Raw genomic sequence first — 72,089 nt, forward strand, 5'->3', positions numbered from 1 at the left:
CTGAAATACAAAATTAATCACAACTACAAGTCGGGTTAGCGTTAGAAATATAATCGAGTCCGCGAGAGAGGGTGCAAAACAAATCGCAAGCGAATAAAGAGTGTGACACGCGGATTTGTTTTACCGAGGTTCGGTTCTCGCAAACCTACTCCCCGTTGAGGTGGTCACAAAGACCGGGTCTCTTTCAACCCTTTCCCTCTCTCAAACGGTCCCTCGGACCGAGTGAGCTTCTTCTTCTCAATCAAACGGGAACAAACTTCCCCGCAAGGACCACCACACAATTGGTGTCTCTTGCCTTGGTTACAATTGAGTTGATCGCAACAAAGATCGAAAGAAAGCACGATTGCAAAAGCCAAGCGATAAGAGCGGCAAATAACACACGGATCTTTCTCTCTCTCTAGTCACTAATCACTAATGATCACTTGTCTCAACTTTGGAACTTGGAGAGATTGGAGGCTTTGAATGTGTCTTGGAATGGATTGCTAGCTCTTGTATTGAATGTTGAAGGTTGGAATGCTTGGGTGTTGTGAATGGAGGTGGTTGGGGTTGTATTTATAGCCACCAACCACTTTCTAGCCGTTGCTCCATTCTGCCGACCGCGGACGGTCCGCCCGCCTGGTCCGGACGGTCCGCCCCTGTAGATCAACGGCTGAAAACGCAACGGTCAGCAGTAACGGCTATATCAACGGCTATATGGCATTTAATGCGTCGTCAGATGTCAGATAAAGCCAGTCGCGGACGGTCCGGTCGTGCACCCCGGACGGTCCGCTAGGACGCTATAATTCATTTTTCCGAACCCGTTACCTTCGGGTTTTTCGGTTCCTCACCTACCGAACGGTCCGCGCCTGAGGCCAGACGGTCCGCGCGAGGTCTCGGACGGTCCTTGCTTTTCCTCTGGACGGTCCGTAGTGTAGACTTGGATTTTTGCATTGGTTCTGTCCGAGGATCATCCTGGTGTTGCGGACGGTCCGCCGCAAGGGCCCGGACGGTCCGCGCTTGGCCTGTTTTTCCAAAAAGCTTCTCATGTCCGGAATAATCTACGGTATTCTGGACAGTCGATTTAGTATAGTTGTAGATGAACCTTTGGCACCTGTAGAACATATAATCTAGAGCAAACTAGTTAGTCCAATTATTTGTGTTGGGCAATTCAACCACCAAAATCAATTAGGAAATAGGTGTAAGCCTAATTCCCTTTCAATCTCCCCCTTTTTGGTGATTGATGCCAACACAAACTAAAGCAAATATAAAGTGCATAATTGAACTAGTTTGCATAATTGTGAGTGCAAAGGTTACTTTGAATTGCGTCAATATAAGTTCTTGCATGGATTGTTTCTTTATTTTTAACATTTTGGACCACGCTTGCACCACTTGTTTTGTTTTTGCAAATTCTTTTGTAAATCCTTTTCAAAGTTCTTTTGCAATAGTCAAAGGTAAATGAATAAGATTTTGCGAAGCATTTTCAAGATTTGAAATTAACTCCCCCTTTTTCAAATGCTTTTCCTTTGACTAAACAAAACTCCCCCTCAATAAATTCTCCTCTTAGTGTTCAAGAGGGTTTTAAGATATCACTTTTGAAAATACTAACTTCTTCCCCTTTTGAACACAATAAGATACCAATTTGAAATTGCCAATTGAAAATCCTTAGTTTTAAAATTAGGTGGTGGTGCGGTCCTTTTGCTTTGGGCTAATACTCTCTCCCCCTTTGGCATGAATCGCCAAAAACGGAGTCGTTAGAGCCCTTGCTAACTACTTACTCCCCTTTGGCAAATAAAATATGAGTGAAGATTATACCAAAGCCGGAGAGTTGCTCGACGGCGAAGGATGAGTTACGGAGTGGAAGCTTTGTCTTCACCGAAGACTCTAATTCCCTTTCAATACACCTATGACTTGGTTTGAAATAGACTTGAAAACACATTAGTCATAGCAGATGAGAGAGACATGATCAAAGGTATATGAATGAGCTATGTGTGCAAATCAACAAAAGAAGTTCCTAGAATCAAGAATATTTAGCTCATGCCTAAGTTTGTTAAAGGTTTGTTCATCCAATGGCTTGGTAAAGATATCGGCTAATTGATCTTTAGTGTTAATATATGAAATCTCGATATCTCCCTTTTGTTGGTGGTCCCTTAAAAAGTGATACCGAATGGCTATGTGTTTAGTGCGGCTATGCTCAACGGGATTATCCGCCATGCGGATTGCACTCTCATTATCACATAGAAGAGGAACTTTGGTTAATTTGTAACCGTAGTCCCTAAGGGTTTGCCTCATCCAAAGTAGTTGCCCGCAACAATGTCCTGCGGCAATGTACTCGGCTTCGGCGGTAGAAAGAGCTACGGAATTTTGCTTCTTTGAAGCCCAAGACACCAAGGATCTTCCCAAGAACTGGCAAGTCCCCGATGTGCTCTTTCTATTAATCTTACACCCCGCCCAATCGGCATCCGAATAACCAATCAAATCGAATGTGGATCCCCTAGGATACCAAAGCCCAAACTTAGGAGTATAAACTAAATATCTCAAGATTCGTTTTACGGCCGTAAGGTGAGCTTCCTTAGGGTCGGCTTGGAATCTTGCACACATGCATACGGAAAGCATAATATCCGGTCGAGATGCACATAAATAGAGTAAAGAACCTATCATCGACCGGTATACCTTTTGATCGATGGATTTACCTCCTTCGTCGAGGTCGAGATGCCCATTGGTTCCCATGGGTGTCTTGATGGGTTTGGCATCCTTCATCCCAAACTTGCTTAGAATATCTTGAGTATACTTCGTTTGGCTTAGGAAGGTGCCTTCTTGGAGTTGCTTTACTTGGAATCCTAAGAAGTACTTCAACTCCCCCATCATAGACATCTCGAATTTTTATGTCCTGATCCTACTAAATTCTTCACATGTAGACTCGTTAGTAGACCCAAATATAATATCATCAACATAAATTTGGCATAAAAACAAGTCATTTTCAAGAGTTTTAGTGAAGAGTGTAGGATCGGCTTTTCCGACTTTGAATCCATTAGTGATAAGGAAATCTCTAAGGCATTCATACCATGCTCTTGGGGCTTGCTTTAGCCCATAAAGCGCCTTAGATAGTTTATAAACATGGTTAGGGTACTCACTATCTTCAAAGCCGGGAGGTTGCTCAACATAGACCTCTTCCTTGATTGGTCCATTGAGGAAGGCACTTTTCACGTCCATTTGATAAAGCTTAAAGCCATGGTAAGTAGCATAGGCTAATAATATGCGAATTGACTCAAGCCTAGCTACGCGTGCATAAGTTTCACCAAAATCCAAACCTTCGACTTGGGAGTATCCCTTGGCCACAAGTCGGGCTTTGTTCCTTGTCACCACACCATGCTCGTCTTGCTTGTTGCGGAAGACCCATTTGGTTCCTACAACATTTTGATTAGGACGTAGAACTAGATGCCATACCTCATTCCTAGTGAAGTTGTTGAGCTCCTCTTGCATCGCCACCACCCAATCTGAATCTTGGAGTGCTTCCTCTACCATGTGTGGCTCAATAGAGGAAACAAAAGAGTAATGCTCACAAAAATGTGCAACACGAGATCTAGTGGTTACCCCCTTATGAATGTCGCCGAGGATGGTGTCGACGGGGTGATCTCGTTGGATTGCTTGATGGACTCTTGGATGTGGCAGTCTTGGTTCTTCATCCTCCTTGTCTTGATCATTTGCATCTCCCCCTTGATCATTGCCATCATTTTGAGGTGGCTCATTTGCTTGATCTTCTATTTCATCAACTTGAGCTTCATCCTCATTTTGAGTCGGTGGAGATGCTTGCGTGGAGGAGGATGGTTGATCTTGTGCATTTGGAGGCTCTTCGGATTCCTTAGGACACACATCCCCAATGGACATGTTCCTTAGCGCGATGCACGGAGCCTCTTCAACACCTATCTCATCAAGATCAACTTGCTCTACTTGAGAACCATTAGTCTCATCAAACACAACGTCACAAGAAACTTCAACTTGTCCAGAGGACTTGTTAAAGACTCTATATGCCCTTGTGTTTGAATCATATCCTAGTAAAAAGCCTTCTACAGTCTTAGGAGCAAATTTAGATTTTCTACCTCTTTTAACAAGAATAAAGCATTTGCTACCAAAGACTCTAAAATATGAAATATTGGGCTTTTTACCGGTTAGGAGTTCGTATGATGTCTTCTTGAGGATTCGGTGTAGATATAACCGGTTGATGGCGTAGCAGGCGGTGTTGACCGCCTCGGCCCAAAACCGATCTGATGTCTTGTACTCATCAAGCATGGTTCTAGCCATGTCCAAAAGAGTTCGGTTCTTCCTCTCCACTACACCATTTTGTTGTGGCGTGTAGGGAGAGGAGAACTCATGCTTGATGCCCTCTTCCTCAAGGAAGCCTTCAATTTGAGAGTTCTTGAACTCCGTCCCGTTGTCGCTTCTAATTTTCTTGATCCTTAAGCCGAACTCGTTTTGAGCCCGTCTCAAGAATCCCTTTAAGGTCTCTTGGTTGTGAGATTTTTCCTGCAAAAAGAACACCCAAGTGAAGCGAGAATAATCATCCACAATAACTAGACAGTACTTACTCCCGCCGATGCTTATGTAAGCGATCGGGCCGAATAGATCCATGTGTAGGAGCTCCAGTGGCCTATCGGTCGTCATGATGTTCTTGTGTGGATGGTGAGCACTAACTTGCTTCCCTGCTTGGCATGCGCTACAAATCTTGTCTTTCTAAAAATGAACATTTGTTAATCCTAAAATGTGCTCTCCCTTTAGAAGCTTATGAAGATTCTTCATCCCAACATGTGCTAGTCGGCGATGCCAGAGCCAGCCCATGTTAGTCTTAGCAATTAAGCAAGTGTCGAGTTCAGCTCTATCAAAATTTACTTAGTATAGCTGACCCTCTAACACTCCCTTAAATGCTATTGAATCATCACTTCTTCTAAAGACAGTGACACCTACATCAGTAAATAGACAGTTGTAGCCCATTTTGCATAATTGAGAAACGGAAAGCAAATTGTAGTCTAATGAATCTACAAGAAAAACATTGGAAATAGAATGGTCAGGTGATATAGCAATTTTACCCAATCCTTTGACCAAACCTTGATTTCCATCCCCGAATGTGATAGCTCGTTGGGGATCTTGGTTTTTCTCATAGGAGGAGAACATCTTCTTCTCCCTGTCATGTGGTTTGTGCATCCACTGTCGATTACCCAACTTGAGCCCCCGGATGCATAAACCTACAAAACAAGTTTAGTTCTTCACTTTAGGTACCCAAATGGTTTTGGGTCCTTTGGCATTAGATACAAGAACTTTGGGCACCCAAACACAAGTTTTTGATCCCTTGTGTTTGCCCCCAACATACTTGGCAACTACCTTGCCGGATTTGTTAGTTAACACATAAGATGCATCAAAAGTCTTAAATGAAATGCTATGTTCATTTGATGCACTAGGAGTTTTCTTCTTAGTCAACTTAGCACGGGTTGGTTGCCTAGAGCTAGATGTCTCACCCTTATACATAAAAGCATGGTTAGGGCCAGAGTGAGACTTCCTAGAATGAATTCTCCTAATTTTGCTCTCAGGATAACCGGCAGGGTACAAAATGTAACCCTCGTTATCTTGAGGTATGGGAGCCTTGCCCTTAACAAAGTTGGACAATTTCTTAGGAGAGGCATTGAGTTTAACATTGTCCCCCTTTTGGAAGCCAATGTCATCCTTGATGCCAGGGCGTCTCCCACTATAAAGCATACTACGAGCAAATTTAAATTTTTCATTTTCAAGTTCATGCTCGGAAATTTTAGCATCTAATTTTGCTATATGATCATTTTGTTGCTTAATTAATACCATATGATCATGAATAGCATCAATATCAACATTTCTACATCTAGTGCAAATAGAAGTGTGTTCAACCGTAGATGTGGAGGGTTTGCAAGATTTTAATTCTACAACCTTAGCATGCAATATATCATTTTTACTTCTAAGGTCGGAAATGGAAGCATTGCAAACATCTAATTCTTTAGCCTTAGCAAGCAATTTTTCATTTTCATTCCTAAGGCTAGCAAGAGATTTGTTCAATTCTTCAATCTTAGTAAGCAAATCAACATTATCATCTCTAAGATTGGAAATTGAAACATTACAAATGTTTGAATCAACCTTAGCTAACAAATTAGCATTCTCATTTCTAAGGTTGTCTATAGTCTCATGGCAAGTGCTTAGCTCACTAGATAATTTTTCGCACTTTTCAACTTCTAGAGCATAAGCATTTTTAACCTTAACATGCTTCTTGTTTTCTTTAATAAGGAAGTCCTCTTGGGAATCCAAGAGATCATCCTTTTCATGGATAGCACTAATCAATTCATTTAATTTTTCTTTTTGTTGCATGTTTAGGTTGGCAAAAAGAGTACGTAAATTATCTTCCTCATCACTAGCATTATCATCGCTAGAAGACTCATATCTAGTGGAGGATTTGGATTTAACCTTCTTCTTTTTGCCGTCCTTTGCCATGAGGCACTTGTGGCCGACGTTGGGGAAGAGAAGTCCCTTGGTGACGGCGATGTTGGCGGCGTCCTCGTCGTCGGAGGAGTCGCTAGAGCTTTCGTCGGAGTCCCACTCACGACAAACATGGGCATCGCCGCCCTTCTTCTTGTAGTACTTCTTCTTCTCCTTTCTTCTCCCCTTCTTGTCGTCGCCCCTGTCACTGTCACTAGAAATAGGACATTTTGCTATAAAGTGACCAGGCTTACCACACTTGTAGCAAACCTTCTTGGAGCAGGGCTTGTAATCTTCCCCCCTCCTTTGCTTGAGGATTTGGCGGAAGCTCTTGATGACGAGCGCCATTTCCTCATTGTCGAGCTTTGAGGCGTCGATTGGTTGTCTACATGATGTAGACTCCTTCTTCTCCTCCGTCGCCTTAAATGCGACCGGTTGTGCTTCGGACGTGGAGGGACCGTCAAGCTCGTTGATCTTCCGTGAGCCCTTGATCATAAACTCAAAGCTCACAAAATTCCTGATTACTTCCTCTGGAGTCATTAGTGTATATCTAGGATTACCACGAATTAATTGTACTTGAGTAGGGTTAAGGAAAATAAGTGATCTTAGAATAACCTTAACCACCTCGTGGTCATCCCATTTCTTGCTCCCGAGGTTGCGCACTTGATTCACCAAGGTTTTGAGCCGGTTGTACATGTCTTGTGGCTCCTCCCCTTAGCGAAGACGGAAGCGACCGAGCTCCCCCTCGATCGTTTCCCGCTTGGTGATCTTGGTTAGTTCATCACCCTCGTGCACGGTCTTGAGCACGTCCCAAACTTCCTTGGCGCTCTTTAATCCTTGCACCTTGTTGTACTCCTCCCTACTTAGAGAGGCGAGGAGTATGGTTGTGGCTTGGGAGTTGAAGTGCTCGATTTGGGCCACCTCGTCCTCATCATAATTCTCATCCCCTACGGATGGTACCTGTGCTCCAAACTCAACAACATTCCATATACTTTTGTGGAGTGAGGTTAGATGAAATTTCATTAAATCACTCCACCTAGCATAATCTTCACCGTCAAAGGTTGGCGGTTTGCCTAATGGAACAGAAAGTAATGGAGTATGTCTAGAAGTGCGAGGATAGTGTAAGGGGATCTTACTAAACTTCTTGCGCTCATGGCACTTAGAAGTGACAGATGGCGCGTCGGAGCTGGAGGTAGATGACGATGAGGTGTCGGTCTCGTAGTAGACCACCTTCCTCATCTTCTTTTTCTTGTCCCCACTCTGATGCGACTTGTGGGAACAGGGTTTCTTTTCCTTCCCCTTCCCTTTGTTGTGGGACTCTCCCGATGAAGCTTTCCCGTGGCTTGTAGCGGGCTTGTCGCCGGTCTCCATCTCCTTCTTGGCGTGATCTCCCGACATCACTTCGAGCGGTTAGGCTCTAATGAAGCACCGGGCTCTGATACCAATTGAAAGTCGCCTAGAGGGGGTGAATAGGGCGAAACTGAAATTTACAAAATTAATCACAACTACAAGCCGGGTTAGCGTTAGAAATATAATCGAGTCCGCGAGAGAGGGTGCAAAACAAATCGCAAGCGAATAAAGAGTGTGACACGCAGATTTCTTTTACCGAGGCTCAGTTCTCGCAAACCTACTCCCCGTTGAGGTGGTCACAAAGACCGGGTCTCTTTCAACCCTTTCCCTCTCTCAAACGGTCCCTCGGACCGAGTGAGCTTCTTCTTCTCAATCAAACGGGAACAAACTTCCCCGCAAGGACCACCACATAATTGGTGTCTCTTGCCTTGGTTACAATTGAGTTGATCGCAAGAAAGATCAAAAGAAAGCACGATTGCAAAAGCCAAGCGACAAGAGCGACAAATAACACACGGATCTTTCTCTCTCTCAAGTCACTAATCACTAATGATCACTTGTCTCAACTTTGGAACTTGGAGAGACTGGAGGCTTTGAATGTGTCTTGGAATGGATTGCTAGCTCTTGTATTAAATGTTGAAGGTTGGAATGCTTGGGTGTTGTGAATGGAGGTGGTTGGGGTTGTACTTATAGCCACCAACCACTTCTTAGCCGTTGCTCCATTCTGCCGACCGCGGACGGTCCGCCCGCCTGGTCCGGACGGTCCGCCCCTGTAGATCAACGGCTGAAAACGCAACGGCCAGCAGTAATGGCTATATCAACGGCTATATTGCATTTAATGCGTCGTCAGATGTCAGATAAAGCCAGTCGCGGACGGTCCGGTCGTGCACCCCGGACGGTCCGCGAGGACGCTATAATTCATTTTTCCGAACCCGTTACCTTCGGGTTTTTCGGTTCCTCACCTACCGAACGGTCCGCGCCTGAGGCCGGACGGTCCGCGCGAGGTCTCGGACGGTCCTTGCTTTTCCTCCGGACGGTCCGTAGTGTAGACTTGGATTTTTGCATTGGTTCTGTCCGAGGATCATCCTGGTGTTGCGGACGGTCTGCCGCAAGGGCCCGGACGGTCCGCGCTTGGCCTGTTTTTCCAAAAAGCTTCTCCTATCCGAAATAATCTATGGTATTCCGGACAGTCGATTTAGTATAGTTGTAGATGAACCTTTGGCACCTGTAGAACATATAATCTAGAGCAAACTAGTTAGTCCAATTATTTGTGTTAGGCAATTCAACCACCAAAATCAATTAGGAAATAGGTGTAAGCCTAATTCCCTTTCAGTTTGTATGTTTGCTTGTTCATGTCGCCTAGTTATCGGAGCGTTTGTGCCGTCTCGTGGAGTCCAGATCTGCAAGTCTACGCCAGGCGGTGGAGCTAGAAGCCAGTTCCGCGAGCTCCCCTTCCCCCTTCGCCGGATAAGCATGACAAGCTCACTGGATCCCTTTGATGCATAAATTACCTATGATTTTTCAACCACAACCCTCAGCCTGTTATTTTATGCATGATATGATTTTGAGACAAGTTATTATGGCCACCCAGCCGCTTGCCTCAATCAATCCTTGATATATTTGTTACAAATGATTTGAGAAAAGGTGTGGGTTTTCAAAAGAAAATGCTTTTCAAAATGTGTATGATGAAGGGTTTTCACCCTTATCACCTTGTGAGTGGGATGATCAGGGACTCCCTGGTTTAGGGGAGGGCCTAAGGTGATGGCTCAACTGGTTTAGGTGTGAGCATAAGGATTGTCCCCTCACATAAGGACCGGTTTGTCATCCTTCACTACCTGTACTCATGATAAGTACAACCACTCGAGACTGTATGGGCAGTCACTCAATCTGAACTCGTACGGTCCAAACCTCAGGGTTATGAAGGCTGGGGAGCACCAGGAGGATAAGGAGGGGGAATGTTTTGTCCGGTTTGGACATGGTAGTGGCCTGACTCCTTCCGGTATAACCGCTAAGGTAAGGACATGCGAGGAAAGAAAGAGATTCGGTTTCGGGTCTCACTAGCTATGAGATCGCAGAGCCGGACTAGTGGGTAAAGTGTACACCTCTGCGCAGAGTTTGAAAACCTATTCGAATAGTCTGTGTCCACAGGAATGGACGAGTCTAGTGTGGTATGGATTAGTGTTTCATTTTAAAAAAAGGGTGTGTTTGAGAAAAGTGGTTTTTAAAAGGTCCAGCGGTTGAGCCGTGAGCTATGGTGGACGGGAAGTCCAGTAGCTGTTTTTGAAAATGAAAACCAGTGGGAAACTGCTGAGATACCTGGATGGTTTAGTCCAGGGGATTTTGTTCTAATATTGAAAAATTTCCTGCTCCTTTTGGAGAGGATGCGCTTTGCAAAATACAAAATGTTTTACAAAACAACCCTGCATAAAATATTGTTGTTTCTGCAAAATATCCTGAGCTCCACATATTTCATGCATTATATCTGATTTCCCCATTCTGCGGGTGAAGGTGGGCTGCTGAGTACGTTTGTACTCACCCTTGCTTATTTGTTGTTTTTCAGAAAAAGGAGATCAGGTAAGAGTTACGACTGTTCCCAACCTTGCTTGTGGCTGTTGGACCGCTGATTTGCTTCGCTGCGTATATCAGGCTGCTTCAGCCCCACTCTATGATATGTCCCAAGTTGTGGACCAACTCTTAAAGTTGATCGCCACCTTTATAGGTTTGTCTCATTTTAGCAGATCTGGAATCATCTATTGTATAAATGTGTTTACTAGCCTCCTGAGACTAGTAATTGTATCACATTTGAGTCCCAAAGGATCGGGATGCTTTAGGAATGAAGGCGACGGCGGTGGAGGACTGACCGGTGTATGGAGGGGAATGAGGACTGGCCGATTTTAGAATCTCTACGGTGGAGTAGATGAAGGCGATGGCGGCGGATATGTCTAGGGTTCCGCCGCCGCGTGCGTGCGGGTGAGGTAAACTAGGAAGCCTGCGAGCGAGTGGGTGGGATCGTGGGCCTGATGCACGTATTATGCGGAACCATATCTTCTCGATGGCCCATAGACCGACACGTGCATTACTGTTGAGTAAACTGAAACATAAAACATCGTAATTCCAATATTTGTGTGGGGACTAGTACAGATGCCCAGATTGTGGGAGCACAATCTTCTTGTCGGACTGGATACTCGAATCGTGCACAAACTATATTTGCATAAACTGATACACACATCATCATAATTCATATGATAATTTGGCGTAAGCAGTTGGGTACAATAAGCCAAAAAGGGGCCTGGTGCGGTCTGCACACCTGGTCGGCAGGCCCGGTCGGTAGGTGGTCGGGGCTTCATGTAGTTAAACAGAGCCAGGGCTCTAAATACATATACTATATATATATTGTGATATCCTGGCCCCTGAGATTGTGACATCCTGGCTCAAGGCTTAATAGAATTAATAGAGTATTCATACCAACAAGGTGCATCTTCTTTTTCGAAAGTCTATCTCGAAAAAACCTCCAAGTTAAGCGTGCTTGGATTGGAGCAATTTGGGATAGGTGACCGTCCGGGAAGTTTTCTCAGGTGCACATGAGTAGGGTTGGATATCGAGCCAGCTTGGCTCGATCGGCTCGCTAAGATAGCGAGCCACATAGTCAGCTTGGCTTGGCTTGTTTACAAGCTCGAGCTGGCTCGTTTAGCTCGCGAGCTAGAGCAGAAAAAAATAATATGTGTATAATAATCAATTCCTAGTTAATTTCAAACTAATTTAACAACAGAAAATAGTAATTATACCCATAGTTTCACAGACCACATCAATATAACACCAAATTAACACAACTCATTACTCATCAATTCACTATTCACACACATGTTCAACAGTTTAAACCACACTTATATTCACATAGACCAATTTAACACAATGACATAATTCATCAATCATTAGTTTAACTCATAGGTCATATACACCACACATATATATAACACATTCATTAATTTTTACGTAAATGATATGCATATAGTTTTGTTTTGTTGAAATGAGATAGCTCGTTTAGCTCGTGAGCTGGCTCGTTAACAAACCGAGCTAGGATGCCAGCTCAGCTCATGAAAAAAATTCAAACGAGCTAATCCGAGCCAAGATGAGCTGACCACGAACCGAGCGAGCCGACGATCATTTCGTCCAGCCCTACGCATGAGTCAGGACAAAGTGCGCACAAAAGGCCCGTGTTGGTCTATGGGGACAGTATATCCTCCTAGAAAGCTGCCAGAAGTAAGTATCGTCGATCCGACAGTGGACAGGGTGTTACAAGTGGTATCGGAGCCGACCCTCGCGGTTCCATGGGCGTGTGTGGGTTAGGGGTTCGGGTATATGGCGTATGGCACATGTGGGCCCGGAGTGGTCACATGGCATGGCATATGACGACACTAGACACGTAGACGTGGCTAAGAGGGGGGGTTCCTGGATTGGGGTTGACCGACGTGGACGTCGGTCTTCTAAGGGGGTGGATTGTTATATCCTTGCCCCTGGGATGGTGATATCCTGGCCCAAGGCTTAATAGAATTAATAGAGTATCCATACCAACAAGGTACATCTTCTTTTTCGGAAGCCTATCTCGAAAGAACCTCCAAGTTAAGTGTGTTTGGCTTGGAGCAATTTGGGATGGGTGACCGAGCGGGAAGTTTTCTCAGATGCGCATGAGTGAGGACAAAGTGCGCACAAAAGACCCGTGTTGGTTTGTGGGGACAATATATGATCCTATAAAGCTGCCAGGAGTAAGTATCGTCGGTCCGAGAGTGGATGGGGTGTTACAAGTGGTATCAGAGCCGACCCTCGCGGTTTCATGGGCGTGTGTGGGTTAGGGGTTCGGGTATATGGCGCATGGCCTATGTGGGCCCGGAGTGGTCACATGGCATGACATATGACAACACTAGACACACAGACGTGGCTAAGAGAAGAGGTTCCTAGATTGGGGTTGACCGATGAGGACGTCGGTCTTCTAAGGGGGGTGGATTGTCATATATTGGCCCTGGGATGGTGATATCCTGACCCAAGGCTTAATAGAATTAATAGAGTATCCATACCAAAAAGGTGCATCTTCTTTTTCGGAAGCCTATCTCGAAAGAACCTCCAAGTTAAGCGTGTTTGGCTTGGATCAATTTGGGATGGATGACCGACCGAGAAGTTTTCTCAAGTGTGCATGAGTGAGGACAAAGCGCGTACAAAAGACCCGTGTTGGTCTATGGGGACAATATATGATCCTAGAAAGCTGCCAGAAGTAAGTACTGTCCGTCCGGGAGTGGATGAGGTGTTATAAGTGGTATCAAAGTCGACCCTCGCGGTTTCACGGGTGTGTGTGGGTTAGGGGTTCGAGTATATGGAGCATGTGGGCCCGGAGTGGTCACATGACATGGCATATAATGACACTAGACACATACGTGGCTAAGAGAGGAGGTTCCTGGATTGGGGTTGACCGACGAGGATGTCGGTCTTCTAAGGGGGGTGCATTGTGATATCCTAGCCCCTAGGATGGTGATATTCTGACCCAAGGCTTAATAGAATTAATAGAGTATCCATACCAACATGGTGCATCTTCTTTTTTGGAAGCCTATCTCAAAAGAACCTCCAAGTTGAGTGTGCTTGGATTGGAGCAATTTGGGATGGGTGACCGACCAGGAAGTTTTCTCGGGTGCGCATGAGTGAGGACAAAATGTGCACAAAAGACCCATGTTGGTCTGTGGGGACAATATATGATTCTAGAAAGTTGTCAGGAGTAAGTATTGTCTGTCCGGGAGTCGACGAGGTGTTACATATCTATACTATACTTAAAGCACCAGTTTCAACGGTCGTCATGCGTCATTTTTTTACAAATAACCCCTCACAGCTATTTCAAATTAATCTGTTGCACGTCTATAGATGTCAAACGACGCCTGACACGGGCTAGATGCACGCGGGCCACAACTATAGCACAGGCACGTTATGTCGGCCTGTTAACTGTGTCGGGCTAGCCCGTTAGGCCGTCGATCCATTTAATTAAATCAGCGTAACGACGCCCAGCACAGGCTAGATGCACGCGAGCCACAACTATGGCACATGCACGTCATGCCGGCCTATTAACTATGTCGGGCCAGCCCGTTAGCCCGCAAGAGGTGGGGTTCGAACCCATGCCCTGATGGAAGAAGGGCGGGAGACACTGGGTAAAACTGTCTAACCAGTAGAACATCACGCTAAAATGTTTTAAATATTGAATATAAATTGTATATAGGTATATACGTTTTTTTGTAAAATAAAAAAATAATCGTGTCGGGCCGGGCCAGCACTACAGGCCGAGGCTACAGCCCAAGCACGGCACGACGTTCTTGGCTCTTGCAAGCATTAGGTCGTTTCTGAGACCACATTGGCGCAATGGACTACATGGTGTTTGAGGTTGCTGAATTGGATGGAGCAGCAATGATTTGTCACATTAACAGCAAAATGAAATGTTATTTGTTGGTTTTAAACGTTAGTAATTACTACGAAGTGGCATAATTTATATGGAGCGCATCCAGTTTTTATTGATGTCTGTCTTTAGCAATCACTCCATATTTTGATCTATCTTTTTTATAAGTTTGACTTTATGTGACTTATTTTAGAAACTTGATCTCACAAACTTTCTCTTATTTGGTTTCTGTATGATGGAATTATGTCATTTTATAATCTCTGTTCATTCAGTCAATCGTTGTGAACTCTCTTCTAATCGCTCACTTCATTGGCCGTGTTGTATCAAGACATATTTGCATGAAGTAAACAATAACATCAGTTAGCCAAATCAAAAAAATATTATATATAGAGCGGAGACAATCAATAAAAAATCTTAAAATTTTTTTATGGATAGTTTACGTGAATATTGTTGTAAACCGTCGCAACTCCTTGATTATATAAGTATTAAGTTTAATTAATATTACTTTGATTTAGTTTGAATTGTATATAATTTTTGTTACAAATTCTATTTAAATACATTATTTTTTGTTGTCAAATATTATTTTTTTCTTATAAATGTTTTTAATTATTGAAATATATGCATATTTATATTTTTTTAATTTATATACGTTTGATGATTAAACAATTTTGACAATTTCAATGTGCTACATATGTTACATACTCTTACTTTAGTATCTACTCGTAGAATGATATTGTTCTTCCAAAATTATCTATAAAATAATATTCATTTAGTTATTATTTTGGAAAATTCTAACTTATATTCATATCCACCAAAATATTCGATATCCAACTAACAAATATCCTAGTTACATCTTTATCCATTCCATTTTCACTCATAATGGTGTATGAAAGTCGCCTAAAGGGGGTGAATAGGCGAAACCTGAAAATTATAATTCTAAATTCAAACTAGATCCCTTGATTAGTGGTTAGAACAAGATGCACAATTATCGGAGTGTAAAACTAAGTCCTTTGCTTGTAAAGAGTATAGTTTTCAAAGAATGCGGAATTAGCAAATCAATACAGCTAATCTTTACTACTATTAAGGCTGTAAGGGGTAGGCTGCCTCCTTGCGTTCTGCCTTTTTTTCATTTCCTATTTCGCCCTCCTGCCCGCACACCTCACCTGCCCGCGTCGCCTCCTTTCCTGTCCTCCGCGCGCGTTGGGCGGGCAGCCAACTCCCCCCACCAAACCCTAATCACTCCGGCGCCGCGCTGCGCCGCGCAGACCTGCCTCGATCTGCTCCGGCGGCCGCCCGCCTCCGCCCGCCCGCCCGCCCACAAACCCCACCGCGCTTCACGCCGCCAACAATTATGGGAGTTACAGGATGCCCCTCCGCATCACTAACCCCGCACCCCAACTCCAAATCCTAAAAACCTAGCCGCCTCTCTACCCATCCTCACCCTCTGCGGCGATGCCTCTGGCGGTGGCCGACCGCCATCCAAGTTTGAGTCCGCGTCCATCGATCTCCCGACTTCAGTGATTCTTGTCGCGGCAGCAGATCGAGGCTCCGACGAGATGGCTCCACCAGATCCAGAAGACAGAAGTAGAGAAGAGAAGTGAACCAAAGCAAGCAAGCTTCAAGAACAAGGTACTGGATCAACAACTCCTAGCTTATTCGATTCTTGAGTTTGTTCTGATCCGATCTTCCCTTCCTACTCAGCGCTGCCCTATTCGATTCCATTTCGTGTTCCTCTGTGCTGCTGTAGGGGAGGGGGAGGAGGAGGAGGAGGCCATGCGGCTGCCGTCCGACGTGCCGCGCGGCCACTTCGCGGTGTACGTGGGCGAGTGGCGGCGCCGGTTCGTGGTGCACATCGCGCTGCTGGACCGCCTTGAGTTCCGTCCCTGCTGCGGCGCGCCGAGGAGGAGTTCGGGTTCGCGGGCGCCGGCGGTGCCCTCGTCCTCCCCTGCGAGGAGGTCGCCTTCCGCTCCCTCACCTCCGCGCTCGCCTGCGCCCGGTGAACGCGCGCCCGTGTCCTGCCGCCACATGCTTGGGATTTGCATGCCCGGCCCCCGGCCGCTGCAGCGCCGCCTATTCATTCGGTTCATTGGTTCAGCGAGAGCACCGTATCTATCGATTATTAGAGAAGAGGAACAGGTCCGCAGCTTCGATGGAGAAGTTTCTTCTTCTGGTTAGTTCGCTAACGCCGGTTGTTCTTGCCACGGGGCTTCCTTCTGCAGGAGAGGAGACGTTCTCCACCGGGTCATAGGAATCCTGACGAGATGGACGACAATACGAGGTTCGCAGCAGAGAGTCAGAAGAAGCCCATCGTGTAAGGATTCTGTTTCGCCATTCACCCCCACCCACAAAAGAAGTCTCCTTTCATGTCCATTGGTTGATTGCGCGTGCTCCCTCCAATGGCGCCCGCACCGCAGCCCAGACGATGACCTCGTGGAGCTATTGTGGCACAATGGGAGCGTCATAGCGCAGCCCCAGGCGCACCACAGGCCAGCGCCGCCCTCTGACCGCGACCGCCCGGGCACCAGCGGCCTCACTACCGAGGAGACCGCCGCGTGGTTCCTGAACACCCTCGACGACCCGCTAGAGAAGGACCTGTACACGCAGCTCTGGTACAGCACGATCGCCGATGCCGCCCCACAACACGAGGGCACGTTCCCGGGCCCTACCTCGCATCCTTCGTCGCCGCCGCCACCCGTTGGGAGCAGCGGCGTCGAGTCTAGCTGGGCCGGCGACATCTGCTCGACCTTCTACGGCAGCAACCAGGTGCCCAGGACGCCGACGGGGATCAGGGGGAAGGACACAGCATTGCAGTCGGAGGTGCCGAGCGATGCCGGCGCGCACGACGGCACATCGTCATCCGGTGGGTCCGAAAGCAACTATGGGGGATCCGGGCTGCCCAGTGACAGCGTCCATGGCCACAAGAGGAAGGGAATGTGTAGAGACGAGTCAGATAGTCGAAGTGAGGTGTTTACTTTTGTTTTTGTATAACATGTATCCTGAACGAACTGCTAGAAAATAGAGTCGAAATAGAGATGTTTGAGTGGAATAAAATTGATGAGGAAATTGCGAGATGCCGAGTGTGAGGAGGCAACTGAGGAGACCAAACCCTGGCAGCGGCATGGGCCGAAACGTCGGACTCGTGCAGCTGAAGTCCATAATCTCTCAGAGAGGGTGAGATCAGAATCAAATTGTGCTAGCAACGCAAAGCCTATTTTCAGAAAGGCAGACAACTACTTGATAAATTGTTCTTACAGCGTTATTAGCTGCTGCTGATGTAGAGAAGAAGGGACCGGATCAAAGAAAAGATGCGTGCGTTGCAAGAGTTGATCCCACACTGCAACAAGGTATACTAATACATGTTATGCATATTTTCTTGTCAGGTACAAGTCCCTTGATCCTTGAATACTGAAATTCAGGTGCCATTGATCATTGTCAGTATGTTTATTTTGTTTTCTGCCGCTCTTTTGTCTTACTTTATTAGCTCCAATTGTTTTCAGACTGACAAAGCATCTATACTAGACGAGACAATTGAGTATCTGAAGTCCCTCCAAATGCAAGTTCAGGTCAGCAGCTACTACTTAAACTTACATGATCCCATATGAGATCATTTTCTTGTACCAAAACTAAGACATAAATAAGTTTCAAATCATGTGGATGACTTCAATAAATATGAGATCATTTTCTTATAACAATATAAAGCACATTTTGTATATAAGTTATCATGGTATTATATATTCCCGTTGCAACGCATGGGCACTCACCTATAAAGGAAGAAGGGAGTATTTACCTGCAATAAATTATACAAATAAATCTAGCAAAGCTATTCGTCATATCTTCTTGTAATAATGCAAGTGAACAAGTTGTATCTAGGTCAGACAGTCGCTGCATGATCACTGCTATTTTCAGTTCATCTTTTAAACCATCAATGAACCGAGTTGTTACCATGGTAGATGTCAATTGATGCTCATGAGCCATTAGTTGGTGTAATAGCACGTCGAACTGTTTAATGTACTCAGACACAACCCCAGTCTGATATATATAGTAAAATTGTCGAATCAGTAAGTTGTGTTGATCTCGACCAAAACGGGTTCGAAACTGTTAGTATGTTGTTGTGGCTAGCATGAGTATAATCCCATTTCTAGGAGATTTTTTTAGCAGCATGTTTGGGATGTGCCGCTGAAAGTTATCTGGTCAGGTCAGTGAGAGAGAGGCTCGCAAGTTGGCAACCCAATCTTTACTCTTATCTGCCCAACCCCGTCACTACACCATCAGCAGAACAATTGCTGCTCCGACTCCTATTTAACAAGGCAGCAAGCCTATGCATTGCACACTTCTCTGAGGACCTTGATAACGATTAAGTTTTGGTTTACAGGAATGCACATGCACTTAAGTACTGTACACATCTATATCTAATTGGTCAGGATGCAAGTGGGTACCCATTTTGTAGCTCTCGGTCACTGTCAAGAGCTTGTTTGGTTAATGCCTATGCGACAGCTAACCTTATGCAAAACATGTTAGCTGGTAGCTGCAAGAAGTGGAGAACAATTAGGACCTGTTTGGATCACAGCTAAAAATTGAACCATTTTGCAAAAATAGATTAAACATGGGCTAATTATGGGCTAATAAAGACTAATGTACTATAACCACCGATTAACAATCATTAGCTCTAATAGCTTAGAATTAGCCCATGTTTAGTCTTTCAAATTGGTATTTAAAAAACATGGGCTAATTGTTAGCCCCATGTATCCAAACATGACTTTAGTTCATTTACATTCTATTTAAAAAGCAGCATGACTGCATCATATTGATTTGAGCGCTATGTATGTCAATGATTATAAGGGGGGGGGGAAAGAAGTTGATATGCTTTAAAGAAAACAGCGTAATTAAGTTTTTCATTCTCTGATTTTATTGGCGTTTATTTCTGGTTCTGTCCATCCTCTGACTCTGGTTTTTGTGGTGCTAGCCATCCTCCTGTCTCTCGGGAATAAAAAGCATCTGCTTCTTCATATATAGCAGAGGTTGGTTCCACAGGCGCAGCCACCACTGGGAGGAATCGTTGGTCGTCTGGTGGATACAAGGTGAGACAACTGGGTTACCAATTTTTGTGTGTTGCGACATCTCCCACATTCCAGATACATGTGACATGCCTAGCTGAACTGTGAATTTGTTTCTATCGGTATTTTGTCTGTGAACTCGGCCAACACTGTATGTAAACACTATATGTGTATATTTCAGATTGTAGACAATTTGAGTTCGAATGCAGTTTCAGATTTTGTTGAGGTTAATAACTGCAGTGCATTGTGTTAGTTTTTGGATGTGTTTTAGTGAGCTCTGTATTTTTTGTCATGTGTTTCCGGAGAATAAGTTTGGGGCGGATCCGAATTCCGACAGAGCTTGCACTCTGTGCTTGTGGAAATGTGTAAGCAGATGGAGATCGATTGCCACTCTGGAGGTAGGGTTCATTAGCATCTATTTATTTTTCTAATAATATGAAGTAGAACCGCTTAGCATGATCCTGGTGCTTTCTATAGAAACCACTGATCTGCCTCCTCACCAACCTGTTTACTGCCCCAAGGTCGACCTTCTTTATCAATTTTACCGTAAATTGTCAATGATTCAGATGTTGGGAGATCTACTGAAATTCATTTTAGTATGGGAAATTTTCTATTTTGTCTTATGGGCGACATGAGCTACACGCCGCACCACCATGACGGTTGTTGGAAAGCACCTCTCCATTGTTCAGGTGAACAAAAAGACCACCATCGCAAGGTCTTCGCTAGCTAGGTTGTATATCCTCTGAGCTGGTTGTCCATTAGAGAGCTTGTGCTATCGCCCCGCAAGGAGAGCTTGAAGTATGTTTCTTGACCTTGATTCTTCTTCTCCCTTATGAGGATCTATCTTGCCAATGCGCTTCATATGATAACAGAGCTGACTGATGAGCAAATGATAGCATTTATTGTACACCGTGTCAGAGCATCAGTTGTTTTTCTGGCAGCTTTCCCATCGCTCCTGAGGAAGTATGTTAAGGTGTGTAGGTTACAATTTCTACTTTACCTTGGCTTTGCGTTATTTTCGCTATTGCTCTACTATCTATCTACCAAGTTTGTTATTTACTTCTGTTTGCATGCTTCAATTGTAGGCTCTGCTCCATACATGGGCTAGAGGACGAGGTGCAATGCCTCTTGTTTCTTTTATGTTCCTTCGAGACTTGTGCATTCAAGTAGGTTCAAATTGCCTTGATACTTGCCTCAAGGGTATCTATAAGGCTTATTTGGTGAACTGCAAATTGTCCAAATCTATATGCGGATCAAAACAACAACACATTCAAATCCTTGGAAATTGTGCCAGAGAATTGTATAGTCTGGATCCACAGTGCGTATCAGCATGCTTTTGTTTTCATCCATCAACCGGGGGTTATCCTAAGAGGAGCTCTTATTGAAAGGGGGCCAAAGGTATCCATTGAACTCATTGCCATGTACTGGAACTTTGTTGTCTAGCTATGACCTGACAGAGATATATGCCTCTCATTTTATTTTGAAAGTTAGTGAAGGACAAAAGGCAGAAAGAAAGTAGCAAATCATCGAAAAAACAAGTGAGGTATTATTCATACTGCCACTCAATTACTGATACTCTATAACCTTTAAAAATACATTCGGAGACCTTAAATAACTCCCTTATTCTTCTTCAATAAGTAAATCCCCGTATTCTTCCACCTGTTTTATTGAGAAAATCTCACATTTACAAAAATGTGGTGGTACACTGTTGAGACCTGGCATTCTGAAGGATAGGTCTTATTGATTGCTCTTAACATTCAAGACCTTTTTTTGTTTTTTCGCTATAAAAATTTCTTGTGTTTTTTTTGGGAGGGAGGGGGGATCTTGTAGTTTAAACAAGTTTTTTGGTGCTTATTTTGGCAATATTTTCTTGCGGTGCTTAAAATGTGGTGGTACAAGGTTTGCTCATGTAGTATACCTTGAAGATGACTCAAGCCCGAAAAGAGTATCTCATTTAAACTACTTATATGGATACTTATATTATGATTATACATACATTAGTGCTTAAGCATCTTTTAGAAATATTTGTGGAATAATCAAGAATAAGTTATCCACTATAAGCGCGTCCCAATCTTATTGCAGGCTGGGGATTCCAAGCATGACCCCAAGTTTCATCAGAGATGAACTAGCTGCTGATGGAAAGGTAAAGTGTGGTTGGTGCAATTTGCAGCATCTTTGCATGTCCTGACACCTGCCATGCCTAACTATCAGGTGAGAACTTCCCCCATATTTTCCTCCAAAATTCGTTTTAGGTATACTCCCACAGCCTCTGACGTGCTTCGTGTCCCAAGAGCTGAAGTTGAATATTGCCTCTGGTGATTCAAACTTTTTGGATCTTGAATGGCTTTCCACCTCAGGCAACTCAAGTGATGAAAGGTTAAAATTTCAGCTTTTACTTTGTCTTATAAAACTCTCTTTTCATGCATTTTTGCCGTCGGTAGCCTTCACCAGAAATATCTCATTATTATGTTATATATACACACCACTTTTGGGACTTGGGCTAGGAAAATTGACAGAGGAAATTATTTCTGTTGTACTTAGCTTTATGTTATATATACAACTTTCTTTCTTCTGGGACTTGTGTTAGCCAAATTGACAGGGTAAAAGGAGAGAAAGATTAAGGATAATTATAACCTGCTCTGTTATTATTGATAGGGTGGAGAGGAGAGGTCAGAGGAAGGATGGCGATGACTCGACGTTTCGTTTGACTGACTCAGTCTTTCTCCCTTAATGTCTCCAAGAAGGAAGAGGATAGCGATGGAGTAGAAGGATTTGCAGATATGGTGAATCTAAGATAGTCCTTCATGAGTAGTGCTACTGTCGTGTTATTCTGTATAAATTACACAACATGTTTAAACGATTTTTCCTTTTAGTTTATATACAACTGACCTGAGTAGCAAAAATACCTTTTAAAAAAACAGCGCAGTTTTAGGCGTACTGTTGTATTGTTTTGAACGAGATAGGAAGGAATTCGTTCTGCACTAGCCATTGTTGCATGCTTCGGTGTTATTCATTGAACACACACTTTCTATTGCAACGTGTTTGGTTTAAGGAATCTTCTCACTCCTCACTTTCTTGTTTGATTTATGGAATAGAATGAATTGATTCATCAGCATTTCATTCCTCACTAGGTAGGTGCCCGTGCGATGCCACGGAACATAAATTGCGAACCTCCAATGGACTTCATTTGAGACAAGTGATGCCCAAGAAAATGGGGGTAAACTGACACAGCTATCACTTGCATTACTTGCCCTATGCGCGGAAGAATCTGACACAGCTATTACCCATGAAGATTTCCGATTAACTTGTGGAAGCGGACTTCATTTGAGACAAGACAACAATACCAGTGTTGAGCTTGCCACTCGGCCATGGCACACACGAGAACACGGGATGATCAAGTAAGAACTGAACATAATGCACTAATACAAAAGGCTGGCTTGCGTTCGCTTCCTTGCTTCACAGGAAGCATAGCTGATATACAAATCGAGATTTAATGTTCCGTGGCATCGCACGGGCACCTACCTAGTACATATATATAACACGCATACATCAAATAATGTATGAATCTAATTAAATTCTAAAACTAAAATGAATTTTTATTTAGGATAGAGGGAGTAATACTCAGTATAGATCAAAATTTTAAAATTCATCTAAATTTATAAAAGGTCGTTAATAATATTTGTATTTCAAAAATGACATAATTATTAGAATATGTTTTATTAATCAATCTAATAGTATATATTATATGTAATAAATATTAATAAAATTATATATGTTATATATTATGTATTAATTTTTGGAAATGATTAAGGAAGTGAAAGCATTTTTATCTACTAACTTTAAAACCAATGAATTGAGAGAGGTATATTTTATTCTTAACATAAAGTTGTTGAGAGAAGGATGAAATGGTGAAGTTACTCTTGTGCAATCATATTACATGGAAAAGGTGTTGAGTCGATTGGATATAGTGATTGCATATGTGCTCTAAGTCCTTATGGCCCAAGTGTGTTGTTAAGGAAAAAATCACATAATATCATAGGATCAATTGAGATACTCTCAAGTTATTGGCTCTCTTATATATTTGGCTAGTGTGACAAGGCCTAATATCTCATGTGCTATGAGCAAGCTCAGCCGATTTGCCTCTAATTCAGAGGATGATCATCATTAGCAAGCCTTAAGGGGGTATTACACTATCTAAAATGGACTATGAGTTATAACATTCACTATATCGGGTACCTAAGGGTAATGTAAGGTTATTGTGATACAAACTAGATATTCGAAGTTGATGAGATTTATGCCACAAGTGGATATGTGTTCTCACATGGAGGTGGCACTATTTTATGTAAGTCTTGCAAGTAGACCATATTAATGAGTCCATCAATGGAAGAAGAACTCGCAACATTAGTGAAAGGGAAATGTGCTTAACCGTTTCCTATAATCGATTTTGGTGTTTGACGTCCATCACAAACAACGTGGACTAACTAGTTTGCCTAGTTGTCATTTATCTCAGGTGCATAAAGTTCGACATATATCAACAAAGAAAATGAGTTGGGGGACTCTACAAAGTTTGGAGCATAGAAGAATGGGCACGACCAATTGCGCACCAAACACTGTCCGGTGCCCAGGCCGTAGCCCTCACGAACTGTTCGCTCTCGGGTTTTCTTAGCGCGCGTCCGCTATAATTCACGGACTGTTCAGTGTCACTACTGGAATCCGGGCCTTTGCCGAGTGCCGGCCGGTTTGCCGAGTGCTTTTTATCGGGCACTCGGCAAAGCCGACTTTGCCGAGCGCCGCACTCGGCAAAGTCCTACGCTCGGTAAAGATCTTATTTACCGAGTGCAGGACACTCGGCAAAGACTGCTTTGCCGAGAGTCAAACACTCGGCAAAGATGGCTCTCGGCAAAGGGCCGTTAGCGGACGTCTACAGCTAACAGCCGTCAGTCTTTGCCGAGTGCCAAATATTGGGCACTCGGCAAAGGACACTTTGCCGAGTGTCTTATCTAGACACTCGGCAAAGTATATTTTTATTTTTTTTATTTTGTCTCCCAAACTTTTTGTGGTATGTTCCTACACTATGTAGACCTATATTTATCATTTGTGGACAATTATAACAGAGTTTTCAATAGCTAGTAGATTTAGTTCGTTTATTTGAATTTTTTCGGAAAATTTAGATTTGAACTGCAGGTCACTCAAAACTTAGAAAACTGTGCATGCAAAAATGATATTCATGTTACTTAGCATAAGTTACGACTGATTTCAGGAGCGGACCGGAAACTTCGAGCAACATGCTCACTAAACATGGTCATGAACTTGCCATCCACATGTTTAAAAATTGTATAAAACACAAACAAAGTCAGAAAATCATGAAACTTGTCCACGTGTCATGATATCATATGTACAGGCTGTGATAAAAAATTGAAAAAAATTTGAGAAAACTATGACGCGCTATGTGTACAAACCTAAGAGATCCACATTGAAACTCTATGATTTCATGTGTAGTTCTCTTAGGTTTCTACACATAGTGTCTCACAACTTTGTCCAAACATTCTCAATTTTTTATCACAGCCTGTACATATGATATCATGACACGTGGACAAGTTTCATGATTTTCTGACTTTGTTTGTGTTTTATACAATTTTTAAACATGTGGATGGCAAGTTCACAGTCAGGTTTAGTGAGCATGTTGCTCGAAGTTTCCGATCCGCTCCTGAAATCGGTCATAACTTGTGCTAAGTAGCATGGATACCATTTTTGCATGCACGGTTTTCCAAGTTTCAAGTGACGTGCAGTTCAAATGTGTTTTTTCGAAGAAATTCAAATAAACGAACTAAATCTACTAGCTATAGAAAACAATTTTCTAATTGTCTCAAAATGGTACATGTAGGTCTATATAGTGTAGGAACACACCACAAAAAATTTGGTAGGGAAAATAAAAAAATTAAAAATGTACTTTGCCGAGTGTCCAGAGATGACACTCGGTAAAGAAGCCTTTGTCGAGGGTCAAATGGTTGACACTCGGCAAAGTGTAGTGAAATAGTCTTTGCCGAGTGTCGCCCGGGGAACACTCGGCAAAGAAGACTTTTCCGAGTGCCGGATCGAGGACACTCGGCAAAGTATATTTTAAAATTAAAAAAAATCTTTGCCGAGTGCCAGATCATGGGCACTCGGCAAAGAGGGTTTACTTACCGACAGTTAGCCCTTTCTTCCTCACTCTCTCACTCACGCACTCTCACCGCGTCGTCGCCCCATCGCCGTCCGCGCCCCTCGCCGTCCGGCCGCGCCCCTCGCCGTCCGGTCGCGCCGCTGCCGTGCGCCGCCCTCGACGCGCCCCGCCGCCGCCCGCGCCCCCCGCCCGACCGCGCTCGACGCGCCCCGCCCGACCGCCCCTCGCCGCGCCGCCACCCCTCGCCGCGCTGCCGCCCCCCGCCGCGCCCGCGCCCCTCGCCCCTCGACATGCCCCTCGCCGCACCCGTGCCCCCCGCCACACCTGCCCGCCCGCCGTCTGCCGCACTCGCGCCCCCCGCCGCGCCCTCGCCTGCTCGCCGTTGCACCCTCCACGCCCACCGTGCACCGTGTCGCGCCGTCGTGCCACTCGTCGTGCCCCTCGCCCGCCACCGCCTTGCCCGCGCCGCCGTGCCCCTCGCCCGCCCCCGCCGTGCCCCTCGCCCTCGCCCGCGCCCCTCGCCGTGCCCCCGCCACCAACGCTGCGCGCCACCGCCGCCGCCGGAGGCTGCCTCCTCGCGCACCGCCACCGCCACCCGGCCACGCCACGCGTACCATCGTCACCCCCACGCGAGGTATAAACTTTTTATGCGTCAATTTTTATTTATTATTGATTAGATGATAGAATGTATAAATCATGTAAGCCGAGGTCACCCAACCATTTATATAGCCGCGCCCGAGGTCACCATGTAGTTGTGGATCTACCAAGTTATTCGCATCTCCATCATGAAGCATTGTGATGGCTTGTAATGGGAAATAAGAAATGTGACAACTGCTGAGTTCACTACAGCTGACCCTTGGCGCCGTGAGGAGCTGGAGAAGAGGATGGCGGAGATGTTCGCGTACATGCAGAGCCTTGGCGCCGCACAGGGTCATGCTCCACCACCTCCGTTGTTCCCTATAGCTGACCCTGCTGAGTTCACTACTCCTGTGAGTATCAAAATTTTAGTACTGCATGATATATATTCATATGTTCTCACACATGCAATCTCTTCTCTGTGCAGGGTCAATCGGCGGCGTCGAACAACCCTCACGCTTCGTCCAGCCCTTCGCCGAACCAGTCCAGATGCCCACCTCGTTGATGATCTATTTTGTGATGATCTAGACTTATATTTGTGAGTGTTGGTGATGTTAGTTATACTTGGTCTTGTGAGATACTTAGTGAGACTTATGTGCTGTGAAACCTGATTTATGTGGTGATATTTGTGATATATATGGTGTTGATGATAAATGTGTTGATTCTGTGATGCGATTGATATATAATGTGATGTGAATGATATATATCTTTTGTTTGTTTGGATGGAACAGCAAAAACAAATAAAAAAGGGACTTCCTGGTCACTTTGCCGAGTGTAACACTCGGCAAAGGGTAGCTTTGCCGAGTGCTATGACCATGGCACTCGGCAAATAAGGAAACTGGGAACCGGTAAAGCCCTCTTTGCCGAGTGCTGACCATGGCACTCGGCAAAGAAGGAAACCTGGGAACCGGTAAAGCCATCTTTGTCGAGTGCTGTGGTCAAGGCACTCGGCAAAGGGACTGGCAAAGGGGCCCACTGGAGGACTCTTTGCCGAGTGCCAGTCCACTAGACACTCGGCAAAAAAGCCTCCTTTGTCGAGTGCCTACGAGAGCTCTCGGTACAGGGATTGGCGGTGGGGCCCACTGGAGCCGTCTTTGCCGAGGGCCGTGATAGCAGACACTCGGCAAAATTGGCCTCTTTGCCAAGTGCCAAAGAAGACACTCGGCAAAGGATCCGTCACCGTCACTTGGCGCCGTGACAGTGACTTTTCTTTGCCGAGTGCCCGACAAAAAGTACTCGGCAAAGAGGCCGTTGCCGATGTACAGTTCGCCGAGCGTTCTTTGCCGAGTGTTACACTCGGCAAAGCCTTTGTCGAGTGTAAAATAGCCTTTGCCGAGTGTCTGCGACACTCGGCAAAGGAACTGTGTCCGGTAGTGTGTGCCACCGGACTGTCCGGTGAGCCAACGGAGCAACGATCAACTTCTCCAATAGTCGATTGCGCTGACGAGTGAACAGTGCATAGAGCAGAAGTCAGAAGTCAGAACTACAAAGTCAGAATGCACCGGACTGTCCGGTGCCGCAAGAGGACAAAGGACTTCAACGGTCAAACGCTCTAAACCCCAATGGTTGGCTCACGTGGCACGCACCAGACAGTGAATAGTGCAGTGTCCGGTGCAACATCGGACTGTCCGGTGTGCCCATCGACAACAAACTCAGCCAACGGCTAGGAAGTGGTTGGAGGCTATAAATACCCCCAACCACCTCCATTCAAGCCATCCAAGCCTCCTACACTTCTCATTCAATACAAGAGCAAAAGCATACACTGCAAGACACAATCAAAATATCAAATCCTCTCCAAGCTTCAAAATCAACTCAAGTGCTTAGTGAGTTGTGAGAGGGTGTTTTGTGTTTTCTTTGTTGCTCTTGTTGCTTGGATTGGTTTCTTCTTCTCACTCTATTTCTTCTAAGTTCTTTGTAAAGCTAGCAAGAGACACCTAATTGTGTGGTGATCCTTGCGGAGTCTTAGTGACCCGTGAGATTAAGAAGAAGCACGAACGTGTTAATTTTCAAATTGATTCTTCTAACCCTCCAATCTGTTGTTTCATTTTATTCTACTTCTGATCTACATATTGTTTGATAGATTGGATGTCGTCGGATTTACTTACATTAGGGATTTGAAACGAAGATAGAAGAGATGCGACCGATTTCTCCATGTTTGACAACCTTCTAGTGGCGATCCACCATGTATTGTGACAAGAATTTCTCCTTCACTTGACGCATGTAGTCTTCATATTATATGGGGAGACATATGTGTGATCTTTAGAACCGGCCATTTGAGGGCCTAATTTTTAGTAGATCTAGACATCTGATCACCAGCGGAGTCGCCAAAAAGTGTGTTGGCGCCGATTTGGGCGCCAAACACTCGAATGAACCACCTGGCGGTGCTCTCTGCGGAGACGTGGACAGTCTGCGGCATAGGGCCGGACGGTCCGCGACCTAGGCGCAAGAGCGACTCCTTCTCTGCGTACGTCCGGACGGTCCACGATGATGTAATATCGTCTTCTTTGCATCAAACCTAGATCTCGCCTCCCGGGAGGGACCCCGTTGGGGAAGAGAGATCCTATGGTGAGTCTTGGCGTCGGCAGGCCACCCAAGACGTCTCTAGTCGACGTAGAGCCGAAGAGAGATGAATATTCGAGGTGGAGGAAGGCTAAACTAGGGCTACTCCTAATGCATAAGGTAAAAATGATAAATAGAGTTGATTGGATCGATTGTGTGTGGTTCAATCGGTCGTAGTCCTTCATCTATATAAAGGGGAGGTATAGACTCATTACAAGTCGGTTCTCGAGTTAATTTCACAGGTTTAGCTAATAAATCCCGCAAGAAATCCAGAACCCTAACTGATTCGGCGCACGCGCGGACAGTCCGAACCGCGGACCGTCTGCCAGGATATTTTTGGTGTTCAACAATCACATTTCTATTATCGATTTAGAGCTAATAACCTTCGATTTCTGTTTGATTTAGACAACTTGACTCCTACAGAGATTGAGAGAAACGTGGATGTTGTAGCGGTGAAATATGTTTTACATGTTTCTTCGTATTATTTTTAGATTGTTCATTCACTTCAAGAAGCGCACTTGCTCTATATACCTGGCCTGGAAAGAAAGAAATCTGACATGCATGAATGAGAGAATAAACAGTTCTTCATCTGTGGAGGTTAAACTTTTTTTTTTTGCTTTCCTTTGCTCAATATTTTATTTCCTTTGTCGCTTGCTATTTACGTTGTCAGTTGAACTATGACAATGCACATGTTGCATTTGGTCCCAAATCGAGCCCTAACTGTTTTGCAAACATAATTTTATTATGTGCAACATGAGAAAAATATCGTTCATGGCATATTCGTTCCGTCCATGCATGTTGTGCTGTTCTTCAGAATTGGGTCTCAAGAAAGTTTATGACTGGATGGTACACGCTTCACAAGAATTGATAGAATACAATCTCGTCTTATAATCTGCTACTAAATAATTTCATGAAATTTTATCGTCTCAAATGCTTATTTGTTTTTATGATATGATTTTATTTTCAAAAGGACGACAAGAGGATTGCCGAATATAATTAAACAAGGAGAATCAGTACAAATAACCAAATATAGGGACTATTGGACAAAGCCCCAACTACAACCATTGCATAAAAAGATGAAAAGAAACAAAGAAAAAGAAAACCTAAAAAGCCACCACAAGTGAACTCTCTGATCAAAAGATAGAGTAAGCCACACTATATTGTAAGACATCTTCCTTGATCGGATGGGTACCATTGAGAAAGCGTGTAAAACCACTATTAAGGATAATTTATTTTATCTCCATCTTTTCCATCTATTCTTATTGATAGAGCAAATTTTATTTTTTTATTATATCTTACTTTTATTAACATGGTAATATTAGAAATTAGAAATGGTGTGATAAAACTATCACTGAGAATAACCTGACAAAACCTTTTTCTTATCCATGGTCGTCTAATCTGGTAACAGTGTTTCAGACAGAAGGGCCCAGGAAACCACACTGCAGAGAATGCAGACAAAATAATAAAGACATAAAGACCCGAGACGGAGACATCTCGTCTTCCTGGTCAAGTCCAGCGAATTCATACGGCTATTATCGTGAATCTGCATCGAAATGAAAACAGAATTACGCATTGCGGACTCTGACTTGTGGCTTGCTGGTCTGATCTGGTCTTTGTTGGTTCAGGTCTAGCGTTCACAAAGTTTGGACGGCAACTTCGGACTCAAATACTCACGCTTGACTCGCCTAGGAATTCCCTCAAATGAACCAGCAGCGGTGCATTGCGAATTTTTTTTATTTATGTATATATGCACGTATGTCCACCGAATAGAGAACAAAATTACTGTGAAAAGGTAGCTAATTATTAGATACTGATAAGCCTCGGCAATCGGTTAACTGAATTTTTTCAGTTATTTTAAGTTCGGTTTTTGAAAAATGACAATCGAAATTGTAGAACTGGTGAGACAACCAGAGAAAGGTGAATGTGAGCCACTAAAAATTCTCGACTTGCGAGCACATGACTTTGATCCCAAAATTCAACCTGGAAACCGTCTAGAGAATCAGAGCAGCAGATCAGAGTACAATATGAAGCAGTGTCGGTTGTATGCACCAAAAACCGTAAGAACAACAGACTTAACTTTCTCGGAAAAATCAGAGTCAAAAGCACCAGAAAGTAGGCGCGACAGTGCTGGGCACTGAAAAATGTTCAGAACGATCTCAAACTTGACAGAAAGTTTACGCGGGATAGAAGATGTTTACTGGTGAAGTATGAACCCGAGCAAAGCAAAAATCGAAGCGTAGATCAGAAATCCCGAAAATGATTGAGTTTTCTTGGGGTTTTCACAAAACGAACTCAAAGATAACTCAACTCGGATCACAACCAATAACTATATCGTGAGGGCATATGCAGTGATCCAAAGGGCCTATCTCCTCATAAACAAATCCCAAACATCACCCATGTCACAAGAACTCGAAGGTTCTCCACAAATCCACAAGAGAAGGAAGGGGAAGAACACAAGATCGAAACAACTCCAAATTTCAGCAAGTATGCAAAACTGAGATGGAGAAGTGATCAAAACCTATGGTCCATACTGGCGACCCTTCCTCGGGTTAAAACTTGCAGATCACAATCACAGTCGACATTTACAAAATCGTTGCGGATCTCTCGGCTCACCTAGTGACTACCTAGTGAGAAAACTAGGAGTTTTAAAACAACAAATCTAAACAAAATGGCAACCAAGAGATATTGAACTAACCAGACCCCAACTCTATTTATAGAGTGTTATTTCTATTTTCTAAACTACCCTATTTGCATAGAGTCTATCCACTCCGTCAGGCACAAAATAGACCAACTTATAGGTTTTCGGTCCAACGGCCACGCGCTCCACACGAAGTTGCTTCACCTTGACACACCCTTCGCTGTGACGCCACGTGCAGTCACCAGTTCCCTCCCGAACCGCTGTCGCCGAGTTTGAGGCCCAACCACCAAACCACTATGAGTATCGCACCGCATGCGCGTCCCCCACGTCCTGGACACGTGTCCCACCAGTCCTCGACTGCGCCGGCAACACAGCCTGCTCTGTCATATCCTCGCGCGAGTGCGTGTCGCAAGTGTCAGCCACCACGGCTGGTCACCCAGCTGCTCTAGTCCATCAGCCAAGACCCATCTCTCGTCCTTCACCGCTCCTGGTCCATCAGCACGAGCCCGCATGACCTTCACCGCAGCTGTCGACCACCGTGCCTGTGCTCCACACCTTCACACCACAAGTCGATCAACATGGTTGCACATACATAATCTCACACTATGGTCCGTCCACTGACTACCCCAGAGTGCTACCCGTTGACAATCACTCATCATCAACTCGAACCACAAGGGACAAGTCAACCTTGTGTTCACAATCTCCCCCTTGATGAGTGCATTGTCAACACCACCACATGAACATATATAAGCAGAAAGAGGAAGAAGAAGAGACACTCACTCGAACGACGACAAGCAAGATTAAAGCCAAACAAGTCATTCAAAGCAAGCAAAACTTGGTCCCCAAAGAAATGGGCAACGACTCAACACGACCAAGCAGAAAACGACTAGTCCTCAAGAAGAGGCAAAAGAAGGGCTCAACACCACTAGCCAGCAATCAAAAACACATTGGACCACAAAATCGGCACAAAAGCTGAAAGCAAAGTGTTGGGGACTTGTTCTCAAATGCTATGAATCAAGAACAAGGCAACATAGAAATTGTTAAATGTTATAGTCCTTCGTCCTTCGAAGCATTATTTCCCTCAGGATATAATGGATTCCGGACGAAGGTTATACCTTCATAAACACAACAAATAATGAGGAAGGGTAAAAAATATGTAAAATAATTTAAACACATGATTATTATTATTAACTCATTTCTATTTCATTATTGTAAAAATGATAACAAATTCGGCTCGAAGGAAAGCAAAAATACCAGCTTGAAGCAAAAACAAATGCCCAATGCGTGATTACAGGAGAGCACGTGAACAGTATAGGGGTACTGTTCACCTATTTATAGGCACAGTTCACAGCCTGTATATAATTACATTTATACCCTTTACAATGAACTATAATAATGACACAGAATATCATGGGTCTTTAAGTCATTTCATCTTTAAGTCGGTTCACCCCTTCGTCTTGAGACATGTCACTGTACCGAAGCTTTATAGTTGATAGCTTCGGCGTTGTTTTGGAGAGGATCTGCCGAAGGTGTTTATTTCTTTAGGATCTTCGGCTACGAAGCATACCCCCAACACAAAGGTAGTTCCTCCAAAAGGAGGCAAATGGCTCAACACAACTAGCAAAAGTTCCAAATGGTTCAAAAACTCTCCCTATCAAAGCACTCTCCCAAAGAAGAAATCTCCCCCGTTGATGATGGGAATAGCAGAAGCCTAAAATGCACAAAGACTGTCCCCCTTGTTAGGAGGTAGAAAATCTCAAAGTCTCTCCCCCTTGTTGACAAGTGGACCCATCAAGCAAAAATGAGGGTATAAATAGACACTCCCCTAGACAAGAGAACCCCCCCTGACAAAATGCAGAAATGCAAAAGTGAGGAGAAAATGGAGAATATGTAGGAGCTTCAGGAGTATACCAGTCAGAGCGTAAAAATGACCTAAGTGGTATTGTACGATGTGTGTAGTAATAAATGCACGTGCTAGCAAATACTCAAACTAACATATGCACAAGATATGTGAAGTGTAAGCATTTTGATTCAGTTTTAAGCAGTTCAAAAGAGAGGTTCACCACTAAAAACAACACTAGGCATATAGTAACAGAAAATCAACCAAGTGCCATTCAAGGTAAACTAGGTGAACTACCCCAAACGGTGATCACTCATCATGCTATAAACATATCTGAAAATGATACCAGATGAAATGCTCAAGATTTATCGGATTTTGCAGTGGATTACAAGTTTCAATGAAAAGCATGTGAGTGCAAGAGGTTGTAAGCATTTTCATTGTCTAACTTTTCAACCGGGTGTAGCCTATGCAGAGAGGCAATTAGAAGCTAAAAATACTAGTTTCGATCATCCACTGCCCAACTCAAGTTCATCCAAAGGTGCAAATGGAAGCAGTCTCGATACAGAGAGGTGGGGATAAATGCAAACTCATCTCGATCTTTTTGAATTTTTCACTTATTTTGATTTTAATTTTAAGCACATAATTTATGATTCAAGATAGTGAATGACTCAGAACATGAGACATAGCCACCTAGCATACTAGTGACAGCACAAAGGATTTCATACACATCATACACATGCTAGGTGCCAATCTCAAATGGTGAACATGTTTTGGATCAATATGAGCAAAAAGAGTCTAAGACAACCATAACATCATCATGTACACACAGAACATACTACTAGGAGCATAATCACAATCTAGTAGTTATACAATTGAAGCTCAAAATGCTACATGAGATACAGATATAGTACAAGAATCAAGAAAGAAATATGAAACTCTACATGAAAAAGCAGAAGCGAGAAGTAAAAACCAAACGAGAGCCTAGATCAAAAAGGGAAGCAAACCCCCAATTCCCCTCTCATATGTGTAAAAGTAGATTGATCAAGGGGTTTGGTGAAAATGTCAGACAGCTGACGATGGGTATCAACGTGCCGCAAATTGATGTCACCTTTCTCAGAATGGTCACGAAGAAAATGAAAGCGAACATCAATGTGTTTGGTCCGCGAATGCAGCACAAGATTTCTTGGCAACACTTTGGGCACTCGTGCTATCACAAAGTAGAGACACCCGATGAAAATCCAAACCAAAATCTTATAAAGTAGTCATCATCCTTAACAACTGCGAGCAACACCTAGCGTCAGCGACATACTCAGCCTCTATGGTAGACTTAGCAACACTAGATTTTTTGTGTGAGCACCAGAAAACCAACGAAGTCCCCAAAAACTCAAAAATCCTAGAAGTAGACTTGCGCTCCAAGCGACATCCCGCAAAATCAGCATCAGAATAACCACACAAAGACAGAACGGAAGAAGAAGAGTACCACAAACCAAACTCAGGAGTGAAGCGCAGATACCTCATAATCCATTTCATAGGTTGTCTGTGAGAAGTATGTGGGGAAGCCTAGAAATGTGCGCACAGACAGATTGCAAAGTGTATATCTGGCCTCGTCACAGTCAAGTACATGAGGTAGGTAATCATGCTCATATACTCCTTCTGGTCCACAGGCTCATCGTCCTCATCGGCATCAAACGCCTTCATGGCGGACATGGGCGTTGAAAGAGCCTTGGCCTCACCCATCTCGAACTTATTTAGGACATCCTTTGTATACTTGCCTTGATGCACAAAGGTCCCATTTTGGGCCTGTTTGGTTTGTAGCCTAAGAAAGAAGTTTGGCTCGCCCATCATGCTCATCTCAAACTCCCTACTCATAAGATCTAAAAACTTGGAAACAAGAACATGAGAAGAGCAACCAAAGGTAATATAATCCACATATATCTGGACTAAAAGGGTATTGCTGTCATGCTTAAGGAGAAAAAGAGTTTGTATGCAGAGCCCATTTTAAAACCCTTTGAAAGCAAAAAAGATTTCAAACACTCATACCAGGCTCTACAGGCTTATTTCAAACCATACAAAGCTTTTTGGAGTTTAAAAACATGGTTTGGAAACTTGGAACTCTCAAAACCAAGGGGCTGCCTCACATAGACCCCTTCCTCTATATACCCATTCAAAAAGGCACTTTTGACATCCATTTGAAAAAGCTTAAAACCCTTTGAAGCAGAAAAGGCTAAAAGGATCATAATGGCCTCTAAACGGGCAACAGGGGCAAAGGTCTCATCATAATATATACCTTCTTTCTGGCAAAACCCTTGGGCTACCAACCTCGCCTTGTTTCTCAGTACCAACCCATCCTCACTCTCTTTGTTTTCAAAACCCATTTTGTACCTATGGGATGAAAATTTGAAGAATGTGGCATCAAAACCCAAACCTAATTTTTCTCAAAATTTTCAAGCTCCTCATGCATAGCATTGACCCAGTTAGGATTAGATAAAGTGTGTCCAACATCCTAGGGTTCAAAAGAAGCAACAAAAGCTGAGTGAGCGAAATGAGACATCTGCCTGGAGCGAGTGACTCTCTCATCAATCTCACCAATCATCTGTTCAGGAGGGTGATCATGCTAAAGGTGCCATGGAGTCATCCTCGAAGAGGTGGCCTCCCCCTCAACAACAACCTCAACTCCTCAAGTCTCAGCAGGAGCTGGCTCGAGCAGACCCCAAGTAGTGGAAGTAGTGGGATCGGGTCAATCAGCCAAAGCAGTGGAAGCTGGCTCGACTAGGGTAGCTCATGGAGTCATCTCTTGGGATCACCCCAATCGGTGTCGCCATGCTCCTCCACAAAGATGGTATGTCCCATCTAATCTGAACCTGTAGGCTCAAAGATAGGGGATGGACAAGGTGCAGTCTCATCAAATGTTACCTCACAATTCTCAATAATGTGGTTAGTCTCTAGGTTAAGAACACGATAAGCACGATAATGTAATGCATAATCCAGGAAAACACCATCAAAAGACCGAGACTCAAATTTGTCCAAATTTCTTTGTTTAAGAACAAAGCATCTGCAGCCAAAACACCCTGAAATGACTAACCTTGGGTGGCCGTCCAAACTGCAACTCATATGAAGTCTTGTTCAAGAAATCTCAAAGAAAATTGTGGTTCGACACATGGTAGGTAGTGTTGATCGCTTCGGTCCAAAACGCCTAGAAGTCCTATGCTCATCAAGCATCGTCTGGGCCATCTCAACAAGAGTCCGATTCTTGCATTCAACAATGCCATTCTGTTGAGGCACATATGGAGAGGAAAACTTATTTTCAAGTCCCAAATAAGCACAAAAGGTCTCAAAATGTGTATTTTTGAATTTTGTGCCATTGTCGCTATGTATAGCTCTCATGGCATTCTTGGGATACTTATTTTGCAACCTAAGGATCAAATATTGAGCATGACCGAAAGCCTCATTCTTGGCCTTCATGAAGAACACCCAAGAATAGTGAGAAAATTCGTCAACGAACACAAGCACATACCACATACCCTCGAAAGAACAAACCCATGCTGGACCAATAGTGTCCATATGAAGCAATTCACTAGGCTCCAAGGTCATCACCTTGGTGATGGGGAATGGGAAGCAGTAACCATCTTGCCATGACGATAAGGGTGACAGACAAGATCCTTCTCAAATTTCAACTTGTACAATCCTTGGATCAGGCCAAGTGAGCTCAGTCTACACAAAAAATCAGAGCTCAAGTGTCCCAGTCTCGTATACCACTTCCAAATCAAAGAAGACGATCCTACCAATAAGCATCGAGAAGGGCCAAAAGAATGTGAAAAAATTAGCACTGAAAACTCGACCAAAAGGGGGAAATCTGATAAACAAGATCCCCATGGGCATCCAAAACCCGAGAAAAGCCCTTTTTAAAGCACACTTCATAGTAATCCTCAAGGAGTTGTGAAACAGAAAGTAGATTGAAATGCAAATTTGAAATCAAAGCAACATCCTTGAGAACAAAACTCTCGTTCACTTGAATGGAGCCACAAGAGATTACCTTACCTCTCGGCTTACCCTTGAATGTGATGTATTCCTTACCAATCACATGGTCGTGACCGGAGAACCATTTTTTTGCTTCCGGTCATGTGGCGCGAACAGTCGGAATCCATGAGCCATATGTTTTCCAGACCTCTATCCTACACCAATAGAAAGACACGGGGTGAGAAAATGGCACAACACTGTGGTTAGGGTATTGATGATAATACCAGTGTTGTGGAATCTGCCCATAAAGAGTGTTAGGAAAAACACAACCCATCCCCGATCCAGAAGAGAAGCGATCACCACATGAAGGAAATTGTGGTCCGCTGGGGAAGTAAGAACCAAAGCCACTACCACGGAGTCCTTGGCCATATAGCACAAGACCAGCACCCCGTCGGGCATGACCACCCTATGGTCTCTCTGCTTGAGGTCTAGCAGTAAGAAGCAAAGCACCTCTAAACCTCACAGGACGTCTCTGAACAGGCTGAGCATGAAAATCATGAGATTTGTGGTTCATGTTCTTCCTGCTCGACTCAAACACTCGCACAACCCATCCACTCCCAAACCGGCGGTACTTACTCCTGGCAGCCCTCTAGGATCATATATCATCCACATAGACCAACACGAGTCTTTTGTGCACATTGTGTCCTAACTCATGCGCACCCGAGAAAACTTCCTGGTTGGTCACCCATCCCAAAATAGCTCTAGGCCAAGCTCTCTTAACCTAATGGTTCTTTCGAGACAGGCTTCCAAAAAAGAAGATGCACCTTATTGAGTACTCTATTAATTTTACTAAACCTTGGGCCAGGATATCACAATCCACCCCTTAGAAGCCAATGTCCTCGACGGTCAACCCCGAGACAGGAACCTCCCCTCTTGGCCATGTTTGTGTGTCTAATGTCGTCATATGCCATGCCATGTGACCACTATGGGCCCACATGTGCCATGTGCCATATACCCAAACCCCTAGCCCACACACGCCCGTGAAACCACGAGGGGTGGCTTTGATACCATTTGTAACACCCTGTCCACTCCCGAACTGGCGGTACTTACTCCTGGCAGCCCTTTAAGCCCATATATCATATTCACTGACCAACACGAGTCTTTTGTGCGCACTTTGTCCTCACTCATGCGCACCCGAGAAAACTTTCTGGTCGGTCACCCATCCCAAAATTGCTCAAGGCCAAGCATGCTTAACTTAGAGGTTCTTTCAAGATAGGCTTCCGAAAAAGAAGATGCACCTTATTGGTATGAGTACTCTATTAATTCTATTAGGCCTTGGGCCAGGATATCACATAAAGCAAAAAATAGCCAAACGTCCATCCCTCTTACAATACTCACATGGAATCTGACCTCTTTCTTAGGTGGAATTTGCTTGTGGGAGGGGGCTTTCCTTTGGGTAGCTAGGCTTTTGGAGGGGGAACACTGGAGATATCTGGAAGGGTATCAAGTGTGTTCCTAAGGTGGTTAGGATTTGGAACCCACACTTGTTTCTGAGGAGGGGCTCTCATAGGCTCCTCAATCACTCCATTTCTCACAGGGATGATAGGCTTAGGTTGGGTGATTTTAATAAGATTGGGAGTGGCTAAAGGTTTCAATCCACTCCACTCACCAACCTTTCCAAAGCAACCAACACTTCCATCCTCAGCATCAAAGCCTATCCCCGGTTCGCCAGTTCTCCTCTTGAACTGGTTGACCACCATGCCTAACTAGGGCTCACTACATGACACCTAGCTCAAGATTGATCGAAGGTATGTGTTTTCTTCCTTAATCCAGGTCTTATCATGCCTGTAGGACTCAAAAGCAACTGCAAACCCTCACAAAGTGCACACTGCGTAGGTGCAGGGGCACTCACTGAGCTACCCTTCTCAATTAAAGCTATCCTAGCGTATCTCTGCTATCTCATTCTGCAAGCTAGGTCAAACTATACATACACCTAACAAGCTAGACCTAGATCTCAACTTGTCATGCTCATCTAGCAAGGTAGCATGCTTGGTCTGCAAAGTTGTGATGTTCGACATGTGTAGAGCACACTCATCGCATTCAATCTCGTCAGACACCACAATTGGAGCTCCAGCATACTCAAACTCCCTAGGCGTGCTCTCATACTTGAATTTAAAATCTTTCCTATCACGTGCAGCAAGCCTAAGAAGCTTATCCTAAGTAGCCAAAGCAGCCGTCAGCTCTTCTACCTCAGCGGCGAGATCATCGGTGGAATGTGACACCTCAAAGGCAGAGCCATCGCCTATGTCCTGGCTATCGCCGCCCACCACATCATCACCAAGGACCATGGTGCAAAGGATGCCTGTGGTGTTGGCGAGAAAGCAGAGTCTGTTCAGCTTGTCCTCGACCCACATGTCAGTCTATTCGACGCTTGAGGAATACGTTGCATCGTTGGAGTCGTGGTCGAGGTTGCTGAGGGAGGAAAGGAAGGCACACTCCTTAATCTTGGCTATTTGAAGGTACTTCTTCTTGAGTGCCTCCTTGTTGAATCCTCCCATGGACTTATGCTTACCGAAGGTGTACTCCCGCTTGCCCTTAGGCCGACCAGACACGTGGTCATGTGGGCCAGCCTCCTGCTTTCCCTTCTTGGGGCAACATGCGACGTAGTGGTCGGGCTCGCTGTAGTTGAAGCATCCATCCTTCGATCCAACATGTCATCAGTTCTTGCAGTCATTGTGGAACCGCGTGAACTGACTAGCCACAAAAGCTAGCTCCTCATCCCTGAGGCTCCCCACCTGCTCCTCTATGGTAGACAACAAAGAAGACAAAGCAAACATAGCAAGTGATGGGTTAGAGGAGGAACCACCTCCAGAGACTAGGGACATGGTGGGTGCACCAGGTTCTCAATCTTAGCCCGAGTCTGGTGGTCAATCTCTATGGACTTGAGCTTGTTGAACATCTCATCCATAATGAGGCTCTTGTAGTTGGGCGACTCGATAATCGCTAAGATCTTCACCTCCTAAACCCTCCGATCTAGAGCATGAAGTAGCTTGAGCGCTCTCTCAAGATCATCATAGGGTAGTTGTGCCTTGTTGGCACGCATCTTGTTGACAATCGACTGGAACTGAGAAAATATTGTGTTAATGGTCTCTCCAGCCAACTGCACAAAATTCTCGTACTCTCATCGATACATCTCAAAGAGTCTGGTCATTAGGGATGAAAACGGGACGGATACAGCCGGATACAGGGTCATCCTGTATCCTACCCTAATGTATTTATCTCGGATATGGGACCAGATACGGGTAGTTAAGATTCGGGACGGATACAGGACTGGACCGGGTAATAATATGGGCGGATAAGAAACGGATAACAGATACTAATCGGGTAGGTACCGGATAGTTGTCGGGTAGTTCGTCCCGATGTCATTAATTGCCCAACCATCCAACAAACACATAAATTAAGCAATACATAATCATGTATATGATAGATCAAATATAGAAAAGTAAACCGATAATAATCACAAGGTCATCAAAGAACCAACACAATTAAAAAACGATAGTATATCTCCTCTTATAGGCATAACTAGTGTAATACCCGTGCTTTGCAACGACATACAAATTGTTTGTTAAATTTTTAGTGCACAACGAAGCATAACACACAAGTCGATTACCAAATAATGTTATCTTGAGAATCATAAGACTTCAATAATCATGTGTACCTTGCTTCATAGATTCACATTTCTAATGTCCATCACTAAGCGAAGATTAAATCACAAATAAAGAGAGCAATTTCCCCTAGAAAAAATCAGAACGTACTAAATTAATTTTATGCTACTAAAAATTAAATAATACGCTTCCCACATATGGTCAAAAGTGCTTTGAGAGGGCAAGATGAAGGGTGACCAGATGAATGCAACACCTTTTAAATTCACAAGTAAAGAGCAGAACACGAGAATTAAGAACCATGAGAATATATATTAGACTCAGCCATTTAGGAGGGCATTTAGTTGCAACCGAAGTTGCCTAAATCGGACTAAGCTTTGGGCAATTGCCATTTGCCAATTGGGCTAAGCTAAATCTAAATGGGTAAGCATGCTAGCTGCTGCTGCTAGGTGATGTGTGAGGACCTAATGGGCCAGGGCAGTTTGGCGCTTGCCATTTTGGCTGTTGGGCCAGCAGGACGCATGCAGACGCCCAGACGAGCAAACAGTAAATGAACTGCATCCTGTAGCCACCGGGTACCCGACCGTCAGGTACCCGTATCCGACCCGAGAAATACGGGTATTTACCGGGTATTGGTGATTCTGTATCCTACCCGTATCCGGTGATTACTATTCGGGTAGTACCCGTATCCGACCCGACAACAAAATTATCCGTATTCGTATCCGAAAATTTGTCCCATTTTCATACCCGTATCCGGTACCCGTCTCGGGTACCCATCCCGTTTTCATCCCTACTGGTCATTACATGATCATTGCGCTCATGGAATTTCTCGATGGTGGACCAGATCTCGTGAGCCATAGCCAGATGTCCAACTCGCTCAAACTCACCCAACGAAAGGCAGGAGAACAAAGTATTGCGAGCTTTGTTGTTCGAATCATGGACCTCCACTTGAATTGCAGTGATTCGTTCACTTACAACATTCAACGTAGCATGGAGGAAAATCTCCCAATACTATGAAGAAACACAGACATGTGAATCTTCCAGTATGGGTAGTTCGTCCCATCAAAGAATGGTGGCTTGCCAACACCATGTTCCATGTCGCCTTTGTGGATTTCGAATCGATTAGGGAAGGGAAATCCTTAACCAGCTCTGATACTATTTGTATGACCAGTGAGGCGACTAGAGGGGGTGAATGGGAGCTACTAAAAATTCTCGACTTGCGAGCACGTGACTTTGATACCAAAATTCAACCTAGAAACCCCCTAAGGACTCAAAGTAGTAGATCAGAGTACAATACGAACCAATGTCATTTGTATGCACCAAAAACTTTAAAAACAACAGACCTAACTTCCTAAAATATCAGAGTCAAAAGCACCAGGAAGTAGGCGCGAAAACGCCGGACCACGGCAGTGTCGCGCACACGAGCGGAAGTGCCGGGCACTGAAAAATGCTCAGAACGATCTCAAACTTCACAAAAAGTTTGCACGGGGTAGAAGACGTTTACTGGTGACTTCTAAACCTAAGCAAAGCAAAAATCAAAGCGTAGATCAGAAATCCTAAGAATGATGGGGTTTTGTTAAGGTTTTCACAAAAAAGATCCGAAAGTGAACTCAACTCGGATCACGACCAAGAACTGCACCGTGAGGGCGTATGCAGTGATCCAAAGAGTCTATCTCCTCACAAACCAATCCCCAACAGTACACATATCACATGAACTTGAAGGTTCTCCACAAATCCACAAGAGAAAGAAGTTGAAAAACACAAGATTGAAACAACTCCAAATTTCAGTAAGGATGCAAACTGAGATGGAGAAGTGACCAAGACATGTCTGTCATACCTGCGACCTTCCTCGAATTAAAACTTGCAGATCACAAACATAGTCGACAATTACAAATCATTGCAGATGTCTTGACTCAACTAGTGACTACCTAGAGAGAAAACTAGGAGTTTTAAAACAAGAAACCAAAACAAAATGGCAGCCAAGAGATACTGAACTAATCAGCCCTCTAGAGGGTTATTTCTATTTCCAGAACGACCCATATTTGCATAGAGTCTATCCACTCCGCCAGATGCAAAATAGACCAACTCCTAGGTTTTCAATCCGACGGCCACACGCTCCACATGAAGTTGCTTCGCCTTGACGCACCCTTCGTTGTGATGCCACGTGCCGCCACTGATTCCCTCTGAAACCATCGCCGCCGAGTTTTGAGGCCCAAACTCAGTAAAACCCGCCATCTTTAGCGAAGTGTGGTTTTGAGACTCACCACCAAACTACCATGAGTACTACATCACGTGCTCATCCCCCATGTCCTGGAAATGTGTCCCGCCAGTCCTCAACCGCGCCGGTGGCATGCTCCACCACGTCCTTGTGCGAGTGCGCGTCCCAGCTGTTAGCCACCATAGCTGGTCACCCGGCTTCGGTCCGTCAGCCAAGACCCAACACTCGTCCTTCACCACTCCCGGTCCATTAGCACGAGCCCGCATGACCTTCACCTCAGTCGTCGACTATTGTCCCTGTGCTCCACACATGCACACCACAAGTTGACCGGTATGGTTGCACATAAATAATCTCACACTCTGGTCAGTCCACTGACTACCCCAGAGTGTTATCTATTGACAATCACTCATCATCAACCGAAACCACAAGGGATAAGTCAACCTTATATTCGTAGAAATTATATTTAGAAAAAGGGAAAACAAAACATTAAGAGTATAGGTCGGTATGGTTTCCGGTTTAACCGAAGAAACCATCCATCTCTACTCTTTGGTCTCTATTGTGTTCACACCATAAAGGAGGCATGCTGAAGCTGTTGTCCGTAGCACTGGGCCACTGGCCACTCGCTGAAGCTGCTGTCCCGTCCTACACCATTTGACCAAGCGCATAAACCTTTGAACCGCATGGTGCATTGGTGCAGGCAAAAGGTGTTAGCACATGTCCACAAACACAACAGTCAGGCGTCAGCAGCAGTTGCACAGCAAACACTGCGTGACCGTGACGTGCCTGCATGCCTGTGACCACGCGTGTCACGCCCGGTCGGCGGCTGATAGGGTAGATTATTCCGGACAGGAGAAGATTTTTGGAAAATGCATGTGTGCGCAGATCGTTCGGGCCCTTCCGGCGGACCGTCCGTGATACCGAGGTGTGCCTCGGACAGAAACTATGCAAAACTCGCATTTACACTATGGACTGTCCGAAGGAGAAGAGAGCACCGTCTGGTACAAAGCTTGAACCGTTCGGCCTCAGGCGTGGACCATCCGTTCGTTGAAAAAACTAGAAAAAACCCTGAAGGTGATAGGTTCGTTAAAATGCATTTTTAGCGTCCTCGCGGACCGACCGGGGTGCATAGCTGGACCGTCCGCGATGGCTTTATCTGACATCTGACGACGTATTTAATGCACTTGTAGTCGTTGATATAGCCATTACTGCTGACCGTTGCGATTTCAACCATTGATGTGCAGGGGCGGATCGTCCGGACTAGGGGCACGGACCATCCACAGTTAGCAAAAAGAAGGCAACGGCTAGGAAGTGGTTGGTGACTATAAATACAACCCCAACCACCTCCACTCAATCCATCCAAGCATCCCATTCACTCACATTCAATACAAGAGCAAGTACTTGTGGTGGAACCGCCCGAATTATTCCAACTTAAGTGCCTAAGCCCCATCTTAAAGGCTAGACCACACTTAAATAGGAATGAAACGTCAGTTCCTCGGATCTAGTCCGACGACGCCACTAACAGGATCAAGTACCACGTACTCACTCGATGGTGAGGCATAGAGCAAATATAATAAAGCATAAAACCAAACATTAAGGAGTAATTAATTTATTACAACATCATCGGAGTGTTAACAAAAGCAGTGATCATTGTTCGGAATGCAGCGGAATAAAACTAACGATAAATAAACGGAGAGATGGGGAAGCCTGTCCCATCACTCCTCATGCTCCTCCTCTGCTGAGGTAGGGTCCCACTCGACTGTCCAACCCGGTGGCAAGATGGACGGCCAAGTCACTCCAGCAACCATATCATCCAGAGAACCTGTAAAATTTTTCCACAAGCAAGGCTGAGTATACTAATACTCAGCTAGACTTACCCGGTGTGAGGAGTCTACTCCTCTACCTCTAGACATGCAGCTGTTTGGCTGAGGGGTTTGGTTTGCCAAAAGAATTAGCTGAGTCTAAAATCAAGTTTTTGTTTTTCAAGTTTTAGTGTGACTCTCTTAAGACTAAATGTGTACCTGTCTAATCATACATGGTATCAAGCATTTAGCAATCAACAACTTTTGCCATCACACACTTTTCCACTTATTACTCAATGCAGTACAATGGATCAAGCAGTCTCATTAGCTGCGAGAAACAGACGATTCGAATCGAGTTTTTATCCTTGCAAGGTAAACCTAAACACACGACGCAGCGAGGCACTCCGTCCCCACACACATCAACCGTCCCCATCGATTCCCCGTCAACAGATCAGGGCTCACTGCCTTGGCGTACAATGCCTCACTGACCCTGACTGCCGTCGTGCAGTGACCGCACTTGTACCCACCATAACCGGAATGGGAGACCACGTCTCAGATCGCGTGAGGGGTAAAGTCTGCTGCCAGGTTCACTCAGGTACTAGGCTTACCGATTTACCATATTTCTCGGCATGTGCTTAGTATGTTCAAACGCTTGACACAGATATCCGCACGTTAATCCTTATTCCAATTTCTGTCTCGTAAACAATGCATCCCCATGGATCCGTGTGCACAGACCATCATCATTCTGTTATCAAAGTGGATGCAACCAATTCCTGACCTCGCGCGAGTGCTAGAAAAATAACTCGACTACTACCGAGATCCCTAATTAGTAAAACAGCTACTCGACCTAGCATACGAGTATCCATCACAAGGGAAAATCCTGAGTTCATGCAACTAAGGTTTCAGTCAACTCCTACACTTAAGTGCACAATACAAGCCTACAAACATTAAGTGTATTAAAATAGCATATAGAATTGGATATGCATAAAACCGGGGCTTGCCTTCCAAAGCTAGGGTAGGCAGATCCTTGATGGCAGGCTCTGGTGCTGGATCCTGGGCTACCTCCTGAGCAACTCCTTGCTCCGGCATGAGGATGTACTCCCTGTCAGTGAGATTACAGTCTATCGAATGCAATGAATAAGATACATGCTTATTAATGACATGATAAATTGTAAAGGTTATGCATGGTAAAATAGTACTAAGTTGAGTGAGACTCTAGGGTTTCTTTTGGGTATACTTAAGGGTTTTATACTTTCCCTTTGAGATTTTGAATGAACTTACACTCTTTAATTATATTTTTATGTTCCATGAGTTCCTTGGAAGGTTTTGGTTGTACTTTATCTATTTCATCCAAAATTCCCTCTTTCTTGCTATTGCTTCTTGTTAAGCATTTTTGAACTATCATGGTCAGTTAACATTTTCCAAAAATGTTGTAAAAATTACAGTGGGTAAATATTTACCTATGTGGGTTATCGTAGAAATTTGAGGTTGAAATTAATTCAGATGAACCTTGTGTAAAATTATCAAAAGTAAGGGTAAAAGGGCACTTTACACTATAGCTCTAGTTTCTGTGGGGTTTCTGGTTCAACCTTTATTTTTTACCAAGATTCCTAGGGAATAATAGGTCTTGGTTTTGAAAATCACAGAAAAAGGCCTACTGAATATTTAGTTGTGATTTTCTAAAGTTTAATGCCAAAAAGGTACTTAAAACTAACTTGCTATTTGAAAAATATCAAACAACAGAACTTACATTTTTCCTAGTTTTTTAATAACATATTATGAGTTATCCCAAGGCTTGGGGTGGTTTCTCCTCAGAATTATTTTTCTAAGATTTTCCTAAGTTTTCATGTTTACACAAAATAAAAGGTAATGCATTTCTTTTGTACTAACAGAGGGCCTAACAAAAATTTTCAGTGAACTATATTGAATAAGTGGGCTAGCAAAAATGTGGTTGTCCCCTGGTTCTTGTTTTAAACTACCTTTTCTATTTTCTTCAACTTTGGCCAAAATGAGTTTAAATGGTAAACCCTACCTTAATTTGGTGTACTGAGGGGTGTACTATTTTTAAACAGGTTAGGGATGGCTAAGTATCTCTCTGATTTTTATTAACCTCAGTCTAATAGTGTAGCTATTTTCCCCTCTTTTATTTAGCCTTTGGCCAGTTTACTATTTAATTCAAAACTTTAAAATCTTCTGCAACACTTAGGGGTTTTGTATTTTTCCTAAGCAGTTCACATTATTCAAAACCTAGCAAAGTTGGTTTGACTCATTTTGGTTGAATAAAACTGAAGTTATGAATTTTACAAGCTTTGTTTGTATTTAAATGAGAAATGTTAAAAAGGTTTTCTGGAAAACCAGTTTGCACCGAGGACCCTGGGTTTTTCCTAAACCAACTCTTAGACTTATGCCCCTGCGCCACTATTCACTTGAGTCTCTGACCATTCAAAAACTCCCTTGACTTCTTTTCCTTCTTCCCCGAGGTCCCTCCCCCCTTTTGAACAGTACCCGCGGAAGTAAATAGGGCGGCGCAGCTTATCGGCGGCGAGGGAGGTCCGGCGAAGGGCAGGGCTGGCTCCGGGAAGTCCTTGCGGTCATGGCGAGGTGCGGCTTGACGACGGTGATGGCCGGAATCGGCCGGTCCACGTGCGCAGGCGGGCGAGCTCATCGGCGGCGGGTGCATCGGCCTATCCACGACGACATAGTTCAATCCAAGGGCACGGGGAGCTTCACGGGGCGCTAAGGAGTCTACCTGTGCAAGGAATCGAAGAAAGACTCGCCTTGGAGCTCGGTCTACGCTCGCCGGCGGTCGGGTGAAGTCCGGTGACCTTGATCCGGTGTCTCCGGCGAGGCAGAGCTCGATTCCTCGCTCTAGGAGCTTCACCGAGGCACGTAGAGTCTCTATCGATGGTCGGACGGGGCTGGGAATGGCTCGGTTGGCCGGTCTACGGTGGTGGGTGCTCGGGCGGCCGCTGGCACGCCGCGTGCAGGGCAAACGCCGGTGATCTTGCGCTCCGGCAAGGTCGAGAGCGAGCGGGGGCGTACGGTTGAAGCCTCGGCTGGCTTTATAGGCACGGGCGCGGGCAGTGGCACGGGCTTGGCTTGGCGCGGCATGGGGCGCGCGGGGTCGGGCGCCGGGCGTGCTCTGGCGAGGTCAGGGCGCGTCGAACACGTGGAGGTGTGTTTCTGCCCTTGTTCAAACGCTTGCTGAGATTGCAAACGTGCGAATCTTGGCAAAAATCTTGCGCAGACCTCTTCCTGGCACCTAGGACTATCTCTTGTATGTGAGTTCCAATGGGAGATATGCTCTAGCTAGGGAGATATGCGGATGCCAAATCTGGGTTGTGTCACTATTCACCCCGAGACAAAAGTGGTGTCAAATCATGTCAAACGAATTTGGCTTGGGTTCAAATTTTTCCAGTGGGTTCCTTAGGTAGTTTGGGTCCTTTTTGGTATTCAGACCAAGTGGTTTTGGTGCCATTTACTAAGTGAACATGCCTGATCTTTAGATTAGGGTTTATTTTTGACTTGGAGAAGATTAGAGAGCTCTAGTGTGCTCTCTACTTAAAGAATGGATTTGGGGTCTTTAAGGGGCCTTTTTGAAATGTTTCCCCTCTGCATTTTATAGATTTTAATGTGTACTTAAACTTTGGTTAAGGGTTAACTCATGATTTGCACATTTTCTTAACCTTTCCCTTAAACCAGGGTTTTGGGAGTTAAGGGCTCAAGAAGGGTCTAGGGTTTAATCTTCTCTTGCCCTAGGTGATAATTGGAAAATGCTTGGGTAGTGCTTTTGTTATGGACATTCCTTAACTAATACATTATTCCCAAAGTTTTAGGTGCTCCTTCTCCTCCACTTAACCTCATGAGATAACATGTCATGAGTGCAAGTAGGGAGTCAGGGCCTTGGTAACACCTGGGGTGTTACAGTACTCCATCCCAAGACACATTCAAAGCTTCTAAGTCTCTCTAAGTGTCATAATTGTGACTAGTGATCATTAGTATTTAGTGCCTTGGAAAGTCTAGAGAGAGTGTGATTCGATGTTTCATTTGTTTCTCTTGTTGCTTGGTTTTCTTAATCGTGCTTTATTCATCTCCTTCTAAACTCTCACGTGACTTGTAAAGCTAGCAAGAGACACCTAAGTGTGTGGTGATCCTTGCAGGGTCTAAGTGACCCTCGAGATTAAGGAGAGGCACTCAACCGATCTAAGTGATCATTTGAGAGAGGGAAAGGGTTGAAAGAGACCCGACCTACGTGGCCTCTTCAACGGGGAGTAGGTGGAACTGAACCTCGGAAAACGAATCGTTGTGTTCATTTGTGTTGATCATTACCTTACGATTTGATTCTTCATCTCCTCTCTCTCTAAGTTCTCTTGCCTACAATCCTTTTGAGTTTGCTTCCAAAGTTATCTGCATTGACTGAGCAACCCATAGCAAGAAGAACTCTCTTCCACACTCCGATTTCATTATTACTTATTTCTAATCCTAACACCGGGTAAAGTTCATGTTCAAAGTTTATAATTTCTAGGTTTCGCCTATTCACCCCCCTCTAGGTGTGATATCCTGGCCCCTCGGATGGGATATCCTGGCCCAAGGCTTAATAGAATTAATAATGTACTTATACCAACAAGGTGCATCTTCTTTTTCGGAAGCCTATCTCGAAAGAACCTCCAAGTTAAGCGTGCTTGGCTTGGAGCAATTTGGGATGGGTGACCGACTGTGAAGTTTTCTCGGGTGCGCATGAGTGAGGACAAAGTGCGCACAAAAGACCCATGTTGGTCTGTGGGGACGATATATGTAACGCCCTGAATTTGGGGGTAGAATTTTTTCTTCTTTAATACTCACCAAATTCAGGTGTTACTCTCTTCTCTTCCCGTTTCGCTCCTTCTTCCCAGTTTCAAAGCAGTATAACGACTGGTGTTCGTATTGCATGTAAACAAAAACCTAAGTTGACATGGGTGTTGCATCATGCCGAAGCATTTTTTCTTTGTCTGATGTCGTGTTTAATCGCGTGTTTGCCTCGTCTCGTTTCGGATTTCGATTCGCGATTGGGTTCCGATCAGTGGTTGTGTGTGTCGTGGGATTTCGACCCGCGACCCGGCCCGACCCGACCTAGCCCAGCTCGGCCCGGCCCCGGCCCGCGCGCCCCTGGCGCCCTGCCCCTCCCCATGCGTGCCCCCCCTCTCTCTCCCTTTCTCTCATTTGATTTTCTCGCGCACAACTCCCTCTCTCCCACCTCTCTCTTCCCCGTTGTGCCCTAGGTGATTTGGTGACGGTTATCGCCAGATTTGGATCCCCGAGGTGAGCTCCTCTCCCCTCTCACTCTCTCTCTCTCCCTCCCCCTCCCCTTCCTTCTTCCCCTACTCACCCCCCCCCCCCACGCGGCCCCTGGCTCGCCCCTGCGTGGCCCCCCGCGCGCGCCCATGCTCGACCCCCTACTCGGCCCCGCGCGCCCCTCCCCGGCCCCGGCGGTGCCCCTGCATGGCCCTTGCGTGCCCTTGCTCGGCCCCCTCCCCGGCGGTGCCCGCCCTGCCACCGGCGCGACTGCGTGGCCCTGGCGCGGCTCGCGCGGCACCCGGCACACGCAGCGCGTTCCCGCACGCGCAGCCCCACGCGCGTGGTGATTGATTTTCGGTTTTAATTAATTTTAAACTTTGTTTAATTAACGTGATGCATCGCGCGGCGAATTAGTTGGATTCCAGATTCTATTAATGTGTTGCGTCTCGCGCTTCGTCGCATGACGATCCATTTTAATTTCAAAATTAATTAATGTGTGGAGTCGCGCGTCCAGTTGCGCGACGTTTTGTTTTAAATTCGGTTTAGATGACGTATGTCGTCGTGCGCCTCGTTGCACGACGCTTGACGTCATTTTTATAATTATTCAAGTGTCTCGTGACGCGCTCCGTCGCTCGACGAGTCGTTTTATTCTTAATTCAGTGTAAGTGTTGTGTCACGCGTTTCGCCATGTGAAAATCTTTTAAATTTACTTTGATCTATTTATAATGATTAAATGCAGAACATGACTTTATCCTATGCATAGCGCGATGGCCAAATTAATATCATTCTATTTAGACGAGTACTTTGATTTATAATCGTGTAACGTGATCGCTCTTCGACCATATCCTCGACCATTACTCTCTCTCTTTCTCGCTTAGTCGTAGGTGTGAGCTCTGCACCGAGCGTCTATTTATTTATGATATTTTATTGCATGGTGTACTGTTCTTTTGTATTAAATTTGTGGAATGTATGTTTAAACTCGTATAGATGACGGTCAGTTGGTGGAGTCCGAAGGAGTTGCAGGTGAAGACCCTGAGCAGCAGTTGGTTGGTGAAGGCAAGTGTCCCTTGACCCATCTATGTCATACTCATTCTTATAATTCACTCCCCGCATTTACACAGTTTATACCTAAGGATTGACTAGCTTTTGGTTTATCTTTTCCTTGTTTACCTATTTCTGTTGGGTTATTTTGGTTTAGCTATGTGCTAGTGCTTCGCATTAATCAATGAACATGATGAGATTATCTATGATACGCTGTTTTCCCTTTTGATTATGATGATATACTTATGGTATTTAAGCGGACTCGAGTTGTTTCTCGATTACCTCTCCGTAAGGACTGGTTCGTTGGATGACCTCCCGGGAAAATAGTGCAACCATGAGGGTGGAATGGGACGCCCTTAGCTGAATAAATAGAGGAACTGGGGTGTAGTTCGCTTCGCCATCGTGTCGTTAATGGGGCTTGGTGTATGCGGCTTGCTCTGCTAAGGGTGGTTTGCCCCTTGGGGAGGAGTGCGGTACATTTAGGAAACCTAACGGGCGACTACAGCCTCAGGGAATCTTTGTAAAGGCTACGTAGTGAAACACTGCCTATTCACCTTGGTAGTGTTTAAGGGTTTGATCGGCCCGAGGCAAGAGGGAATCACGGCTTGCGGGTAAAGTGCGAAACCTCTGCAGAGTGTTATGAAACTGATATATCAGTCGTGCTCGCGGTTATGAGCGGCCAAGGGAGCTCCATTGATTAGAGATACTTTGATCAGAGGAGTTTGGTTTACAGGTGGTGATGAGGATGATGGTTTTGATTATGACTATGGTAATGGTAAGTGGTATTCTTTCCGTTTGGAAAGGATACTTTGGGTTAACAACTTGGGTTAATGCTAAAACCTGGCTTTCTACTAGTAATAATAACCTGACCAACTAAAAGCAACTGCTTGACTTAACCCCACATAAAGCTAGTCCACTACAGCCAAACGGGACAATTGCTAAGTATGTTGATGTGTACTCACCCTTGCTTTACACACCAAACCCCCCAGGTTGTCCACGTTGCAACCACTGCTCAGGAGAAGATGAAGTCGTGGAGGAGGACTTCCAGGAGTTCCAAGAGTATGATGAGTTCTAGGCGTGGGTTAGCGGCAAACCCCCAGTCGGCTGCATGTGAAGGCCATGTGTATCTACGTTTCTTTTCCGCACTTTGATAATTGTTAAAGACTATGTGGGTGTCTCGGACATCATGATGTAATCGACTTTTATACCTTCTTTTATGTTATTATTTGAGCACTGTGTGATGATGTACAGTTATGTAACTGTTGTGTACGTGAATTGCTGATCCTGGCAGGTACATGGTTCGCATTCGGTATGCCTTCTAAAACCGGGTGTGACATAGGTGGTATCAAAGTCGTGCTGACTGTAGGACCAAACCTAGAGTAGAATGGTCATTTTAAGGATTATAGACCCCTATTATCACCTTGACTTTGGTATCCCTTCAAAAGTTGGTCATATCGACCAAATCTATGTTCTACTATATATAGTATACCTTGCTGAAATTTTTGTTTTATCCTAATTCCTAATTTTTTTTGTGGTTTACTTGATGGTCATATTAGCTATGTTCTTACTCTTATGCTTACGGTGTCTTTTGTAGATTGCTCGTCTTAGACACACTGCATGGAAGTCAGTCATTCATTTCTTGCCTTTTCGTTTCGCGGAGCATCTGCTTCGTAGTCCGGTGACTGGTCAGTCTAGCCATTTGGAGAGGTTGCACTACCGCCTGCACGAGGAGCAGGAGCGTCAGCGACAGGAGTTGGAGCAGTAGGGCTCTTCTTCCTCGCTTCAGCAGGAGGTAGAGTCTGTGAGGAGCTGCTCTCCAGTGCCCCCGCTGGAGGCTCCCCCTGCACTAACACTGGGTGTCCCGGCCGTTGGAGTAGCTGTTGGAGGAGACCTCGACGGCGGAGGTGACGATAGCAGCTCGAGCCACAGCACCGACCTTTCAGAGGAGCAGGAGCCGGAGGGATGGGTTGCTCGACCCATCACTCGTGACGTCGCTCGTGGGTGTCACTTCCACGATGCGCTCGACACCTTGCTACGTCAGGCACTTGACCAACGTACTTGGTCTATCGAGTATCACTATGTTGTCTTCCAGCACAGTCGCGGGGTTTACCCGGACCACTGGGAGGCGACTTGCTTGGTGCGCCCTCTGGAGAACAGTCTCCGGGGTGCGGAGGTCTGCTCAGAGCATTACTCTATTTCTGAGTGGGACTCAGCTGAGGCGGCCATGCAAGATGCCTCACGGTGTGCGCTTTCGCACTACTGCTCAATGCTCGGTGGGGTGGCCGATGGTCTTAACCTGAGGTATTACCCCCGCCATCCATCTGGCAGCACAGGAGGCGTGGTTGTCTCACCTGTCGATGAGGACAATCTTAGGTTGAGCAGCACAATCAACCTAGCCGCCATGCTAAACACGGAGCTGGACCATGCTTTAGATGAGCTGAGTAGGGCTCGTGCTGAGATCGCCCAGTTGTGGACTGAGCACGCGGAGCGCCGACACCTAGAGGATGGTTCCCCCACCCCCGTCGGGACTCAGCACCCATACCACTCACCTCAGCGTGGGCACCATGCTTACAGCAACCCCGACTGCAGGACCAGGATAAATTTAGAACCATAGATCGTCAGCGTCGAATCTTGTAATTAATGCTTAAAGATAGAAGTTATAGTCTTAGCCTTAGTCTTACTCTCAGTTAGTTTTAGTTAGACAGGGTAGTTTGCTTATCTTGTGTTTTTTATGTTTGTCATGATGAACCATGATGGATTTGGATCTTTGTTGTTGGGGACCTTCGGCATCCGAAGGTCCTCAAAAACAGGATTTAACAGTATTTCTGGAAGTATAATGTGTGAGCAGGTACCTTCGAACTCAAGTCGTTATCACGCCAGGAGAAGACCAGGATAATACGAAGGTCTTGATACAACGCCGAAGATGTCAGCAGGAAAGCTTCGGCGTGGTTGCAGAAAATGAAACCGACTTAAAGATGAAAAGGCTATTCAGACCTCGATAGATTACCATAGAATTATTATCAAATGTAAAGGGCATGAATGTAATTTTATATGGGCTGTGTCCCGTGCCTATAAATAGGTGAACAGTACTCCCGTACTGTTCACGCTGACTTGGCATTCGCTTTTTGCGTCACGCTCGTACCTTCATTTCATTCTGATTAAAGGTACACTTGTAATTCAACGATATTTCTGTTTATACCTAATGATAATATATAATTGTCCATGTTGTCTCTTATATTCTTTATATTTCATTCCTTGTCATTATCTAATGAATCTAAGAAGGTACGTCCTTCATAACCTTCGTCCGTAAACCATTATATCCTAAGGGAAATAATGCTTCGGAGGACGAAGGACCTTAACGATTAACATTTTCTATGTTGCCTTGTTCTTAACTCATAGCATTTGAGAACAAGTCCCCAACATTGGCGCCCACCTCCGGTGAACTCACTTCCACTCTGAGTTTTTTGAACACCTTCGGCGATCATAAACCTTCGTTATGGCGCCGAAGAAGGCTTCAGCGACTGGGGCTGCAGCTCTGCAACCACTGGACCACAATCAGGAGACAGTCTCCCTGCGGGAGGCCCGAAGCCAGAAAAGGAAGGCTGTCAGTCCGACACCACCAGAGGACGAGATAGATCAAGAAATCAGAGATATGGAGATGCTTCATCAACAGGTACAGAGGAAGAAAGAAAAGATGGCCAGGCTAGCTGAACTGCAGAGGCAGATAGATGAAGCCTCTGAAGAAGTTCGTCATCTTGCTCAGGATGAGCAACACCGAAGGCCTCAGCATCAAGACCTTCATCAGGAAGGTTTTCCCAACGAAGATGACTGGTATGACAATCTCCATCATGGGAATTTTGTTTTCGATGATGCTTCTCCTCTGTCCGCTGAGCTGCAGGCTACACCTTGGCCTCCGTCCTACAAGCCGCCTCAACTTCCCGTATTCGATGGCCACTCAGACCCGAAGCAGTTTTTAATGAGCTACGAAGCAACAGTGTCTTCGTATGGTGGCAATGCTTCAGTCATGGCCAAATCTTTCGTTATGGCTGTCAGAAGTGTTGCTCAAACCTGGTATTCCTCCCTTCGACCAGGAACGATCACTTCATGGCAGAAGCTGAAGGACTTGTTGCTAACTAGCTTTCAAGGATTTCAGACGAAGCCGGTCACTGCTCAGGCTCTGTTCCAGTGCACTCAGGATCATGAAGAATACCTTCAGGCGTATGTCCGAAGGTTCTTGCGTCTAAGGGCACAGGCACCAACGGTGCCCAATGAAATTGTCATCGAGGCCATGATCAAGGGGCTTCGGCCAGGTCCGTCAGCTCAGTATTTCGCCAGGAAGCCTCCTCAAACTTTGGAGAAGCTGCTCCAGAAGATGGACGAGTACATTCGAGCCGATAATGATTTTCGCCAAAGAAGGGAAGAAGCTTTCAGGTTTTCTGAAATGACCAGGGGCTTCGGAGGGAGGTTTTACCCGAGGCACGTGAGATCAATTCATAACTCTACACAAAATGATGATAAAGGCAGCCAACAACAAAGGCCACAATGTTCCTCACACGCTTCAGGACAACACCAAAGCTCCTTCAGACCACCAGCTCCAAGAGGCAGAGGCGCCAGGGGTTTTGGAGGAAGATTTGGCGATCAACCGAGAAGAATCTTTTGCTTATTCTGCGGTGAGAACAAAGGCCATACTACCAGGATGTGCCATGTTACCATTCAGAAGCAAAAGGAAATAGCTGAAGCAGCAGCACAACAAGCTCAGCCGAAGCAGGTCATGCATACAGCTTCGTATCATTCGCCCTACATTCCAGAATATTTGGGCAATCATCCTGCAGTTTCTGTTGCTTCGGCGAGTCAGCCTCAAGCTTCTTGGCAACAGCCTCCGCCCCCACCTCTGTTGCAACAAGGCCAGCAGCCAGAAGGGAGCCAGTATGCTCCACACCAGAGGGACTTCAGAGAGCAGTCCGAAGCTCGTACCGTCAATAGCACTGTGCCAGAGTCAAAGCACGTCTATTGACAAATATCCTACCTTAATAGTAATCTTTTTCATTCAATTTTATTTTCTGTAATAAAGGACATTGTTTAGATTTCATGTAATTAGTTTCGTTGAATCCTACAAGGACGATATATTTTCTTCACAGGCTTATGATAACAAAGAGGACCTTCGAACTATCGAAAATTCTTAGAAGCAACAAAAAGTCGTTCCAAGGGACGCAGAGTAAGTTTGCTGAAGTTACAAAAAGTCGTTCCAAAAGGAGCGCAGTGTAAGTTTTCTGCTCCAAAGTCGTTCCAAAGGGAATGCAGAGCATACAGCGAAAAGTCAACGCTGATACCGCTTAAGTAAAAGGCGAAGCGCGAAAAGTCAACGCGAATACCGCTGAAAGTAAAAGGCGAAGAAGCTCCTAAGGGAGGCTTACAGCGAAAAATAAACGCTGATTCCGCTGAAGTAAAAGGCGAAGAAGCTCCTAAGGGAGGCTTATAAAAGATTGTGTGTTTTATTGCAGGGATGCGTATGTATCTTCGGAATAAACATAATCTCACATGACATAACATCATCGCATCATTTCGCATAGCATAAGCATCATACATCATTTTGCACATGGCACAAGAGGTGGACACATTATCAATCTACGGAAGAATGCTTTGATAAAAGAGAAAAATCAGTCACGGAAAGATACATCATTGATCTTCGAAAGAGTAGCTTCGGAAAATATTTTTACGAAGCCTGGATATTATCCATCAGAACATTGGATATTGTTGTGACAATGAAAAATTCTTCTTCACGAAGCATGAAAAGAAGGGAAGGTGTTTTTTCGTCACAGACTCAAAAGCGGTATGTATAAAGTTTCATGCATCGTAAAGAATTCACTAACAAAAATAGGTATATTACATTTAAGGTTACAAAATGTTACAGTATATTACATTTCAGAAGTTTTTTACAAAAAAAACTTAATCTTCTCTCAAAACGACTTCGGCAGCCTCGTTCAGGAGCCGATTGACGACTTCGTCCATAATATCTTCAGCCATCTTTTTAATTTCGTCGTCTCCTTTCGGCTGAGGGCCCGAAGACGCGTTAGCAGGATCTGAAGTAAGATAGGATACGGATACATTGCTATTACAAATTGCAAACAAACCTTAAAATCTAAGATTACAACACGATAAAAGCTATTAGTTAATACCTAATTGACCTTCGGCCTCCGCGCTCTTTTCAGCGGCCTCAGCTACTTCTCTAGCATCGTGAATGCCCTTTTCACTTCTTTGAATAATTTCTCCGGCCATTTCTCGGCCACCATTATCCCAGATATCAGTAAAAAATTTTCCACCAACTATACTAGCTTCAGCCGAAGGATCTTTTGCATCTTCAAAGGGCAAAGCAGCTTCGGATTGAGCTAAAATCTTTACATGTTCGCAGCCCTTCTTCTCTAAGATGGTGGCAATCCCTCTGGCGCCAGAGAAGGCACATATATCTCCTCGGCTATTTAAAATTTCTTCGAAGGCTTCAGCTTCGTGGTCAATCCATTCGATGACACCTTCGGGATTGCCTCTCGAAAAGTTTTCCTCACTTGAGAATGCGCCGACCTTGGCGAAGCTAGCCTTTAACTTCTTAACACAATCTATAGATTTGTTGTAGCATCTCTTTTTGGACGAACAAAGCTCTTCAACAGTCACTTCTAGGTGATCTGCCCATTGATCGCTGAGTTCACGCTTTGTTTCTTCAAGTATGCGTTCTTCTTTGGCTCTGGCCAGTTGTTTCCGAAGGTCTTCAATTTCGCGCTTCTGAGCTTCAGCTTGACTTTTAAAAGCAGCTTCGTCCTCCTTTATTTTATTTATCAACGAGTACAACATTTTATCTTTTTTGAGACCTTCGTTCCTCAGTTCAATAACTTCGGAACGAAGGTTGCTCAGGGCTATAGAACACCCTTCGTCTTCAACATCCTTCTGTGCCCTAAGGGCATTGCTAAGTATCAAGCCCTGCAAAGAAAAATATGTGTGCGTCAATAGGTTTAAACAAACGAAAAATTTTGGAGTCAACAAAAGATACAAGGATTTCATTTGTCGCACCTTTAAGCTATTGTAAGCTAGGCTGTCGGCCAGATCGTTCTTCGACAGCACCGAGAGCCCGTCTTCTAAAGTTGGGAATCCGAAGCTCCTGCTCATCTCCCGGCAGACAGAAATTTCCTTGCTGTCGGGAAGACAATACAAGAAGTCTTCTTCTCCACTACCATTGAATATTAATGCCCCCTTTGGATATTTCAGTTTTTGGGCGTAGTGCTGTGCCTCTTGCTTTTCTTTTTCTGATAGTTTTTTCCCCGAAGCATGACGAACAACATAATCACGAACTTTGGGGGATGCTTCGGGGGCAATGACATCAGCTTCTTCAACAAAAGTTGGCTTTGTTATCTTTTCTGCCTCACTTTCCAAATATCTTATCTTTATAGGCTCTGAGGGCCCAGCTTCGGCTTCAGTCTTTTGCCCGGGAGCTTTAGAACCAGAAATTTCAGTTGTTATTTCAGAAATGACAGCAACCCTCTTCGGAGGTGTGCTTGAAGATTTGATCGTTTCCAGTACATCTAGCACATTAGCCATCCTCTTTCTTTTTGGAGTCACTGCTGGCACTTTTTGATTTTTTATTGTCTCAATGTTTGCTGTAGGACTCAAAACTTCTAATGTTTTGGATCCTTCAGTTGCTTCTTTTACCTCTTTCATTTTTTCTGTGGATGGCGCTTCGGCCTTCTCTTTCGTTTCTGATAACAGAATCTTTGTCTGTTCCAATTCTATCTTTGTTGGCACTTCGGCCGTTTCTGCAACTTCTGGCAGCATGGTTGGCTTGGCTGGTTTTTCGGCTTCGGTGGCCGAAGAAGTTTCTCCGGTAAACTCAAGCACCGAAGCTGGTTCAATATAGCGCGGCCGATGTGTAAGGACCTTTAATTTCTTTCTTTTTTCTGGCTCGCTAGGAGCAGTTGCAGCTTCTTCTTTTGCAGAGGCTGTGTTTTTTCTCTTTTGTCTTCGAATGGGATAGCAATAGTCAGGGTAGACAAACCCGATTGCATCAAATACCCGATTCAGCCTCTTCTTTTTTCGGCCTCCGAAGGCTGCTGACATTGCAGTATCTTCGGCCTTCGAGTAAGCCCCAAGCAGTTCATCACTTAAATTTTCAATACTTTTTAACCAGTCATCATCTGGTTCAACGAATTTATCTCCAAATTTAAAAGTATACTTCAACCTGATAAGTCCACCTTCGTCGGCCTCTTTTACTGTTTCTTGTGGCATTTCCCATTTCTCCGCAAGTGGCCATACCCTGAAGGCAATATGCTCTTGTACTAAGTCTCTCGTTCCAATGAAAGAGCAGACTGCGCCGAAGGCCCTCTGGCATTCTTCGGCAGCTTCATTCATTTCAACCTTCGGCCTCCGAAGGCCGAAGCTTTGCCAAATAGGGCGCATGATTATACCTTTGATATCTTCTCGTACTGTCAGATCATTCTTCACATAAAACCATTCTGTCATCCAATCTCCGGGCCATCTCTTCCGGAAGGTTGGCACGGGGCAGCTTGACCCGGACCGGGAAACGAAACTATAGCAGCCAAAATTATTGTGATACTGTTCCTTACCCCAAGGTTTTGTTTCGTATGATAATTCGTGTATATTGCAGAAGCTTTTTGCATCAGGCTGCAGACCTTGGCTTCTTACGGCCCACACGAAGATATTTAGCTTTATGATTGCTTCGGGGGTAAGTTGGTGAAGATAGACTTCGAAGATTTTCAGCACCTCCACGACGAAGCTGCTCAAAGGAAATCGCAGTCCAGCTTTCAAAAAGCTTCGGAACACCACGACTTCATTTTCTTCAGGGTGTGGGCACGTTTTTTCCCCTTCGTCGACCCTCACAATGGATAAATCCCGGAAATACCTTCCTCTCATGTTGACAAGATGATTCTCTTTGATAGTTGATTTACCATAAACTGAATGGCTTGGTCGCCAGGGACGATCTTCGGAGTCCTCACCACCACTGTCCACATCATAGCTGTCACTGTCACCAGTATCTTCAGATAAACCTTCCAGAATTTCCTTGGTGATTTTTTCTGTATTGGTCTTTGACATCGCTATAAGAAACCCCAAGTTTTTCTCTTCGTCCAGGCTCAGCTTCGTCTCAGCAGCACTCTTCTTATCCTCAGACATCTTCGGAGACACTAAAAACTATTTTCAAAGCCGAAGCTTCAAAACTAAAGGCTTAACAAATCTTAGTGCACAAGAGCTAAAAATTGAGTGAGCAGGAGCAATTGGCCAGAGAGCGTGTCAAATGAGTTTGCGGTATGACTGTATTTATACGCCAAGAGCGTTGAAAATTGAAAGACCCCGCTTGTCAGTGAATGTTGCTATTCTAGCAAAGGGAAGGTGTTTTTTCGGACCTTCGGCGTAAAGCCTTCGTCCACGTCGCAATCTAAATTTTTTATTTCAAACAAATTAATATTGCGAGGGGCTACTGTTGGGGACCTTCGGCATCCGAAGGTCCTCAAAAACAGGATTTAACAGTATTTCTGGAAGTATAATGTGTGAGCAGGTACCTTCGAACTCAAGTCGTTATCACGCCAGGAGAAGACCAGGATAATACGAAGGTCTTGATACAACGCCGAAGATGTCAGCAGGAAAGCTTCGGCGTGGTTGCAGAAAATGAAACCGACTTAAAGATGAAAAGGCTATTCAGACCTCGATAGATTACCATAGAATTATTATCAAATGTAAAGGGCATGAATGTAATTTTATATGGGCTGTGTCCCGTGCCTATAAATAGGTGAACAGTACTCCCGTACTGTTCACGCTGACTTGGCATTCGCTTTTTGCGTCACGCTCGTACCTTCATTTCATTCTGATTAAAGGTACACTTGTAATTCAACGATATTTCTGTTTATACCTAATGATAATATATAATTGTCCATGTTGTCTCTTATATTCTTTATATTTCATTCCTTGTCATTATCTAATGAATCTAAGAAGGTACGTCCTTCATAACCTTCGTCCGTAAACCATTATATCCTAAGGGAAATAATGCTTCGGAGGACGAAGGACCTTAACGATTAACATTTTCTATGTTGCCTTGTTCTTAACTCATAGCATTTGAGAACAAGTCCCCAACATTTGTAATGACTGTTGCCAGAGTGTGGGTACCCCCTGCACTTTGGTTTACTTGTTAATGTTAATAAAATTAGTTATCTAGTTGGGAAGCCCTTTTATTCTACTTTCCTATTTATATGAGAAGTTGTGTTTGCTGTGTTGGGAGTCAGTGAAGATGTTCATCTGTTCAGTATTGTGGAAGAATTCTATACTCTTTTCTTATGCTGCAAGTTTGCAAGATTAGCTCTGATGTGTGATTGCATTCTGTAGATGTCAGACAACAGGTGCAGAGGAGGAAGGCGTGCTAAGCAGGAGCAGGCAGCACCGCAAGATGAGGCACCCCGGCGGCAGTTGCCACCACCGCCCCCGATAACGATAGAGCATATGTTCTTGATGTAGACTCAGGCAGTCCAAGCCATTGGTCAGACTCTGGCCACTATGCAGTAGCAGCATCAGCCTCCACCTCAGCCTCAGATGCCCAGAGACAAGCGTGCTGAATTCATGAGAGGTCATCCCCCAGTGTTCGCTCACTCTGCTGACCCCATGGATGCTGAAGATTGGTTGCGTACCGTGGAGTGGGAGTTGTACACTGCTCAGTGCGACGACATGGAGAAAGTCCTGTATGGTCCCCGTTTGTTGAGAGGAGTAGCTCAGTCTTGGTGGGAGTCCTACGTCGCCACCCATGCCAACCCCGACACTATCACTTGGGAGGAATTCAGAGACAATTTCCGTCAGCATCATGTTCTAGCAGGTCTGATGACAGTGAAGAAACTGGAGTTTCTAGCGTTCAAGCAAGGGCCCATGTCTGTCAGTGAGTACCGAGACAGGTTTCTGCAGCTGTCCTGCTATGCTCCTGAAGATGTCAACACAGATGCCAAGAGGCAGTATCGATTCTTGAGAGGCTTAGTCGATCCCCTGCTCTATCAACTGATGAATCATACCTTCCCCACCTTTCAGCACCTGATCGACAGAGCGATCATGATAGAGAAGAAGCGCAAGGAGATGGAGGATCGCAAGCGCAAGGTTGGTGGACCTCAGCCTGGAAGCAGCAACTGCCCCCGTTTCTCAGGCAACTCGCCTCAGCAGTTCAAGCAGAATCAGCACCTGCCTCAGCAACAGTTTCAGAGGCAGTACCCTCAGCACCAGCAGCAGAATCGCTAGAACAATCAGTCAGGAGGAAGTCAGTTCCAGAGGCAGAATCAACAGGCACCTCACCTCCCCGCCCCAGCAACCAACCAGAGCAGTCAAGCAGCCCCAGTTTAGGGCGAAAGCATAGCATGTTTCCATTGTGGAGAGCAAGGCCATTGGGTGATGCAATGTCTGAAGAAGGCAGCTCAACAGCAGTCAGGCCCTAGTGCCCCAGCGAAGCAGAATGTGTCTCAGCCAGAAGCAGGCAACCACGCCCAAACGCGCTACAACCATGGGAGACTGAACCATTTGGAGGCTGAAGTAGTCTAGGAAACACCCGGCATGATAGTAGGTATGTTTCCAGTCTACTCCCATATAGCAGAAGTGTTAGTTGATACTAGAGCAACACATTCTTTTATTACTGCATCATGGGTAGAAGCACATAATCTTCCAATAACTACCATGTCAACACCCATTCAAATTGATTTAGCTGGTGATAGAGTTCGAGCCGATAGTGTTTGCTTGAATGTAAGTGTGGAAATAAGGGGGATAGAGTTTCCTGCTAACATCATAGTAATGGGTACTCAGGGAATAGATGTCATCCTAGGGATGAATTGGCTAGATAAGTACCAAGCAATTATCAGTTGTGATAAGAGGACAATTAAGTTGGTGTCCCCACTAGGAGAAGAAGTGGTAGCTGAGTTAGTCTCGCCTGAGCCAAGGAAAGGAGGTTGTCATTAGATGACTATTGATAGCAAGGAGGCAAATTCACTCGAGACTATCAAGGTTGTGTCAGAGTTTCTGGATGTGTTCCCGAAGGATTTACCAGGTATGCCACCTGAGCGGAAAGTTGAGTTTGCCATAGAGCTTCTTCATGGCACCGCCTCCATTTCTAAAAGAGCTTACAGGGTATCTGACCAGAGTTGGTTGAACTCAAGAAGCAGATCGATGAGCTGTCAGAGAAAGGTTACATCAGGACAAACACCTCGCCTTAGGCCACCCTTGTCCTGTTTGTGAAGAAGAAAGATGGCATCAGGAGGATGTGCATCGATTATCAAGCTCTGAACGAGGTCACAATCAAGAACAAGTACCCCTTGCGCAAAATAGAAGATATGTTCGACCAGTTGAGAGGAGCCAGCGTGTTCTCAAAGATAGATCTGAGGTCAGGTTATCACCAGCTCAGGATTCGACCTTCAGACATTCCGAAGACGACATTTATTACCAAGTATGGGTTGTATGAGTTCACTATTATGTCTTTTGGCCTAACAAATGCACCAGCCTTCTTCATGAATCTGATGAACAGTGTATTCATGGATTATCTTGACAAGTTTGTGGTGGTATTTATTGATGATATTCTTATATATTCTCAAAGTGAGGAGGAACATGTGAATCATTTGAAGATGGTATTGCAGAGATTGTGAGAGTGAAAGGGAAATGTGCCCTTGGGCCATTTCTATAATGTTTTGGTGATTAAGTGTCCAACACATAGTAAGTGAGTTGATTATGTGCCAAACAAGCAACAAGTGCAAATCATATAACAAGGTATGTTTCTAGACTTAGTAATTGGCTTTTGTATACTAATATATTTATCTAAGTGTTAGAAACAGAGAAAAGAAGAAAAGAAAAGAATTGCAAAAGAGTTGGCTAAGTGTAGCCAAAACTCAGCTCAGTCTGGCACACCGGACAGTGTCCGGTGTGACAGGCTAGTCTCCGGTGAAAAGGTCACTCTCGGGAAAAGATCAGTGGCGTACGACTATAATTCACTGGACTGTCCGGTGAGCCAACGGTCGACAGCTCAACGGTCGGCCGCGCAATCCGTGGGCGACGTGTGGCCCGCACCAACAGTCGGTAGGGGGCACCGAACTGTCCGGTTTGCACCGGATAGTGTCCGGTGCGCCAACGGGCCCAGAGCTGCAACGATCGCCTGTGCCGGAAAAAGGAAGGAGATCGGCACCGGACAAGCTACAGTAGTTGTCCAATGGCGCACCAAACTGTCTGGTGCACCACTCGACAGAAGGCAAGGATGGCCTTCCTTGTTGGCCTCCAACGGCTCCTAGCTACCTTGGGGCTATAAAAGGGACCCCTAGGCGCATGGAGGAGATACACAAGCATTCACTAAGCATTCTAAGACTTCCGCACTCCGTCTCCGCGCTTTTGATCAACTGTGTTAGTGATTTGAGCTCCGTTTGAGCCGTGGACTCACTGTGCTACGTTTTGAGCTCAAGTCTTGACTTGTGTGCGTGTGTGCTGCGGATTTGTGTCTTGTGTGTGTTGCTCATCCCAACCTTACTCTGTGCTTTCATTGTGATCTTTGTTGTAAGGGCGAGAGACTCCAATCTTGTGGAGATTCTCGCAAACGGGAATAATCATCTAAAGGAAAAGTCGTGGTATTCAAGTTGATCATCGGATCACTTGAAAGGGGTTGAGTGCAACCCTCGTCCATTGGGACGCCACAACATGGAAGTAGGCAAGTGTTACTTGGCCGAACCACGGGATAAAAATCGTGTGTCTTGTATTGATCTCTCTGTGATTGTTTGTGTTCACAAGAACTCGCTCCAAGTGATTTAGCCGTACTAACACTCATAATTAAGTTTTGTGGCTATTAGTGATTGAATTTCACAGGATCACCTATTCACCCCCCCTCTAGGTGCTCTCAATTGGTATCGGAGCCGTACTCTTCACGTAAGGGACTAATCGCCCGAAGAGATGGATCCTAAGGGAAAGGGGATGGTGGTCAACGATAAGGAGAAGGAGTCCATCTTCAATGAGCCAAGAGATGACAAGCCCACTGACTCTGGCTCGAGTCACAAGAAGAAGGACGGGAAGAAGAAGAGGCACATCAAGAAGATCATTTACTACGACAGCGACACATCCTCTTCTTCACCAAGAGACAACAACGACGATGACTCATCAAAAAAGAGAATGGTTAATCAAAACTACTCTTTTGACTATTCTCACATGTCGTACAATTCGAATGCACATTTACTTTCTATTCCGCTAGGAAAACCTCCACACTTTGATGGAGAGGACTACTCATTTTGGAGTCATAAAATGCGTAGTCATCTATTTTCTCTCCATCCTAGCATTTGGGAAATAGTGGAAAATGGAATGCATTTCGATAGTACGGATAATCCTATGATGATAAATGAACAAATTCATAAGAATGCACAAGCTACCACTGTTTTGCTAGCATCTTTGTGCAGGGATGAATACAACAAGGTGAGCGTCTTGGACAACGCCAAGCAAATCTGGGACACCCTCAAGATATCTCATGAGGGAAACGACGCCACCATGATCACCAAAATGGAGTTGGTGGAAGGCAAGCTAGGGAGATTTGCGATGATCAGGGGAGAGAAGCCAACACAAACCTACAACAGGCTCAAAACCCTGGTCAACAAAATACAAAGCTACGGAAGCACAAGATGGACGGATCATGATGTCGTCCGACTCATGCTAAGGTCATTTACTGTAATTGACCCTCATCTTGTCAATCTTATTCGTGAAAACCCCAGGTACACCAAGATGACGCCCGAGGAAATTCTTGGAAAATTCGTGAGCGGGCGCATGATGGTGAAAGAAGCATGATACGTAGACGATGTGCTTAATGGTCTACTACCCATCTACGAGCCACAACCTGTTGCTCTCAAAGCAACAAGCAGCAGGGAGGCGCTACCAAACAAGGTAGCACAAGTTGATCTTGATGACACAGATGAAGATGATGTTCCGACGGCCACAATGTGCACGATGGCAATAGGTGATGTGCGACCACAGGAACGACAAGAGCAAGATCAGCCATCTTCCTCTACAATGGTGCATCCCCCAACTCAAGATGATGGACAGGTTCCTCAAGAAGAGGCGCGTGATCAAGGGGGAGCACAAGAAGAACAAGTTATGGAGGAAGAAGCACCACTGGCCCCTCCAACTCAAGTCCGAGCGACGATCCAAAGAAATCACCCCATCGATCAGATTCTGGGTGACATAAGCAAGGGAGTAACAACTCGCTCACGTTTAGCTAATTTTTGTGAGCATTACTCGTTTGTCTCTTCTATTGAGCCTTTCAGGGTATAAGAGGCCTTGCAGGATTCGGACTGGGTGTTGGCCATGCAGGAAGAGCTCAACAACTTCAAGAGGAATGAAGTTTGGAGCCTGGTGCCCCGTCCAAAGCAAAATGTTGTGGGAACCAAGTGGGTGTTCCGCAACAAGCAAGACGAGCACGGGGCGGTGACAAGAAATAAGGCTCGACTTGTGGCAAAAGGTTATGCCCAAGTCGCAGGTTTGGATTTCGAGGAGACTTTTGCTCCTGTGGCTAGGCTAGAGTCTATTCGAATATTATTAGCCTATGCCGCTCACCACTCTTTCAGGTTGTTTCAAATGGATGTGAAGTGCGCTTTCCTTAACGGTCCAATCAAGGAGGAGGTGTATGTGGAACAACCCCCTGGCTTTGAGGATGATAGGTACCCAGACCATGTATTCAAGCTCTCTAAGGCGCTCTATGGACTTAAGAAAGCCCCAAGAGCATGGTAGGAATGCCTTAGAGATTTCTTAATCGCTAATGCTTTCAAGGTTGGGAAAGTCGATCCCACTCTTTTCACTAAGACTTGTGATGGTAACCTTTTTGTGTGCCAAATTTATGTCGATGACATAATATTTGGTTCTACTAACCAAAAGTCTTGTGAGGAGTTTAGCAGGGTGATGACTCAAAAGTTTGAGATGTCAATGATGGGCGAGTTGAACTACTTCCTTGGGTTCCAAGTGAAGCAACTCAAGGACGGCACCTTCCTCTCCCAAATGAAGTACACTCAAGATCTTCTCAAGAGGTTTGGGATGAAGGACGCCAAGCCCGCGAAGACACCGATGGGAACCGACGGGCATGTCAACCTCAACAAAGGAGGTAAGTCCGTTGATCAAAAGGCATACCGGTCTATGATAGGTTCCTTGCTTTATTTATGTGCTAGTAGACCAGACATTATGCTAAGTGTATGCATGTGTGCTAGATATCAATCCGACCCCAAGGAATGTCACCTTGTGGCCGCTAAGCGAATTCTTAGATATTTAGTTTCTAAGCCTTGCTTCGGGATCTGGTATCCAAAGGGGTCTACCTTTAACTTAATTGGATACTCAGACTCCGATTATGCTGGATGCAAGGTTGATAGGAAGGGTACATCAGGGACGTACCAATTCCTAGGAAGGTCCCTGGTGTCTTGGAGTTCTAAGAAACAAAGCTCTGTTGCCCTATCCACCGCTGAGGCCGAGTATGTTGTCGTAGGACAGTGTTGCGCGCAACTACTTTGGATAAGGCAAACCCTCCGGGACTTTGGCTACAATCTGAGCAAAGTCCCACTCCTATGTGACAATGAGAGTGCAATCCGCATGGCGGATAATCCTGTTGAACACAGCCGCACTAAGCACATAAATCCTGTTGAACACAGCCGCACTAAGCACATAGACATCCGGCATCACTTCCTGAGAGACCACCAGCAAAAGGGAGATATCGAGGTGTACCATGTTAGCACCGAGAACTAGTTAGCCGATATCTTTACCAAGCCGTTGGATGAGAAAACTTTTTGCAGGTTGCGTAGTGAACTAAATGTCTTAGATTCGCGTAACTTGGATTGATCTATAGCATACATGTGTTCTATGACTTTGATCATGTTACTTTATGTATTTAAATCCATTATTGTTTATTTGTGGTGCTCAAGTTGTAAAAGATCTCCTCGGACCTCACAAGTCCAATTGCTAGTGATGCACATATTAAGGAGGAGATGTGCTACAACTTGACCCTTTGAGACTAACCTATGTGTTTGAGTACTCTTGATGTAGTCTCAAAGGTGCATTGAAAGGGAAAATGGACTTGGACGTTGCAAAGACTTCCACTGCACTCTGGTATTGGTGTATTTAATTCCAAGTTCATACTTATGCTCTTATTTCCTTTTTGCTCTTAATTGACAATTTTGGTGAGGCAATGGGGTTAAAGAGCTAAGAATGATCCCGTTTTGGTGCTTAATGCCAAAGGGGGAGAAATTAAGGCCAAAGCAAATGGATCAGCTACCACTTGTGAATTTTGAAAACAATAGAGTTAGAACTTTTGATTTGTCCAAAATACTCTTATTGCAAAATTTGATCTCTTGTGGGGGAGAATTTATGATTATGGGAAAAGGGGGAGTTTTTGACACTTGATCAATTTCACTCTTGGATTATCTCTCTTATGACCAAACAAGTGAGTTTGACTTAGAGATAGGAAAATGAATTTGATTTGCAAAAGCAAACCAAGTGGTGGCAAAGAGCGATCCAAATATGCCAAATAATAGTCAAAAACAATTTGGTCCTCAATTGCATTGATGTTGCACTTCTTTTGGTTGCTTTTGGTTGTGTTGCCATAAATCACCAAAAAGGGGGAGATTGAAAGGGAAATGTGCCATTGGGCCATTTCTATAATGTTTTGGTGATTAAGTGTCCAACACATAGTAAGTGAGTTGATTATGTGCCAAACAAGCAACAAGTGCAAATCATATAACAAGGTATGTTTCTAGACTTAGTAATTAGCTTTTGTATACTAATATATTTGTCTAAGTGTTAGAAACAGAGAAAAGAAGAAAAGAAAAGAATTGCAAAAGAGTTGGCTCGGTGCAGCCAAAACTCAGCTCAGTCTGGCACACCGGACTGTCCGGTGGTGCACCGGACAGTGTCCGGTGCGCCAGGCTGGTCTCCGGTGAAAAGGTCACTCTCGGGAAAAGATTAGCGGCGTACGACTATAATTCATCGGACTATCCGGTGGTGCACTGAACTGTCCGGTGAGCCAACGGTCGCCAGCGCAACGGTCGGCCGCGCAATCCGCGGGCGACGCGTGGCCCGCACCAACGGTCGGCAGGGGGCACCGGACTGTCTGGTGCGCCAACGGTCCCGGAGCTACAATGATCGTCTGTGCCGGAAAGGGAAGGAGATCGGCACCGGACAAGCTACAGTAGTTGTTTGGTGGCGCACCAGACTGTCCGGTGCGCCACTCGACAGAAGGCAAGGATGGCCTTCCTTGTTGGCCTCCAACGGCTCCTAACTGCCTTGGGGCTATAAAAGGGACCCCTAGGCGCATGGAGGAGATACACAAGCATTCACTAAGCATTCTAAGACTTCCGCACTCCGTCTCCGCGCTTTTGATCAACTGTGTTTGTGATTTGAGCTCCGTTTGAGTCATGGACTCACTGTGCTACGTTTTGAGCTCAAGTCTTGACTTGTGTGTATGTGTGCTGCAGATTTGTGTCTTGTGTGTGTTGCTCATCCCAACCTTACTCTGTGCTTTCATTGTGATCTTTGTTGTAAGGGCGAGATACTCCAATCTTGTGGAGATTCCTCGCAAACGGGAATAATCATCTAAAGGAAAAAGTCATGGTATTCAAGTTGATCATCGGATCACTTGAAAGGGGTTGAGTGCAACCCTCGTCCATTGGGACGCCACAACGTGGAAGTAGGCAAGTGTTACTTGGCCGAACCACGGGATAAAAATCACGTGTCTTGTGTTGATCTCTCTGTGATTGTTTGTGTTCACAAGAACTTGCTCCAAGTGATTTAGTCGTACTAACACTCATAATTAAGTTTTGTGGCTATTAGTGATTGAATTTCACAGGATCACCTATTCACCCCCCCCTCTATGTGCTCTTAGAGAGCACCAGCTGTTTGCGAAGTTGAGTAAGTGCGAGTTCTGGATCAATGAAGTCATGTTCTTGGGTCACATAATAAACAAAGATGGATTGGCTATGGATTCGAAGAAAGTGGTAGACATTCTGAACTAGAAAGCACCAACAGATGCCCAAGGAATCAAGAGCTTCATTGGGATGGCCGGATATTATCGGTGATTCATTGAAGGGTTTTCGAAGATTGCGAAACCGATGACATCTTTGGTAGCCAACAAAGTGGAGTTCAAGTGGACCCAGAAGTGCCAAGAAGCCTTTGAAACGCTAAAAGAGAAGTTGACTACAACGCTTGTCTTAGTCTTGCCTGATGTGCACAAGCCATTCTCGGTGTATTGCGATGCTTGTTACACTGGCTTGGGATGTGTATTGATGCAAGAGGGAAGAGTTGTGGCTTACTCGTCCTGACAGCTGAAGGTTCATGAGAAGAATTATCCAATCCATGACCTAGAGTTGGCAGCAGTGGTTCATGCACTGAAGACATGGAGGCACTATCTGTATGGACAGAAATGTGATGTTTACATAGACCACAAGAGTATGAAGTACATATTCACTCAGTCAGAGCTGAACATGAGACAACGAAGATGGTTAGAATTGATCAAAGACTATGAATTGGAAATTCATTACCATCTAGGAAAAGCGAACATAGTGGCAGATGCTTTGAGCAGGAAAAGTCAAGTCAATATGATGGTCACTTATCCGATGCCTTATGAGTTGGCCAAAGAGTTTGACAGGTTGAGCCTCAGATTTCTGAACAGCATGCGAGGAGTAACAGTTGAGTTAGAACCCACCTTAGAGCGGGAGATCAAAGAGGCACAGAAGAATGATGAGAAGATCAGTGAAATCCGGCAACTGATTCTAGAAGGAAGAGGCAAAGATTTTCGGGAAGATGCAGAAGATGTGGTATGGTTCAAGGACTGCTTGTGTGTTCCCAATGTCCAGTCCATTCGGGAGTTGATCCTCAAGGAAGCTCATGAGAGAGCCTATTCTATACACCCTAGAAGTGAGAAGATGTATCAGGATCTGAAGAAGAAATTATGGTGGTACGGAATGAAAAGGGAGATCGCGGAGCATGTGGCCATATGTGATAGTTGTCAAAGGATCAAGGAAGAGCATCAGAGGCTAGCTAGATTGTTGCAACCGTTGCGAATTCCTTAGTGGAGATGGATGAAATCGGGATGGACTTCATAGTCGGATTACCTCGCACTCGAGCCAGCTACGATTCCATTTGGGTAGTGGTGGACCACTTAACCAAGTTAGCCCACTTCATACCTGTCAAGACTAGCTACAGCAGTGCAGTATTGGCAAAGCTGTACATGTCCCGGATCGTTTGTCTTCACGGTGTACCAAAGAAGATAGTGTCAGACACAGGAACGCAATTCACCTCTCATTTCTGGCAGCAGTTGCATGAAGCCTTGGGTACACATCTAAGTTTCAGTTCAGCTTATCATCCGCAGACAGACAGTCAGACTGAAAGAACTAATCAAATTCTTGAGGATATGTTGAGAGCCTGTGCGCTACAAGATCAGTCCGGATGGGACAAGAGATTACCTTATGTAGAATTCTCCTATAACAACAGTTACCAGGCCAGCTTAAAGATGTCACCATTTCAGGCGCTTTATGGAAGGAGTTGTAGAACTCCGTTGCAATGGGATCAACCTGGAGAAAGCAAGTGTTTGGGCCAGACATTTTACTCAAAGCTGAAGAGAACATCAAGATGGTTCGGGAGAATATGAAGATAGCGCAGTCAAGGCAGCAAAGTTATGCAGACACAAGAAGGAGAGAGTTGAGTTTCGAAGTCGGAGATTTTGTCTACCTGAAAGTATCGCCTATCAGAGGAGTCAGAAGATTCAGAGTCAAGGGAAAGCTAGCGCCCCGGTATGTTGGTCTGTATCAGATTCTCGCAAAGCGTGGAGAAGTGGCATATCAGCTCAGTCTGCCAGAAGGATTGTCAGTGGTGCATGATGTCTTCCATGTGTCTCAGTTGAAGAAGTGTCTGCGTGTGCTAGAAGAGCAGTTGCCAGTGGAAGGTCTGGAAGTCCAAGAAGACTTGACCTACATAGAGAAGCCAGTGCAGATTCTTGAGACTGCAGAC

General features: G+C 44.9%; 1 protein-coding gene across 1 annotated transcript; it reads left to right on the forward strand.

Moving 5' to 3' along the window:
* The first annotated feature begins 16,500 nt into the window (after positions 1–16,500).
* LOC103654692 (transcription factor PHYTOCHROME INTERACTING FACTOR-LIKE 13) lies at positions 16,501–21,566 on the forward strand. Its single transcript, XM_020552339.2, has 8 exons — positions 16,501–16,550; positions 16,654–17,205; positions 17,299–17,410; positions 17,518–17,583; positions 17,737–17,796; positions 17,879–17,937; positions 21,376–21,436; positions 21,546–21,566. Exons 1-8 carry the CDS (start codon positions 16,501–16,503, stop codon positions 21,564–21,566), a joined length of 981 nt encoding a protein of 326 aa, XP_020407928.2.
* Positions 21,567–72,089: the final 50,523 nt, after the last annotated feature.

This window comes from Zea mays, chromosome 4 (assembly GCF_902167145.1).
Source record: "Zea mays cultivar B73 chromosome 4, Zm-B73-REFERENCE-NAM-5.0, whole genome shotgun sequence".
In the NCBI taxonomy this organism is placed as follows: Eukaryota; Viridiplantae; Streptophyta; class Magnoliopsida; order Poales; family Poaceae; genus Zea; species Zea mays.

Coding starts and splice junctions, on each gene's coding strand:
- LOC103654692 (XM_020552339.2), top strand. CDS start 16,501: ATGGACGACAATACGAGGTTCGCAGCAGAGAGTCAGAAGAAGCCCATC. Junction 17,584..17,736: donor TGATCCCACACTGCAACAAG/GTATACTAATAC, acceptor AATTGTTTTCAG/ACTGACAAAGCATCTATACT. Junction 17,938..21,375: donor TTTTCTTATAACAATATAAA/GCACATTTTGTA, acceptor ATCTTATTGCAG/GCTGGGGATTCCAAGCATGA.